Genomic DNA, 72,089 nt, shown 5'->3' on the forward strand with positions numbered 1-72,089 from the left:
AATAATAAATAACAATGAAACTTCTCCTAAATTTAGAAAATAGAGGGCTGTCAAGATATTTAAAACAACTCATTTCCATTGCCAGCAAACCAGCCGTATCCATCATATCCTTCAGGAATTGCAGATTTTAATAGTAGTATTTTGTTCATTTTAAAATCTATTCAGCCTAATTTAAATAACACATATACCTTCAAAGACAGATTATTCTAAACCAACTCATTATCTCTCATCATATTTATACCTCTTGTCTTTCTTATGTTCTGTATTATAGTTCATGTCACCCTATCCACTCAGTTCCCCAAGCCAAAATTAAAAAGCAAGTCAACACTGGCATTTCCCCCACACAATCAATGACCAAGTCAGAAATCTATTTTTGCATTACATTTTCATAGTCAGAGAATACCTGTAGTTGACCCAATGCCAAATTTTTATAAAGTTTTCCTTGGTTAGCTTGAAATAATTAATGAGCTTTTCTAACTTACTGTCAAGAAATGCCTCAGGGATTAAATGACTGGTGTCCGCCTGCTGATATATGACAGTTTTATGCTAAAAGTGTTAACTAACTTTCATCATCATGAAATAACTGTGTTTAATAATTTTGTGGGTTTGTTATAGCCCACAGCAATACTTGTCAAAAATCTCTCAATTAATAAATTTTTATAGTCACATGCCTCATTGTTATGAATTAGTATTAACAGAATCCAAGTTAGTTGTAACTTTACAGAAAATACGTGCTCATTACATATAATCTTTTAAAAATATTTGAAATATCTGAATTTTGCAATATTGAAATAAACATATAGACTTAAATGCACATTTTTCTAATCATTTATAGCATATTCATATGTGGTACTTTAGTGTTTTTTAAGATCACACTGTAACAAGTTGAGATTGGTCTGGCTGTGGGTAGCAGGGACTTTTCACTAAACATCTGTCTAACTTCCACTTCTTTATGATTCAGAAACATTTCCATGGCTTGATTCAAAATTCACCAAGTTAATATATTTCATTCTGAAGTTGCTCACGGACTCTTCTGTGTTGCCACTATTGCTGTTGCTTGCACTTGTGCTGCTCTGACAACTGCTGCTGCTCCTGCTCCTACTCATGGAGCATCTGTCATGAGTCAGTCATTGTGTTAAAGAGTTCAGACAGATCTTCATGAATAAAATTGGTTTTTGTGCTTATCTTTAAGCATGGGCTAGCATAGTGCAGCATCTGAGGGTAACAAAACCCCAAATCCACAAATATTTACAAATCATGAAAATTTTCCTTCAGGTTTTCTTCAGATATAGAAGATAGCACTGCCCAAAATGCAATAAAATACCTATAATGCTCTTAATCCATCACTTCCTTCCTAACTCAAAGCTGCTGAATTAATGACTTTTCTCCCTTGTAAAAAATCCTGCCATTATTGGGTTTTTCCCTTATTCTCTCATTCTATACTTATTCTTTTTCTCCAGGCTTCAGGACCTTTTTAATTTTAGAGGCCATATCATTCTAAATGTCTACTGCCTGTAGCAGTTGTGAGACTCTCTCTTCCTTGTATTCTCATTGGCACTGCTATTACAATTAAAAAATAATTATTTTACAAAAGAGCATTTTTATTCACATTTTAATTACTAAAACTTGTAACATTTTATCAGACAATTGCTAAAAGTTAAATTTCCATCTTTATTCATTCAACACATATTCATTGAGAACCATTTTTATGCCAGTCCTTCCTCTAGTGTTAAGGATACAACAGTAAACAGAAGGGAAATATCTGCTCCCTCACAGAACTTTAATTTTACTTAGTGGAGTCAAAAAATAAACAAAGAAACAAAATGTATAGAAGGTGAGTTGAGGGTAATTGTTATGGAGAAAAATAAAGGGCTGGAGGGAAGGGATTAAAATATAAATAGGGTGGAAGGGGTAAACCCACTATGAAGATGACATTGAAAAAAAAAACTCGATGAAATTAAGGGATTGGATTACACCTGTGCATAATGATGGGTGGTGAAATCCATGGGAGCAAATGAAAGGTAGTGAAGAGTCTTTAGCAATAGTTTGCCCAATGTGTTTGAGAAACAGCGAAGTGGCCCTTGTGACAAGAGTGGAGTGCCCCCCGAAATCAAAGAAGCAGCGTGGGTGGCTCGGGAACTTGTGGCTATGGTAAGGATGTGAGCATTCTCTCCAAGTGAGATGGGAAGCCAGTAAAAAGTTTTGGGTTTCCTCAGTGTCCTAAGATCACTGTGGCTGCTTTGTGGAATATAGACTGAAGGGGCACAACACCTGAAGCAGGGGGACTGGGTAGGAGGCTATTGTTTTATTACAGGTGAAAGATGATGAAAAGTCATAGGGGTAGATATGACCTCATTATAAGAGTTATGAATAATTCCAAGGTTTTGGGTCTGGGCTTTGAAAAGAATGAAGTTGACCTATAATTAGAGAGAAATATTATGGAGGGTGTTAAGCAGATATGAGAGGCAAAATTAGGAGCTCAGTTGTAGATATGTTTTGAGATTAGCGATCAAAGTGGAGTAGATAAGCTGGCAGTTCAATATAGAAAGGGGGTGCTCCAGGCTCCTACGAATACTTTCTTTGTATAGTTTACTCCGTTATCTCTTAAATTTATAATTTATTAACATAAATGATCATGTACTTTTATGTTGTAATATTATATTACTTTTTGAAATACGCATAACATCACATTGAAATGATCATTAGGTTGTAAAAGCTAAAATTATGTCAATAAAAACTAGGAGAATCTATCTAATAATACTGGGTAGAGAGAGTGTGTTGGGGGAGGGAAAAGGAGAGAGAAAATGAGAAAGAGAGGAAAAAAATATTGTTTTCGGCGGCATAAAAGCTTCCATATGGTGTTAGTTTGTCAAAATATTTTAGTAGGAGTACTGCCGGAACTTTTCACCCACACACATACTTAGTATTTAAACCGTAAGTAGTAAATTCACTTCTTCCTTTGTATGTGTGTATGTCTTTCTTTATTCTCCCATTTCCTCAGCTTTTCATTTAGATTCTTCTATTGGTGATAACTGCCTGCCTCAATGTGGACAATAATATCACGGGAAAGTCTAAACCGTATTTTTTTCTGAAGAAGTATCTAGATTTCTAGATGCCTGAACTGTGTCAAAGTGTCTGTGCTGATCATCCTGTCTGCATTGCTCTGCAACTGTGCCTCTTTAATTACTATGGCAACAACACAACAGAGCCAATATAGCCACAGAGATTAGTTACATGAAACGTTAAACACCATCCTGCAACTGAAACATAATGGATACATGACATCTCAAAGGCTCAGAGACTCACTCTCCTTTCAGAATTATTTTTAAAAAAAGGATAAAGCATAAAATCATTTACTAGATTTGAAACACCAATTAATGGCATTCATATTTGTATTATTACCCTTTTTCTGCCCTTTCAAATTGTCATAAAACCGAGGAGAATTCTGAGGAGGAAGCTTCTGCATTCTTGGAAATTGAAGAAAAGAGGGGTCATCTACTCTCCATAGGCAGGATAGTCATTTCTCTGTATTTCACATTTGTGTGATAATGTTTCATATCCTGGGCCTTTTCCCCTCCCCTGTGTTCACTGAAACCTGATTGTACTGCAAGGGGCCACAGTAGAAAGAGAAACGGGGCCATGAAATCCAGATTAGAGTTTTAGCAGGCCTTCACTGGGATTTGATTTCCTCCGTATTCAATACTAGTCCAGACATGGAACACAGCTCTTTTTCCTATAATGTTTCCCACAAGGCCTGGATTTGGGCTGGGGGCGGGGGGCTGGGGCACATGTCTTCAGGTAAAATTGATAAGGAGCAACCACGTAATACCACTACAACAAACAAATTACTCTTTTTCTGAGAAGTTATTATACTTATCTATGACTGTTTATCTGAAGGCCACATGCCTATCACTATTTTACATAGGATATTCCCATTTTTTGAGCTTCCTCCAGTACCCTCTCTTCTCTTCCCCACAGTGAACATTAATTTATTAAACATGGAATTTGGCTATCCTTTGTTTCATTGCCCCTTTAAAATCCATGCCTTGGGTAGTTACTATTCACACACAAGTGGATTGTCAAATTATTTTGCTAAACAAATAACTGGCTACTCTCCAGATAAAACTATTCCTTAGAGGCATTATTGTCTCACGTAGTTGAAATTTTAAATATAAATTACCTTGCACTTTTATACACACATCAACCCTCTACCCTCCCAAATATTTTCCACATATATCTGAACATTCACAAGGAGTGCTCACAAGTAATGCACATCTGTTTTAGGAAACTACTTGCTACCTCTGCCAGTTGACCCAATTCCAAACTACTGCTGCTCCAGCGCTGTGGGGAATCTTCACAGCCTCTCAGCCCTGGGCTGTTCTAAGCTGGTCCCCCCACCTTCACCCGCCCACAGGATTACTAATAGTATTTACTCTCTATCCTTGGACGCTCAATAGCATTATAGTCTCTGCAGACGAACTTCCATATTGGCAAGAAGCGGTGCAACTCAATTTATATCAGTAGAACACTGAGACCCCTTTAGACACAGAAATCACTCTCCTTTCTATGAGGTAGAATTTATATTCTTCCAAAAATACTTAGCTTTGTGGACTTAAGCATTTGCGTAGCTTCAGTCGTGTCTTGGCATACCAAAGAAAAATGACTGACAGTGGTTAAGCATGTCATCTGGGTTGTCATTCAATGTGCTCTTAAGTCTCTACCATAGCAACACGCTAGTACCGTTTAAGTGTAATTTGATTATAAAGAGGGACAAGGAAAATAAATGAATATATTACTTGATGACTTTAAAGAGTACTTGTTGGAATCAACAACTTTTTCTGTCCAAAGATTACATAATCAGAAAAAACACATATAAACAATAATTATAAGCCTCATTTTATCCTAGGAAGAGCATAGGTTTCAAATATAGATATATCTTCATCTTAAACCTAGCTGTTCGCCTATTTTTCTATGTCACCTTGAGTGATTACTTAATATTTCTTAAATTTTATTTTATTATATAAAATGGGAATAAAAATTGCCATTTCTTATGGGTTACGCAAGGATTAAATGGGATTTGGTATAAGCACGTTGCATAAAAAGTTCATCTTGTGTCCAATGTAAGCTAACAAAATTAATACTAAAAACATTTTATAAAAGAACTAAAACATCTCAATAGTTTTTACCTTAATTTTTAAAAGGAAAGAAATGCTGAAATATTTTCACACCTACTAGTTAGATATTTGCACATTTACTAAATGGCAAATATTCCATTTAATAAACTGGTTTAAATTAAAAGTTATCAGTATCTCAATCTAGTTTCTTAATCTATAAAAAAGTGAGATGATTACTTCCTTCATGTTTACCTGTCCTTAATGAATGTTAAGTATTATTTTTTTAAATTGGTTTGTTCCAGTGATTGACCTCTTATCTGTAGCTCAGTAGTATAAATATGTTTATGTATACATATGCCATGTTAAATTAAAAAAAAACTATGTATACACACATGCTGAGAATAAAAGTTACAGGATGCTATATTAACTCACAGAGCCATTCGTATTGAGTTAATTTAAATATGAAAATAAATGTTAAGTTAAAACCTTTCACAGTCTGCCTTGTTTTATAATTGTGTATGTGTTTGCCTTACTTGGATCCCAGCCTTCTAAACTTGGAATGTGCTAGCAATCACCTTGTCTGTGGTGCAGATGCTAAGTAAATCTTGATAAAGAAATGAATAAAATAATGAGTGAATGAGTGACTGGGTAAATTTTAAAAATTTATTTTGTTCAGTGTGATTAAGAATTTTACTAATAGCTATCATAATCAAAGACCAAGGGTAATTATTGTAGGTTTTCTATAATTACTTTTTCAAACAGGTTCTTTATCCCTTCCTCTTCTCCTCCTTCTGAGATTATTATAATAATCCCTATTATATGAATATTATTATGTTTCAGGTTGTGCTGCATTTCCCTAAACACATCTTCATTCTTTTTGAGTCTTTTTTCATTTTCTTGCTCTTTCTGGGAGCTTTTTGCTACTTTGTCATCCAGCTCACTGATTCGGTCCTCTGCTTCATCTAGCCTGCTCTTGATTCCTTCTACTGTGTTCTTCAATTCAGATATTGTATTCTTAATTTCTTCTTGTCTCTTATTGATAGTTTCTATGTCTTTTTTCATGCTGATATAGTTTGCAGTAAGTTCCTCATAGTTTCCATGTAGTTTTTTGTAATTCTCTCTGAGCTCACTGAGCTCATTGAGCTTCTTTAAAACCATTGTTTTAAACTCAGTATCTAATGGTTTACTTGCCTGTATTTTATTTGGTTCTCTTTCTGGGGATTCCTCCTTTCCCTCCGACTGCAGGATGTTTCTTTGTCTTTCCATTATTTGTGAAACTCTTCCCTTTTGCTTCTGCTTCTTAAATTGATCTGTCTTGATTTCCTGACTTGGGGGTGTGAACTTTCCTGACTTTGGGGTGTGAACTTCTATGGTAGGAGACTGCTGTTTTTTCTTTCTGGATCTGCCTCTGATGATGTCAAATGTTGCCACTGTCAGACCTTAGGCAGTCTGTACGAGACTTCCAGGAATCTACTGTCTGTGGCTGTCTCCTTCAGTTGTAATCTAGTCACTCTGCACTCAGCAGTCAGGCTTAGACACCACAAGGCAGGGCATAGTCCCTCCTGGGGGCAGGGTCATTGGGTCCTCTCATGGCTGTTGCTGCCCAGGGGAGTTATCTGCCAGAGCAAGGTGGCTGCTGCCATATGGGGGAGGAGTCAGCACTGGGATCCTGCTGGCTATTCTCCCTGTTCTTTCCCCAAAGCCTCCTTCCCCAGACTCTCCTCAGGCATCTCTAGCCCACTCTGCCCCTGCCTTTGCCAGAGACCAAGGTTAGTAGCTGCAAATAAAAATGTGTGCATTGGCCCTTTAAATGGCTCATGGCATCTCCAGCCGTCTCTCTGGCAGAGAGTAACCCTGCTGCTTTTCTCAGGTGGTTGTTATCTGTGTACTTTTTGGGCTCTGGTGCTGTAGGCTGGAGATCACGCTTATGGTTTAGACCCCCTCTTCTCAGGTGGATCCAGCTGGCCATTTCAATATCCTTCTGGTGGTGCCACCCGTGGGTGCCCCCGCCTGCTTTCTCAAACCTCTCCTGCTCTCTTTACCAGTCAGGTTGTGCTAATGCTGATTCTTCTGTCTATCTGAGGTTATAAGGCTCCTCTCCTGTTGTTCAGTTGTTTGTCCAGGTGATTTCTGCACAATTCAGTTGTAATTCTAGGTTGGTCCTGGGAGGAGGGCAGTGTAACTTCCATTCACTCATCTGCCACTGTGATTTCTTTATTTTTTTGTAGGTTTTAGTTGTCATATTTTGAGGCCTGAATTTAACAAGTTCAATGGTCATAACTTCAGTATATATTTTAGTACAGAATGGAGTTATAATGTTTTCATTTATAGTCCTACTTAAAAAAATTAGGCAGAAATCTAAAATACTTGTATTTTAACTGTGTCACATGTATTTCAGTATCTAAACTGTATTACAAAAGATCTGTTACAACACTATTAATTTCAACATATCATAAAACAGCTCATCAGCACCAAGAGAAATCATAATCTATCCATAAGCATTAGCCTGAGTACAGGGGAACTAATAGATTTAGAACTAATGAATTGGGCTCCTTGGGAGCTGAATGATGGCAACTCCCAAGGAACCCAATAGGTTTTCTTTCTTTATTTTTTTTTAATTTCTTTTATCATTCAAACACATTTGCTTCCATTTTCACCACCACCACTTTCCCCTGACCTACCCACCCCCACCACCCACCTTCAATCTTACCCTGACTTTGGCTTTGTCCATGGGTCCTTCATACATGTTCCTTGACTTGACCCTTCCCTTTCTTTTGCCCATTACCCCTCTTCCTCCTTCCCTCTCGTCACTGTCAGTTTCCTTTTCCTTTCAATGTTGCTCATTGTATTTTTCCTTGTGTGTTCGTTTTGTTGATTAGTTCTACTTATAAGTGAAGTCATATGATATTTGTCATTCACCCTCTGACTTATTTTGCTTAGCATAATGCTCTTCAGTTCCATACATGCTGTCGCAAATGGTAGTAGCTCTTTCTTTCTTTCTGCTGCGTAGTATTCCATTGTGTAAATGTACCATAATTTTTTGACCCACTCATTTACTGATGGGCACTTAGATTGCATCCAACACTTGGCTATTGTAAATTGTGCTGCTATGAACTTTGGGGTGCATAGGTTCTTTTGAATTGGCATTTCAGGGTTCTTAGGGTATAATCCTAGCAGTGGAATTGCTGGATCCAAAGGCAGTTCCATTTTTAGTTTTTCGAGGAAATTCCAAACTGTTTTCTACAGTGGCTGCACCAGTCTGCGTTCCCACCAACAATGTACTAGGGTTCCCTTGTCTCCGCAACCTCGCCAACACTTGGTGTTTGTTGATTTATTTATTATGACCATGCTGACTAGTGTGAAGTGGTATCTCATTGTGGTTTTAATGTGCATTTCTCTCATAGCTAATGATGATGAACTATCTTTTCATGTCTCTGGGCCCTGTTTATGTCCTCCTTGGGGAAATGTCTGTTTAGGTCTTTTGCCTGTTTTTTAATGGTATTGTTTGCCTTCCTGTTGTGGAGTTGTGTGAGTTCTTTATATAATTTGGAGATCAAACCCCTGTCTGAGGTATAATTGGCAAATATATTTTCCCATATGGTTTGTTCCCTTTTCATTTTGATGATGTTTTCTTTAGCCATGCAGAAGCTTCTTATATTATGAAGTCCCACTTGCTTATTCTTTCCTTTATGCCCCTTGCTTTTGGGGACATATTGGTGAAAATACTGCTGTGTGGGATATCTGAGAGTTTCCTGCTTATGTTCTCCTCTATGACTTTTATGGTGTTGAGACTTATATTTAAGTCTTTTATCCATCTCGAGTTTATTTTTGTGTATGGTATAAGTTGGTAGTCGAATATCAATTTTTGGCATGTAGCTGTCCAGCTCTTCAAACAGCATTTGTAGAAGAGGCTATTTTTACTTCATTTTATGCTTCAGCTCCCTTTGTTGAATATTAATTGACCATAGAGACATGGGTTTATTTCTGGACTCTCTATTCTGTTCCATTGATCTATGTGTCTCTTCTTATGCATCTGTTTGAGTCCACTGACCTTGTATTATAGTTTGATATCAGGTATTATGATCCTTCCTACTTTGTTCTTCTTTCTCAAAATTGCTATGGCTATTCAGGGTCATTTTTGGTTCCATGTAAATTTTTGAAATATTTGTTCTATATCTGTGAAATACATCATTAGTATTTTAATAGGGGTTTCATTGAATATATAGATTGCTTTGGGTAGTGTGGGCATTTTGATTGTTAATTATTCCAGTCCATGAACATAGTATATGCCTCAATTTATTTGTGTCTTCCTTAATTTCTTTCTTCAGTGTTGTATAGTTTTCTGAGTATAGATCTTTTAACTCCTTGGTTAGGTTTATTCCTAGGTACTTTATTTTTCTTGTTGCTACAGTAAATGGGATTTTTTTTCCATTTCTCTTCCATTAAAAAATGTAAATTGTTTTATACATTTGTTGATGTATAAAAATGCCTTTGATTTCTGAATGTTGACTTTGTATCCTGCTAGTTTTCCAAATTCACTTATTAGGTTGAGTAGTTTTTAGGTAGAGCTTATAGGGTTTTCAATATACACTATCATATCATCTGCACATAAAAGCAGTTTTACTTCCTCTTTTCCAATTCAATTGCCTTTCATTTATTTTTCTAGTCTGATGACTACAGCCAAAACTTCCAATGCTATGTTGAATAAAAGCAGTGAAAGCAGACACCCTTGTCTTGTTCCTGATCTTAGTGGGAAAGCTTGTAGTTTTAGCCCATTGAGTATGATGTTGGCTGTAGGTTTCTCATATATAGCTTTTATTATGTTGAAGTATGCTCCCTCTATTGCCACTTTGCTTGTTCTTTATCATAACTGGGTGCTGTATTTTATCTAATGCTTTGTCAGCATAGATTGATATGATCATGTGGCTTTTATCTTTCATTTTGTTTTTGTGGTGTATTACGCTTATTGATTTGTGAATATTATATCATCTTTGCATCTCTGGGGTGAATCACACTTGATCATGGTGTATGATATTTTTAACATATTGCTGGATCCAGTTTCCCAATATTTTGTTAAAGATTTTAGCACCAATGTTCATCAGGGATATTGGACTGTAGTTTTCCTTCTTTGTTGTGTCTTTACCTGGTTTTAGAATTAGTATAATACTGGCCTAATACAAAGAGTTTGGGAGTCTTCCCTCTTCTTGAATTTTTTGGAATAGTTTGAAAAGGATAGGCGGTAGCTCCTCCCTAACTATTTGGTAAAGTTTGTCAATGAAGACTATTATAAAAAGGAAAAATGAATATGAGATGGCTAACTGAAAGAAAAATGATTTTTTGAGGGTAGAGGGAGGAGCAATAATAATAGTAGAGAATAGGGATAAAGCAAAGAGAGAAAGAAAAATTACATCATAAATATACAAGGGAAGGAAGAAGGTGGAATGGAGTAAGAGAAGGGAAGTGTATAATATTAGGTCTAAATAGAAATTTATAGATATATAAATAAACAAACAAATAAATAAGTAAATAAATTTTAAAAATTAAAAAATTAAAGAAAGAAGAAAAAGAAGAACCAAATTGGAGAAGAAAAGCCACCACAGCACTATTAACAATGAGCAAAGATGAGTAAAGGTGGGAGGGGAATAGGAGGAAAAAAAAAGAATGTAAAGCTTAAGAGATGACAAAAAGAAAGAGAAGTGATTTTGAGATGATAGAGAGAGGATGGATACTAAGAGTGAGGAATGAAAACCAAGCTAAGACAGGGAAAAAATTAAAATTTAAAACAAGAAAAAGTGATGGCAGGAGGAAGACAAAATGGAATAAGAGAGGGGTATGGTAGAATTTGAAATCTGAAATACAAAAATAGTGAGGATCTAGAAAAATAATTGGAGAAATGAAACAACCACCACCATATCAAAAACCAACAAGCAAAGACTGGTAAATGTTGAGAAAGAATAAGGGTATTTCAAAAATGGAAAGAAGAATGCGGAATGATGAATGACAAGAAAAATAGTTTTGAGAGGCTGGAGTGGGGAGTAAGAGTATGGAATGGAAACAAGTCGTAGCAAGAGAGAAAATAAAATGAAAAGGAAAATAAGAGGAAAGAAGAAGGTAAAATGGAGTAAGAAGAAGAAGGAGCAAATATAAGATTTGAAATAAACTAGAATATAAAACTAGTGGCTTAATATGCACTAACTTGAAGGACAAGAAATGAATATTAAAAAGCTATGCAGGAGAGATAATAATGCAAATCATGAAGAAGACCACAGTGCAATTCATCTCACACTGTTATGGAATTCATCTCAGTGTTTTCTCTTTCTAGATCCACTCCTGGCGATGTAAGATGGTGTCCCACTCTGGCCTTAGGCAGCCTGTTCGAGTCTACCAGAGATCTAAAGTCTGTGGCTGTCTGTAGCTGTCTGCTTCAGTTGTTAATCTAGTCCATCTGTAATCAGCAGTCAGGCTTAAGCACCACAGGGTGGGGCAGAGTAATTCTTGTGAGGGCTATTTCTTCCCCTCATGCTGATGCCATTCAGAGATGACTGCTCTGCCTGAGCAAGATGGCTCCTGCTTATAGGAAATGACTCAGCCCAGGGATTCTGGCAGCTACTCCCTCAGTTCTTACCCCAAAGCACTGTACCCAGACTCTCCTCCAATGTCTCTAGTCCATTCTGTACCCCCTTTGCCATAGCCCAGGATAAGTGGCTGCAAGTGAAATTTTATGCATTGGCCCATTAAAAGGTTCCCTGTGATTCTAGCTATCTCGCCTGGCAGACAGAAACCCTCCTCTTTTCACAGCTGAATGTTACCTGGGTTCATTTTCTGGCTCTGTTGCTATAGGCTGGGGAGCCTAGCTTGGGTTTTAGACCTCACAATTCTCAGGGGGAACCCCCCGGCCACTGAATTTTCCTCCATCTCTTCATCTGGCACATGTGGAAGCTTAGCCAGCCCTCTCATGCCTCCTCTGCACTCTTGACCAATCACATTGTGATGAAGTTTTTTCTTTTGTCTGTCTGTGGTTATAAGGCTTCTTTCCAGCTAGTGTTCAGTTGATTATTCAGAATGCTTTCTCTACAGTTGTAATTCCAGATTGGTCCTGGGAGGAGATTAGTGTAGCTTCTATTTACTCCTCCACCATTGGATCCTCCAATAGCTTTTCTTTAATACAACATATAAATCAGTACCATATTAGTTTCTGCAGAAAGAATAAATTATACTCTCAGTTGGTTATAAAATCTAAATTTGCTTTTATATCATTTTCTAGTTGCCAAATGAATACTGATTCTCTTGAGCATATGTTATATAATAACCATGGTCAAAAGAAGAACACAATATGGGAAATCATTTTCTCATTTATGTGTGATTGACTTTTCTTGTTTTTAAATATGTCACTTTGTGTCTGAAGGAGTTAGCTTGAAGGAATATATAGTATAGAGATGTGTAAATATTATCTTAAAAGCTGCAACTGTGTGACTACTTAAGTTATACCCCACTAAAATATTATTATAAAAAACCCATTTGTGTTGCAGAATTTAACTATTTGGAGAAAGCAGTAGACGTATCATGATTTATAACAGTCTCACTTAACTAGGTAAGAATGCAAATAGTGTCTTTGATGACCATTTTAAATTTTTAAATCATTAGTTCCAGCAAAGTATGACAACTACTCTGCTCTATCATTCACATTCATTTTTTCCAAGTGATCATATATTAACCTGATGAGTATGTAAACGTTTTGTTTGTGAACTTGTAGGAATTAAAATTTCTGTTTCTTTACATGATTCCTTATCTTCTGTCTTTCAGAAACTTAAAATCACCACCCTATCCTTAGATAACATGACAAATCTCACTTAAACAAAAACAAACAGAGGGTTAAGGATGTGACCCATGTTTTATTCTAAACTTACCTTTACCTTCTAAATCACCATATTGGCATTGATATTGTATTATATCAGGGAGTATTTTTGTTGCCTGATAAAGTACACCTGATTATGAAATAAGGTTCATAATTGGGATTAGATTGAAATGACATCTTTGAAGATATATGACAGAGTTAAGAAAAAAATGACTAAGTTATAATTAACTACCAATAATGTGTTATTTTATAAATTCTTTTTCTTTGGAACCGACACTTAGAAACATAATGGAAAACCTGTTTTTCCTTTACAAAACTGATCAACTAGGCTGAGATATACTTGGCATACATAAAACACACCAATTTTAAGGTTATAGTCAAAGAATTGTGATGACTGTATACATGTGTATACTACTATCACAAATAAGGTATAGAAAATATATATGACCCCCCCAAATTTCTTTGTACTCCTTCCCAGTCTATTATCCTCTAACTAGGCAACCACTGATTTGATTTCTTTCACTAAAGATTAGTTTGGTCTGTTCTAAATGCATATACAGGATGTGGCTAATGTAGGTTTACTGTTGTGAGTACACAAAACTGTTTATTCTTATATTATTATTTATTAATTATTGTATTGTTTTCAATATTAACAACTGTAAACCTATTTTGCCCCACCCTGTATACTTGGAAGCTTACAATATGTATTCATATATAGCTGCTATTCTTCTGTTTATGGGAATGTTTTAGAGACTTGTATTAGTTTGTTAAGGCTGCCTCAACAATATAACACAAACTGGGTGTCTTAAACTGAAATGTATTGTTCCACATTTATGGAAGCTAGAAATCAGAAATTAAGGTGCCTGGCATGGTTGGTTCCATCTGAGGGCTCTGAGGGGAAACTGTTTTCTTTTCTTTCTCCTGGACTCCAGTACATTTAAGCTTTCCTTGGTTTATAAATAACATTCTCATTGTGCTTCATACTGTCTTCCCTCTGTGAATCTGTCTTTGTGTCCAAATTTTCCCTTCTTATAAGGACATAATCAGTGGATTAGGGTCTGCAATAATCACCTCCTCTTAATCTGATCATCTGCAATGACCTAATTTCCAAATAAGTTCACACTTATGGGTACTAGGAGTTAGGACTTCAATATCACTTTTTTTGTTGTTAGTTGAGATATAATTGACATATAACTGTGCAAATATTAAGATGTACAATGTGTTGATTTCATACATTTGTATATTGCAATATGATTGCCACCACAGCACTCGTTAACACTTCTATTGTGCCACACAATTATCATTTTTGCTTGTATGTGGTGGGAACAATTAAGATCTAGTCTCTTGGCAGCTGCAATGTTTATAATACAGTATTGTCCATAATTAACGTATTATACATTATTATATTTGTAGGACTTATTTACCTACTAGTTGCAAGGTTATACCCTTAAACAACATTTCACCAATTCCCCCAAGCACCTAGCATTTGGAAACCTCCATTCTACTCTCAGTTTTTACAAGTTTGGGCTTTCCTAGATTCCACATGTAAGATATATCATACAATATTGCCTTTCTCTGTCTGGCTTATCTCACTTAGCATAATGTCTCCAGGGTTCATCCATGTTCTTTTGAGGGGATACAATTCAACCTATAACAAAACCCACCCATTTAATTGTGCATATCAATAACATTTCCCTTCCTATTGCTTGCTATCATTTCCTGTATGAATATAATACAATTTGTTATCTCTTCAAGGCTTAATAGACATTTGAATTGTTTTGAATTTGGAGCTAGTATCAGTATAGATATTTGAATATTCTTGGAAGTATCCCTTTGTATACATGCATTTTTGTATCTCTTATGTAAATACTTGAAGTGCCATCCCTGTATCATTAAGTAAGGAAGAATATGTTTAGTGTAGCAAAACAACTGCTAAACAACCTTCCAAAGTAGTTGTAACATTTTGCATTTGCACCAGCAGTATACTGAGATTTCAGCTGTTTCAGGTCATCACCAAAATTGGGATCACCAGGCTGTTTGTTTGTTTGTTTTTAATTTTCAGGTTGAGTAATGAGGATTTTGATTTGAATCTGCATTTCACTGATCGCTAGTAACATTGCAAATATTTTTCATATGATTATTGGGTATCCTTATACCTTTATCCTTATATATCCTTATATATCTTCATATCTCCATTGGGAAGTATCTCTTTCATTCCTTTACCAATTTTCTTATTGGAAGTAGTTTTCTTTATTACGTTGTAAGATTTCTCTTTATATTCAGTATATAAGTCTTTGTGAGACACACATACACACTCCTACACAAACACTTCAAATATTTTCTCCCAGTTAGGAAACTGCCTTGCCATTTTCTCATGATGTTTTTGTTTTCTTTTAACTTACTTTGGTCAGAATTTAATAATTACTAAAAGTTGTAAAATAGCATGAAGAGTTTTTGTATACACTTTACCCAAATTGCCAAATGGTAACATGTACATTTGCATCCATCCTCCACCCCTTCTTCTGTTTGGTCTTTTGTGCACACATATATCTTTTCTTCTAAAGTGTTTTTTAAGGGAAAGAGGTGGGGGGGAGGCAGAGACAAATGTATTTAAAAAGTAAATAAATAAATAAAAACAAAAAAAAGTGTTTTTTAAATACTTTATGAATTGGCTCCCCTGTATTTTAGGTAGACTAATAAATTTTCCCTTAAATTTTAGAAATTATCTTTTTTAGAAAGGTGGTGTTATAAATTCAATTTCTTTAATAAATGTGGTATTGTTTATGTTTTCTATGTGCTTTCTTATGTTAATAGTTTTGGTAATTTGTGTTCTAAAAAATTTGTCCATGTCATCTAAATTGAGTTTATTGGCATTATTTTGTTCATATTAATCCCTTTATTGTCTTTGGGATGTATATCAATGTCTCTTTTCTTGTTCTCCATGTTAGCAATTGTTCTTTTCTCTTTTTTTTTCTTAATCTGTCTTTTTAAAAAGCCAGTTTAACTTGTGTACTTTCTCTTCTTTTGTCCAATTTGTATTTTATTGATTTCTGCTCTTATTTCCACCATCCCCTTTCTTCTCTTTATTTAGGATTTATTTTTTTATTTTTTAATCTTCTAATGTTAGTTAATTGGTTTAATTTTTATCTAATAGATGTAGTGTGACCTATCATAACAATCAAAACACATCACTTTTTCATTTCATGAATTTTATTACACTTTGTTTTCATTCAGTCCAAAATACTATTTTTCATTGTGATTTTGTTCTTTGATCTTTGTACTTTTAAATATCCAAACATGTTAACAACTCCTAGATATTTATTTTTATTGGCTTGTACTGAAATAATATGTGGTCAGATGGTATGTTGTGTGTGAATTAAATATTTTGTATATTTTGAGTATTCAGGTCTATTGTATGGATTATCTTGGTGAATGTTCCATGAGCACCTTTTTATGTTCCACAATTGTAAATGAAGTCAAGTTCATTGATGGTGGTATAGTGCTGAAATCTTTTATAGCTACTGCTCTTTTTGTTTTGTCATCTTGTTCTATTAATTACTGAGAAATATTTTATATCTCAAATCATATCTGTGGATTTTAAAGAATTTCTCCACTTTGTTCTGTCATGTTGTTTTGTGTTTTGAAGTTCTATTATTAAATGCATATACTTTTAGTGTTTTCACCGTTTATTGATCCTTTTTTCTATGAACCAATCCTTTGTCTCTATGAAATGCCCTTGTTTATCCCTGGTACACCCTTTTCCTTCTTCTACTTTGTTTAATAATAATTTAGTCATGCAAGTTTTAATGATCAGTGTTTCATGGTATATCTTTTCTACCTTTTAACTTTCAATTGTCAGTATTTTCATTTTAAAGTATTTTTTTACTGCTTTCTAAATAGGCCCCCTGCTATTTTAGGCAGAGTAATGATCTTTGCCTTTAAATTTTAAATTGTTTTTTAGGTAATTATTCATATTTTTGAGATTAAGTTTACCATCTTTTTTTTTAGTTTTATATTTTCTCAGTGGTTGATTTTATTTTATTTTTTCTATGCTGTGGACTTCTTTCATTATATCTCACTGATAATATCTTAGGTGAATTTTTCCTAGCTTTTCTACCTATGAACATTTCTATGTTCATTTTGAAAGATATTTTTATTGGATATGAAGTACAAGTTTGGAATTTTGTTTTACATTTTTCTATTTTATATACATTATTCTATTTTTTGGTCTTCATTATTTATTCTGAGAATTCAGTTATTGTGCATATAATTATTTTTCCTGTATGTGATGCGCTTTTCTTCTGCTTCCTTTATAATTTTTCTCTTTCTGTTAGTTTTTCTTAGGAAATGACTCTTATGTGTTTAGGTATGATTATCTTTGTGTTTATACTGCTCAAGGTTTGTTGGCCTTTTTAAATTGATGTTGTCAATTCTAGAAATTTCTCAACCACTATCCCTTCAAATATTTCTCCTACTCCATTCTCATATTGCTTTCCCTTTGGGACTCCAGTTATGACTATGTCAGACATTTTGATATTTTCCTTCAGATCTCAGACTGTTGGAGTTTAGATTTTTTAATTAATCTATTTTTAAGTATATTGTTACTTTCTTCTTCTGTGCCCAGAATTCTCTAAAGCACAACTTATAGTTTTTTTAAAACTATTTACATCTTTAAAAATGTTTCTACATCTCTGCTAGTATTACCCATCACATAATGCGTGTTGTCTACATTTTTCATCTGATACTTCAGCACTTTTTAAATAATTGTTTTAAATTTGCTGTGACAATTCTCACATTTGGGATGTCTGTGGTTCTGCTTCTGTTGACATTTTCTTTTTGGAATGGTAGCCACTTTTCCTAGCTTTCTTATAGTCTTTGTGTGATTTCTCATTTTGTTCAGCATATTTTATACTAAAAACACAGTAGAGAATGAAATAATATTTACTTTTAAAAAAAAGATGGATTGCTTCTTTCATTCTACTAGAGTGGGGACTGAGTGTTCTGCAGTTAAATTCAGTCTGTAATTTTTTACAGTGTTATTGTGATTCACTTCACCACAACTTCAAATGTTTGGAGAACATGGTTGAAAGTTTCCTATTAGACATGGGTATTAGCATGAGAGTGGCTTGGGAGGTCTTTGTTTTACAGGTGAACCATGGGATGTCTAAAGGTTTGGAAACCTCACCCTGTTGTATACTCTACTGGCAGAGTTTTGGTGGCCAAGGAGATCTGTTTCATGTCTAAGCTTACCCCTGAATTTCTTTGTTTTGGGCTATAACTGAGTCACTACATTCTATGAAGGTAGAAGTTTTTTTTCTAAGAAATTTGTCTTACCTCTCCAATGCTACCCCACATATTCTATGGTTGAAAGGCCAAACTGTCTGTGTGGGAGGAGAGGAGGTGAGCTCTTTATCCCCTCTCTCAGTCTTTTATAATGGAAAGCTCTGAGTGACTGAATTTTTCTTTCAGGGCTCTGTTTCTTACCCATTCTTCCAAAGCTGGAAGTCTAGGTTACCTGGAGGATGCAATTTAATTTACCTTTTCATCTCGAATTGCTTTTTATCTGCAAATGTAGACTATGTGTCTCTGCTTTCTTTCCATCCCTGTATTTTTCTAGGTAGGATCCTATCTCCAAAACTCAGTGACGACCAATAAGAATGAAATTGGAGGGACATTTTCTTGCCTCGGTTTGGGTTCATTTGGATTTTATTTTCTTATACCAGCCTACATGTGGTTCTTAACAATTGGTTAAAATTTTGGTTTCCCATTCCATATGTTAAGAAGTTTAGAGGTTGCCACTCCCTTATAACAGTAAAAATGTTGAGCAGACTGAAAAATTAAAAAGAAAGCAAACAAACAAAAAACTTGAACTCTTTTTGGATCCAAAAGAGAGAGGAAGACATAGACTAACCATTGCCCCAACATTGGAAAGACAGGCAGGAGGATACAGGGAGCCCCAACTTACTGGAGCAAAGCCAGAGTAGCAAACACTGCAGGAACCAGTGGAAGAAGGAAAACCTGACATGCTGTGAGGAATTGCTAGAGACGCAGTGCAGACACAGCTGAGAGTTAAACATTTCACGGTAACCCAGCTATAAGGGAAGGGCCCATAATATGTTGAGATTTACCTCAAGGAGCTCCCCTAAATTCCCACAACAAATATCAGAGAAAAATCTGCTCCTGCTTCCAGCAGAGAGGTGGAAAGGAACCCTTTTGAAATATTTTAGAGCACTGTGTACTTCTTAACAAGGCTTGTCTTCAGGCAAAACAAATTAATCAGAGCCTAAGCTGCTATGGTGTTATTAGAGCCTAACTCATTGAGGAGGGAAATAAAATTCCAGCCAGTTCTAGCGTTATATGAGGGAAAAGGGAAATGCCTTACATAAGCCCTCTATAACCATTGTGTTTCACCTAAGGAAAGGGGGAGGGACATAGAAACGCCTTTGAAGTTCACAGTCCGGAGTCACTGGCTAACTAAAACACTGAGACCTAGTTATAGGACTACATAACATGTGCCCTCAGTATAAACCTTACCACCATATTACCAACAGTCTATTTACAGCAGTTCCAGAAGATGTAAATCCTAAGTCAGAGACTGGGAGAAACTAATTACAAAGACACATCTGTTAAGGACTTAGGATACAAAAAATTCTTAAAACTCAAAAGTTATCTTGTGGAAGTTGACAAATTGATTCTAAGTTCATATAGAATGACAAAAGATCCAGAATAGTCAACATAACATAATATTGAAGGGTAAGACAAAGTTGGTGGACAAGTGCTTCTCAACTTGAAGACACATCAGAGAGCTGCAGTAATCAAGACAATGTGGCATTGGTGAAGAACAGACAAATAGATAAATGAAACAGAATAGAAAGCCCCAAATAGATGCCCATAACTATAGGCGAAGTCTTTGACAATCAAGCAAAGGCAATGCATTGGAACTAAGATAGTCTCTGCAACACATGGTATTGGGACAACTGGACATCCTCATGGAAAAAAAAGGAAATTAAACACAGAACTTAGATCATTAAAAAAAAAATCAGTTCAAAATGGATCAGAGACTGAAATGCAAAATGCAATACCGTAAAATCACTATAAAATAATATAAAACTTAAGTGACCATGAGTATGGTGATGCTTTTTTGCACACAACACCTAAAACTTGATCCATGAAAGAAATGATAAGCTGACTTTCATTAACATTAAAATCTCCTGCTCTATTAAGGACAATGTTGAGAGAATAAGACAAAACACAATGGGAGAAAATATTTGCAAAAAACACATCTAATAAAGAACTGTTATCCAAAATATACAATGAAGTCTTAAAACTTAAGATAGAAAACAATATGTATAAAAATGGGCCAAAGATCTTAGCAGACAGCTCAGAAGATGTAGAGATGGCAAGTAATATATGAAAAGAAACCACACATTATATGTCATCAGGGAAATGCAAATTAAAACAAACAACACCCATTAGAATGACCAAAATATGAAATTTGACAACACTAAGTATTAGTGATGATGTGATACAAAAGGAATTCTCATTCACTGCTGGTAGGAATTACGGTTCATCCTCTTTGGAAGACAATTGGGTATTTTCTTACAAAACTAAACACATTCTTACCATATACTCCAGCAATCATACTCTTGGTATTTACCCAAAGGAGTTAAATATGTTTGTCTACCGAGAAGCCTTTAAACAGGTGTACATAGCAGTTTTATTCATCATTGTCAAAACTGGGAAGCACCAAAATGTCCCTGAGTAGGTGAGTAGATGAATGAACTGTGGTACATTCAGACAAGGCAATATTATTCCGTGCTAAAAGATATGAAGTATGCACCCATGAAAAAACATGGAAGTACCTTAAAAGCATATTACTAAATGAAAAAGGTCAATTTGAAGAAGCTATATACTATACAATTCCAATTATATGAATGACATAATAGAAAAGGCAGAACTGTGGAGACAGCAAAAAGATCTGTGGTTGTTAGGAAGAGATGGGCTATGGAGAGATGAATAGGCAGAGCTCAGAGGATTTTAAGGGGAGTGGAAATACTCTGTATGATTCCATAATGGATATCTTTCATTTTACATTTGTTCAAACCTATAAAATGTATAACCAAGAGTGAACCCTAATGTAAACTATGGACTTTGGATGATTGCAATGTGTAAAATTACATTCATCAATTAGAACAAATTTACCATGCTGGTAGGGAATGTTAATGATGGAGGAGGCTCTTCATGTGTGGGAGCAGTTGTTACATGGGAAATCTCTGTAAATTTCTCTATATTTTGTTCTAAACCTAAAAGTGCTCTACAAAATAAAGTGTTAAAAAATGTTTTTAAGAGCAATGGCCAGTGTGGGTAAGTGGTCTCCCGAAACTGAAAGGTGTGGGTTTGATGTTTCTCTCTCCTCCTTCTTTCTGTAGAAGCAATGAAACACTGTCCACAGGTGAGGATAACTTTTTTTTTAATATTTGTAAAAGATAGGCTGATTTTTCCTCTCCCCAAATTATGCCAAGTAGGTCCTCCTATTTACCTTTCTGTTGATGGGGAAAATAGGAGGACATCCATGGTTCTCTCTCCTTTCGAAAAGGACTGTCACTTTCTAGAATACAAGGTCAGTGGGGGAAAAGACCAACCATTGTTAATATAATGAGAATGGTTTGTGAGACATCTATGCAACCTGGCAGCCAAGGAGATTGGACTGGAACGTGTACGTGTGAACAATGATGACTTCACTGTACTAGTCATTGGAGGCAGTAGACCTCTTTTAAGTGAGTGTGTGTTCTGTATGGCCATCACATTCAAAATTACTGAGCAAGTAGGGCAATGAATATGCGTGACATTTTATGTTAAGCTTGAACATTCCTCTGTGGAAACTATTGGGATGACTCAGAAGGCCATAACTTTGGGCAACTGATGATTGGTAGCTTCATCACAACTCGTACACTCAACACATCAAGTCTCATATAGAGTTTCTAGGCAAACCATTAAATCACCCATGTGACTCAGTCCTCCTACATCCCAGATTTGGTGTCCTGTGACTTCTGGCTTTTCCCAAAACTAAAATCACCTTTGAAAGGGAAGAGATTTCAGACTGTCAATGAGATTCATCAAAAATACAACAGGGCAGCTGATGGCAATTGGGACAACTGTGTGAGTTTCCTAACGTGCCTACTTTGAAGGGGACTGAGGCATCATTGTCCTAGGTACGATGTTTCTTGTACCTTGTATCTTCAATAAGTGTCTTTCTTTTTCATAGTATATGGCTGGATACTTTCTAGGCAGATCTCGTCTAGTTCCTTTAAGTTTACTTGCATTCTCGGTGTTATGATATTTTAAAAAACATATATGATTTATAGCTTATCCAGCTTATTTAATGGTTAGGGTGAGAATGACGGTCTTTGTAACTTTTTATATCTATACCAGAAGCACTGTTTATAAACATTGAAACACAACAAAAATATGTTATATTTATCCACAGATATACAATTTCTGTTGCTTTTCATCCATTTATAAATATTCAAGATACCATCTGATATAATTTTCTTCTGAGGAGAATTTCTTTATATTTTTGTATAGTACAATTCTACTTGTGGTGAGTTTTTCAGTTTGTTTCAAGTATTTTTATTTTATTTTTTTCTTTTATGAATGGATAAATCAACATCCAAGTTGACAGACTTTCCTTTTTCTTGAAGCTCTTCAGAGATACTTTTTATTATTTTCCATCTTGCTTTATTTCTGAAGAGAAGTCAGTGAGAAGTCAGACATTAATTTTATTTTATTCACCTATCATCTTGTAATATGTCTTATTTATGTGACTGCTTTTAAGATTTTTTTCTTTTTCTTTGGTTATCTTCAATATAATTATGATGTGTGTTGCTGTGGGTTTTTTTTTTTATTATTATTTTGAGCTTAGGTTAATGGATTGCTGGAGCTTTTTATCACTAATTTGAAAAAAATTTTCCATTAATTTGCAAACAAATTTTTACCTTACAGCCTTCTTCCAATATTGCAATTATATGTATGTTTGACTTCTTAATATTTTTTACACAGGTTGCTGATCCTTTGTTCAAATTTATTTTTATCTTTTTCTCTTTTAATCAATGTTTCATAATCGTTAGTACTTACTCCCTTGTCTCTACTTAGAGATTTCTGGAGTTCTGGTAACTTGCCTTTCTGGTTCTCTGCCTCCTATGTTCAAGCCACCTGATTCTGTGCTCCCATTTCTTGTCTCTTCTATAAATAAGACTGTTGATGCCTTGCCTTTTGTGCTGTGGATTAGAAGGTGTCTCCAGGAATGATGATAGGATTCATTTTTTTTTAATTCACTTTTATCAAGGATCACAGTTCTGTGCATCCATTTTTCTGATGACTGAAAACTATAGTTTTATATCTTTTTGTACTTTTTCCACTTATTTTAGAAAGGCTGGTTTAGTACTAGTCATTCCATCATGAACAGAAAGTAAAACTCTATTTCATTTGTTGAAAATGGCAATTCTTATTTATTAAAACCACATTCAATATGGCATAAAATAGGCAAAAAGTAAATTGAACCAATAAGAATATGTTTTACTTAGAAAAATGGGTGAATTATTTCTGGAGTAACTCCATATTAGTGTTGGTTTAATTAAAAATTTAAATAATTTATCCAGCTATTTTCCCTTTTGGCCTTTGCAACTAAATGTAACTTATGTGAACTTTTAATCATACAGGTTAGTATTTTTATTTTTGAGCATTAATTTCAAGAGCAAATACTTAAGATCAAACAGGAGAATGAAACTGTCAGTATTTTTCAAATTAAATGAATAAATGTAAATGCATTAAGATTTTAAGAAAAAGAAAATTTAATATATATCTTTTTGGACTCATTTTTAAGTGATAACTACTTTCCATAAATTATCTTAAAAAATCTACACTTATATCAAATAAATTTTTTAATGTTTGGAACATTTGTGGTAAAATTTTAGCATTTTTATTTTTGAGAATATGATTCTGTATTAATGTTAGAATGTGAAGGTTGTAATATGTTCAAGAGAGTTTGTAATGATGAATAAAATTTAGTAAAACATTACTTTCAAATATAATGCCACAAGGTTAACAGCGACAAATATTGTCTCTTATTTACTACCGAGGCTAGTAAATTGAAATACTTGCAAATCTTTACATGTGTCTTTAGGCTTTTGAACTTACGTTTGGGGTTTATGAAGAGTTTTCCAGAACTCCTACACTCCATTGTGGGCTAAATATCTCTTTTTTGTGCATCCATGGAGTTCCTGGCCATGCCTCAAAAATAGTGCTTAATTTACAGAATTGTGATAATCTATTGCCTTCTTTTCCTTGTTTGATTTTACATCCCACAGGGCCATGAATGGTATATTTCTCATCTTAGTGTCCACTATACCCTCCAATTCAGAGTAGATATTTTATGCTTGTTAAATAAACAAATGAATAAAGTGTTCTGTATTTCAATTTGGATTAAAAAGAAAGATTTTTGTGCTAGGAATATGAACTTTGGCCAAATGATTGACTATTAACTCTACATTTTGTGTCTTTTCTTACAGGCTCTTAAATCTGATCTACAATGGAAAAATTCCTTTTTTATCTGTTTTTCATTGGCATAGCAGTGAGAGCTCAGATCTGTCCAAAGCGTTGTGTCTGTCAGATTTTGTCTCCTAATCTTGCAACCCTTTGTGCCAAGAAAGGGCTTTTATTTGTCCCACCAAACATTGACAGAAGAACTGTGGAACTGCGGTTGGCAGACAATTTTGTTACAAATATCAAAAGGAAAGATTTTGCCAATATGACCAGCTTGGTGGACCTGACTCTGTCCAGGAATACAATAAGTTTTATTACACCTCATGCTTTTGCTGACTTACGAAATTTGAGGGCATTGCATTTGAATAGCAACAGATTGACTAAAATTACAAATGATATGTTCAGTGGGCTTTCCAACCTCCATCATTTGATATTGAACAATAATCAGCTCACTTTAATTTCATCTACAGCATTTGATGATGTCTTTGCCCTTGAGGAGCTGGATCTGTCCTATAACAATTTAGAAACAATCCCTTGGGATGCTGTTGAGAAGATGGTTAGCTTGCACACCCTTAGTTTGGATCACAACATGATCGATAACATTCCTAAGGGGACTTTCTCCCACTTGCACAAGATGACTCGACTAGATGTAACATCAAATAAATTGCAGAAGCTGCCACCTGACCCTCTCTTTCAGCGAGCTCAGGTACTAGTGACCTCAGGAATCATAAACCCATCTACTTTTGCATTAAGTTTTGGTGGAAACCCTTTGCATTGCAATTGTGAATTGTTATGGTTGAGGCGTCTGTCCAGAGAAGATGACCTGGAGACTTGTGCTTCTCCAGCACTTTTAACTGGTCGTTATTTTTGGTCAATTCCTGAGGAAGAGTTTTTGTGTGAGCCTCCTCTCATTACTCGTCATACACACGAGATGAGAGTCCTGGAGGGTCAAAGGGCAACCCTGAGGTGCAAAGCCAGAGGAGACCCTGAACCTGCAATTCACTGGATTTCTCCTGAAGGGAAGCTGATTTCAAATGCAACAAGATCTCTGGTGTATGATAATGGAACACTTGACATTGTTATAACAACTGTAAAGGATACAGGTGCTTTTACCTGCATTGCTTCCAATCCTGCAGGGGAAGCAACACAAACAGTGGATCTTCATATAATTAAGCTCCCTCACTTACTAAACAGTACAAACCACATCCATGAGCCTGATCCTGGTTCTTCAGATATCTCAACGTCTACTAAGTCAGGCTCTAATGCAAGCAGTAGTAATGGTGATACTAAAATGAGTCAAGATAAGATTGTGGTGGCAGAAGCAACATCGTCTACGGCATTACTTAAATTTAATTTTCAAAGAAATATCCCTGGCATACGTATGTTTCAAATCCAGTACAATGGTACTTATGATGACACCCTTGTTTACAGGTAAGAAAAATTAAGCAAATCTTTATACTTACCATGCATTTTAGCATAAGGCTTGTTAAGGTACTCTGATCATTTGTCATTACAGCATTCCTCTGTATTGTAATTATAGTATTCCATTTGTAAAGTGTATTATGTAAGCCTTGTGAAAGATGAGTACATGTGGGGAACTGTTTTGAATGGTGTTATTTTTAGAGACTTCAAATTTCTATGTAATATTATGCTTTCCCCCCCCCCCACCTAAGAGATGTGACTATCAGAGAAAAAGATTGATTTATTTTAAAAATTCAAAAACATACCAGAACTTACACATCCATATGAGTGTTCTTTCCTTCAAGGAAGTCATGTTGGGAGGCTATACCATTATCCCAATGATGCTGCCATTGCTCAAAATACTTTCGGAATTATCTGTAGAACCTTCGCCATACTATTTTGAATATCCTCAGTGGTGGCAAATCATCGTCTTTTGAGGGTGAATTTGAATTTTGGAAACAAGCAAAAGCCATTTGGAGCCAAGTCTTGTGAATAAGGTGGGTGATCAAGATGGGTATTACCATTTTTGGCCAAAGCTATGATGTAACTATAAAATAATGAGACTGATATTTTGAGTGATTGATTTCTGTGCATGTGTGTTGTCCCATATACACTGGTTCTTAAGGCAGTTCCAAAAAGAAACTATAAATATTTTGAGCAGCGAGAGTATCACTGGAGTTAAGTGTGTAATCTCCTGTAAGGACATTGATGGAGATTTTGCGTCTGACTAAAGAATTTCTGGTATGTTTTTCTAAAGTTCAGCCTCATTGATTTATAGTCACATCTTGTCCAATTTTCAGTTGAAAATATACTTGTCTACCCCTCCATATAATTTCAGTTATGATAGATTCTTTTTAATCCTGGAAGTGATGCAAAATCATGGCTTTGAAATAAATGTATGTGTGTATATGTGTATATATATGTATATACACACATTATATATATATTTGTCTTTTGTAAAATTAGGTTAACTCAGTATATATATACCTATGTGAGTTCTTGAAGACAATTTCATTTTCACTCATGTATAGAAATGAGATAATTTTTTTAAAGTGAGTGTGAGCTGGTAGGAAAAAACAAAACTGGCCCAGCTAGCCACCTGATCAATCCTGGGCAAGGTCCTACCTAGCTGAGTTTTAATTTTCTCATCTTTAAAAGGAACAGATTGGAGTAAATGGTCTCTAACATCTCTCTTATTACTAAATGTATGTTATGTAGACTATGATGCATGTATATTAACACAAAGCAGTTTTCATCCTGTTATACTCAGCTTTTCACCTGGGCAATGGGTTATTTAACACACTGTGAAAGACAAGCACCCACCTCTAGCCTCTTACCTTCCTGTAGCTACTACATATTCTACATATTTTAGACATTAATCCTGTGAAATAGGTTAGTTTCTATTTTCTAAATTCGAAGACTTTAATCCGGCCATGACAAGTAAATTCTATGTAACTTTGAGGAAGTAGCTTGAATTCCAGATCCTAATGTTATGTATAAAATTGTGGTAATGCTTATCTCATACAGTCATTGTAAAAATTAAATTATAATGTACATACAATGCTTAGTAATGTCTGGCATTTATCATCATGCACTAAATGGCAGTGATCTCAATCACAAATAACATACTCTGACCTAAGAGTTTCCTGATACATTTAGACAGTATTGTTTAGGTTATATAACAGATTAGCATTGTCAAGTTTTTTAAAAAACTGTGTTTCAAGGTGAAAATAGAGTTTCAAACTTTTTTCCATAATAAATATTAGTTTAGATCATAGTTTAATTTGCTACTGAAAAAAAAAGTTAGTGGAAAATAGGCCCCCACAGAAGACTTTTGTGATATAATTGATTCAGAGATATCTATAAACTCATCAAATTTTAGAAACTGTTTTGAAAATAACTACATCATCCCTCAATGGGAGGACAAGGGATTTATGCTCTCCTTGGCCAATAGCCTTGCCCTATTCATGTTTATAGGATAGTATTACTTGTACACTTTCATCCAACTCATATATAGGTAAAGAACGTACAGTGAACTAAGTGTTGAAGGTTTAAGGGGGGATTGAGATCAAGAAATAAAATACTTTAATCTTTGTAATTATCTTAGATTTTAAAGATAGTTTTACTGGGTACCATTCCATGGTAGCTTAATGCCGATTTGGAAAATAAATACTCTAAAGTTTATTTCCATTCCGGTTTCTAATGTGATTGTCAGTGTTTTCCTTTCCTTCAAATTGGCTTTTAGTCACAGAGGTGTTATAAGTGCTAAATGGATTTGTTTAGTAGTCAGATAATGTCATAGTCACACCTTTCAAATGCAATATGTCATAAATGGTTTTTTAGAAGTGGCTTTTATTAGGCGTTCTGCTTTGCCAAGCAATGTAATTAGTAAGTTTGTCAAAGTCATGGTGCAGGCACCCTTAATATAATGCAGAATCCAACAGTAATTTTTAGCCATTTTTCCTGGGTAAATATACAATTAGATAAATTTCCCCATATTTCATATCTGTTAATATTGAGCTTATCTGAATGAATACTGAAATGAAACAGAACTAAAGTCACAATGATTCTGTGTAAATATATGCTTTGTTTTGTTTATAATATTAACACAATTCCATTGTCCCTCAGAATGATACCTCCTACGAGCAAAACTTTTCTTGTCAATAACCTGGCTGCTGGAACCATGTATGACTTGTGTGTCTTGGCAATATATGATGATGGCATCACTTCCCTCACTGCCACAAGAGTCGTGGGTTGCATCCAGTTTACTACGGAACAGGATTACGTGCGATGCCATTTTATGCAGTCCCAGTTTTTGGGAGGCACCATGATTATTATTATTGGCGGAATAATTGTAGCATCCGTGCTAGTTTTCATCATCATTCTCATGATCCGGTATAAGGTTTGTAACAACAATGGGCAACACAAGGTCACCAAGGTCAGCAATGTCTACTCTCAAACTAATGGGGCTCAAATGCAAGGCTGCAGTGTAACGTTGCCCCAGTCCATGTCCAAACAAGCTGTGGGACATGAAGAGAATGCTCAGTGTTGTAAAGTTGCCAATGACAATGTGATGCAATCTTCAGAAATTTGTTCAAGTCAGGACCCCTCTACCACTACCTCTGCTTTGCCTCCTACCTGGACTTCAAGCACTTCTGTGTCCCAAAAGCAGAAAAGAAAGACAGGCACAAAGCCAAGTACCGAACCACAGAATGAAGCAGTCACGAATGTTGAGTCCCAAAACACTAACAGGAACAACTCAACTGCATTGCAGTTAGCTAGTCAACCTCCTGATTCTGTCACAGAGGGGCCCACATCTAAAAGAGCACATTCAAAGCCAAGTAAGTTTCTCACTTTGCCTGCCGAGAGACCCAGAGCAAGGCACAGGTACTTCCTGAATGGAGAATTAAAGCAATGCTTTTGTTATATTAACTCACCGAGCACATGTGGACTACTTTATAAAAGAAGCATGTCTATGAATGGGATGTTAATTCAGCCCAACCGTTCTGATGGGCATAGTGGAAAAGCAACTCTTTCAAAATCTGAGTGTATATTGAAAAGCACTATGTAACCTATTTCTTTTTAATGAAAAAAAATTTTTAAAACTCACATAAGAGGTTGGAATTTGAAATTTCAGTCCTTTCTCTCTGACACATGGCTAAGAGAGGCAAGGTGTATACAACTCTAGGACACAGTTATTTATATATAAATTTATACATATAAATACATTTATATACACACAGATATATACATATGGAAAGAAGCATGACATAGTAGCAGTATCTTTCCCAAAAAGGACCAGCTTCCAGGTTCTGCAGTAGCAGATAACAATATGAAAGTTGTCATTGGAGAATTAAAGTGTTGCATAAATAATGATATTTCTTTACCTCACAAAGGACCACCTATGAGTAACTGGTATTTTTCAATGAATAGAGTGCCTATTTCTTTCAATGACAGTGGTGTTTGTTTTTAGGCAAATAGTGTAGAGAACAATTTTGTGTTGTTACATTATTTAAAATAAAATATTAAATAAGTATACCCAGACAAGTGTTAAAATAAGTACCATTATAAACAATTTTTTTTGTTCCAGTGCCTTAATGATTCTGTGATATTTCTCATTCAGGACACAGCTTTTTCAGTGGAAAGCAGAAGAAAATGCAATTGATTTTGCATTTATAAAAAAAAGAAATCTAGTTCAGTTTTAAGTTACAGGTCACAATTTTATATGCATCTATCTTGGCATATGAAGGTGTTTTTATTCATTTAATACATATTTGCTGAATGAATGAGTTTTATCTTTTTCTTAATACATGTTAAAAAAGGGAGACAAAAATACAAGACTGCCTTTATCAAAGGGATGTTTAATTTTTATCACCAAGTAATTAAAAAAATTCTAATAAATTTATTACATTTATAAGCAATATAAAGTCATTGCTCATTAACCAGATAGCGGTTTCATTTTTTCCTTTTGTGCTGTAATTATTAATTCACTCTTTTTCTTTTAGAGTAAATTCTTTTATTATTTTAACTAAAACGTGTGGGAAAATTGAATTATAAGTCATGCAGCTTTTGAAAAAAGAATTTTAAATTTAGTCAGGCAGTATTATTGCTCCTTGTTAATGTGGTGTTTTAGGATATTCAGTGAAATCAAAGTCTACAGATAAATGTTTCTATCCACTTGTAGAAAATCTTACAATATTATACACTAACATGATGGCCTTTTATTAAGGATTGGTAAGTGAGGGTTAACATTAACGATTTATTTTACAATATTATACACTAACATGATGGCCTTTTATTAAAGATTCATAAGTGAGGGTTAACATTAATTTTTTTGTTCTTGTTGTTTTGTTTTGAGAATAAAGCTAATGTGGCAACCTTGTAAAAAAAGTAGCTAAATATAATATGCATTCATTAACTCAGATACTTGAAATACCGATTAAAATACTGTTGAAGAATGTCAATCATTAGTTCAATTTCCTCTTGTTAGAGGCATATATAAAAATATCAGTTGATTATAACTTTATAGAGGTACTTCTTATTACACATGATTCATCATGATGACATTCAAAAGAGGGCAAGATTAAAGCAATTAGAGATTACTTTCAATGTCAGTCTTGAAAATAATTGTCTGATGGCTTTTATTTCCTTAGGTGTTTCCTAAGTGCCTTCTCGGCCCTGCTTCCCTTTTATGAAGTTTGCCTTTCACATTTCTAAAATCTAATCAGCATTCATGGGTCAGGTACACAGTTCCTGTGTGGAATAAATGAGATCACATATGGTAGTATTTTATAAAGTCGAAAATGTTATAAAGTATTTTCAGCACTATTTCTGTAATAATGCTTTAATAACAACTAAGTATTTTTATTCATTTTTAATTTCAAAAGTTGATACACAATTTCTTTATTTTCTTTTTTTAATTGGTATATAATTGACATACATTATATTACTTTCAGGTATATAACATAATAATTCAGTATTTGTATATATTGTGAAATTATCACCATGACAAATCTATCACCACACATACTTACTGAATTCTTTTTCTTGTGGTGAGTACATCTAAATTATATTCTCAGCAATTCTCAAAAATACATACAGCATTATTAACTATATTATCAAGCTGCGTATTATATTCCTATGACTTATTTCTTTACAGCTAGAAGTCGGTACCTCCTGACTACCTTCATTCATTTTGCCCTCCCTCCTCTCCCCTGTCTCTGAAAACCAATAATCCATTCTCTATATCAATGAGCTTGAGTTTTGATTTGTTTTGTTTTTTAGATTCTACATATTAGTGAGATCATATAGTATTTGTCTTTCTGTAATAATGCTCTAATACCAATTAAACATTGCAAGTTATCATTAATTACTTAATTCTTCATGAGGTACTGATTGACAAAAGTGTATTATTTTCCCCCTCTAGTTTTTACCTACGTAACATTTTAAAATCCTGAATATATAAAAGCTTTTGAAACTTAAATAAATGAATCCCCGAAGAAGGTCTCTCTGGGATTATGAAGACTGTGAACACATGGGCTCTGAAATCATGCAACATAGGCAGCAGCTCAACATATTTCCTTCAAGCTGCTGATGCATGTATTTCATATTTTCCAGTTGCCCATATTTTTAAAAGTCAATTTCCTGCTTATGTTTCTAATGAAACTTTAATTAAATATTTTTTATTTCTCACAAACATTTAGAACTCTTCAATATCTAACCATGTGAAATTTATTCTGTTTGACTTAAAGTGGTTGAAACCATTTAAATTTTTATTACTTTCCCAAGAATGTTTTCAATGTTTTCAGGGTGTATTAACCAAAGGCTTGAATGCTTGTCCTTAGAAATGATAAGAAGTCCTGTGTTCTTGTCTTTCAAAATGCCTGTTATTTGAGAAATCAACAAAAGATTGGCCTGTCAACAAGGACAAATGTTTTTTGTTTTTGTTTTATAAGTGTATGAAAAAAATTTTGCTCACGGTAGTTTAAGTGCAAAGTGAGTGAAAAATAAATCTATGGGGAGGTTGGGGTTGATTAAATGTACGTGGTATAATGTCCGAAACACAATATGACTCAGGTGAATGAATGAGTAAATGGATAGATAAATAAGTAAATGAATAGGGCCAGGGAGGACAGTGCAGTAATACGAATTTTTGTTAATGAGCACAATACAGAGATCTGTGGTCCCTATATTTTATTACCAGAGACAAGAAATTCTTTGTCTCTTCTTGTTGTTTTTCTCTGTCATTTCTTGCATTCCTCATTTAACCAACCCTATATATTTGTGTGTGTCTGTATATATGTGTATATATATATTCTTTATATATATACTCTGTGTGTGTATGTGTGTGTGTGCGCGTGTGTGTGTGTGTGTGTGTGTATGGCCCAAAGCATATAGTTTGCTATTTGTTGCTGTTGATTATGTAAAGGCTATATATGGTTTTTGCTTCCTTATTCATAAATATTTGCTTCCTTGTTCATAAATATATTCTTTTATTTTTAATGATTTTACACTATGACTTCAGCTTGTTCAATGGTAAAACATATTAACAGACAACATATTTAGATAGTTACTCCAAATATTGTTTAATATATGTGTTTCTTTGTTGCTTTTTGATAATTATCTCCAATTTCAAAATGTCAAACTCCTATTAAAGTAAGCCTTTTAAAACCATATATACAATACTTGAGTGTCATAAAGAGATGATGAAGCATCCAAAGCTCCATCAAAATTCTAAGATGAAACAAAATTGGGTTTGATTAATATTATTTATTTTTAATCTACAAATAGATTAGTACAGGAGTACATTAAATACAGTAATTTGTTAGGTAGTATAACACCCTCATTGTGGCCAATTTATTTCCTATGTTTTTGTCCAACCACCAAATGTAGCTAGTTAAGTTGAGATCACAATAAACCATGTTATGCTTTCAAGCAGTTAATTTTAGCTGTTTTTGTAGATATAGTCTACTAAAAAATTTAGAATATAAATTTTTGAACTATCACATGCCATTTGAAACATATTTAGTCTACTACTGAATGATACATACTCTCTTCACAAGAATTTAAGAATTTTTTATTTTATTTAAGATTCTATTTATTTAGTTTTAGAGAGAGGGGAAGGGAAGGAGAAAGAAGAGAGAAACATCAATGTGTGGTTGCCTCTTGTGCGCCCCCTACTGGGGGCCTGGCCCACAACGCAGACATCTGTCCTGACTGAGAATTGAACCAGCAACCTTTTGGTTCACAGGCTAGCAATCAATCCACTGAGCCACACCAGCCAGGGCAATAATTTTTTAAAAAATTTAAAGTAAACATACTACATTTGTCTACAGATATCTCTTTTTATCTTTTTTGTCAAATATTTTCTAGTTCACTTTAAATCACTCATAAAGTTCTAAATTCCAAACTAAATTTTAATTTAGCTTATTTGTTTTTGTTAATACTGAAGGGAAACTAAATGTTTCATTTATAAAGCTAAACAAATTAATATAATGATTATCACGAAGTTCACATCAATTGCTTTATAGTTTCTAAATTTTAGTATTTTCCCATTTATTCACAGTAATAAATCTAAAAACAATCGTTAAAATGCCAATAGGTAAAAAAATCCAAAAATATAAAGCAAGTTATTGTACATAACACCGTGAATGTAAAAGTGGCATTTTTCAAAGAAGACTGCAGCCATGAGCCCATTTTCTTCTTAGTGTAGTTGAATACCAAGTCCATTTTATAATGCTAAGAAAGCAGTGCTCATTTCTATTAGACAGAATAAAGACTATCTACTCTCTTTGTCAGATAAAGCCTTCCCTTGTGTCTCAAGAAGAGTCCAGTCTTTCTACAAGTGTTATGTGAATGCATGTGTGAGTGTGTGCTAAGTGTTTCAGGGAAAGGACTTCAGCATAGATGTGGATTAGATAGGAAAACACATTTTTCTTATCCTTCTCAGTGGAAGATGATGATGATGATTATCTTATAATGCTTGTGAGTTAAATGTTAGTTGAGTAAAAAATCAGAAATATCTCATTTTTTAAATTTCATGGGGGATACTCTGGTTTCTCTTCAGATCACATAAATCTTTTGCCTTTGACTAAAATTTCATGGAGAAAATAGAAAATAATCAAAATTAGTGACTGGAATTTTATAATAGTTTCAGAGTTCAGACTCAGACTCTTTCACTTCCAGGCTAGATTAATACATGCTGGGATTACAAATACAATTAGTTTTGTCACTTTGTTTGTTTTAGGGGTTTTTTTTTGCAGTAGAAACTATCCTTTTTGTTGTAGCAGTACAGATGATCTTTTAATATATGAAGAATGGTAAATATATTGCTGCATTTGAGTCATCCTAAAAATGTGGTGTTATGTGAAGTGGGGCATACAAAGCAGCAGTTTTTTTACTGGGAGTTTGTTCAGCTATTTCAAAGTCAAAATTTAGGATCTGAGGTTACCATTGGATACAATACATACACAGTTCATATACTCTATATGTTAAAAACCATATGTGTAATATATATTTTTAATATGTAAACTTATAAAATTAATCAGTTAAAACCATAATTTTGGGTCCTGTAAAATGGACTGTAATTACTGTAACAAAGTTAGATTTAAGTGGTTTGGCTGCCAGAGAACTTCTCTAAGAAGAGCTGTACAAACTATACCTGCTATCTATCAGATTACTGTAGAATATACACTCTTTAGTACAAATCCATTTTTCTGAACATCTGAATGATAACCACCTCTACAACTTGTCTACCTTCATCTATTCTCTTCAAATAAGTGATTATTGTGTTCATGAATTTTAAAAAATGTATTTTCAAATACATTCAGGGGAAAGCTATGAAGTCCCTTTATTTTGTGTTTGGAAGTGGGTGTACATTTAATCTTGCCTCAAACCTGAGCTAGAGAGATACTGTAATTCTGCCTCAAAATATGTCTAATAAATAATTATTCCAGTAATATGAAGGGACTTACTTAATATATTACAACATTGACTCTGCCATAATGCAAGTTCCTAATTATTTTCTTCTGTATAATGTGAACATGTCTCTTTATTGCTTTCAGCAACCTAGAGATTTAAGACCTAATCCCCAGAGGCCATTGTAAATTTATGTGGATATTTGTGCTGGAGTTTTATAAGAAAGGATATTGTCACACTCATCCTGAGAATGACTTTTTCTTGAGATGCCTAATTTTTCCTTATCATTGTGTTGATTATTAATGACCAGTACAAGTGTTTGCTTTAAAAGAGGACATTTTGGGAAGAAATAGAGTATGTGCTGTGCATGGATAAATAATGGTGTTAAACATTTATAGCTGATTGGAATCACATATAAAGGATATTTGAGGGCAGAATATTTGCATTTAATACATTACTATTTTATATAAGGATAAATGGGTACTTGGTAAAACATTCTCTTGTTTGTGGGGTTATCAAATGATAGCTTATATTGTAAATGATTATTTTACACTCTGTGTGGTGAAATGGTAAGACTATATCTCCTCCCTTGGATTTTTTTCCTTGCTATATCTTTTCATATTGATCAAATGCAACTCTATAGTTGAAATGTTAACTTTGAGCAGTGAAAATGAAGAGAGGCCTTATAATCCTACCAATGTTCTTGTAGGGAAAGTGCATTCCATATTGATAATTACTCATTTTAGTAACTAGAATAATATCCTAAAAATCTGAATGTATAGTATTATGAATCAGGAAGTAGCCATAGAGAACTATAAAGTATAGTAAAAGTCAATTGCCATTAACCGAAGAACTGGTAAGTTAAAAAAGAAAAATCTAGATAAATCTTTGTTAAGAGGAATCTTACCAAGATTTCAGTGAGAATGTTTTAGGGTCTATTTCTTAAAAAATTAATTGTTTATGATACTGACATTTTATCCCCAGATGCTTTGCTGTCTAATGTTGACCAGATCGTCCAGGAAACACAGGTGAGATTCTTGTTACCTGTCGCATACTTCAACACTTTAGATGGTATATTCTTTCATAAGTGAATTTTTAATTTTTGTTTTGCTAGTTTATGTAACACTGAAATTTTTAATTAAAACTTAATTTTAAGAGTAAAGAATGAAGTTCAGTAGAGTTTAAGTTAATTTCCAATTCCTAAATTAAGACGTATTTCTGGTTAAGTGAACTTTTCTGATTTATATCGTAAGAACAAAAGAACACTGATATGGCTAGAGTCACTCTTGGAATCATACATAATCTAATATAATGTGCATTTAAAAAATATTTCCCAATGGGAAGAAAGTAGCTTAATAAGAATCTATTCACTCTATCCTTGACCTCCACATCCTAATATGAGTTTAGATGACACATTATATTTCATTGAAAGTGGTGGAGCAGAAGTGTTTCACTGTTATCTAAAATGAATGAAGCCACTATAAAATGAAGCAAAAGACACCCCATTAAATATTCATGGTGTTCCTTTTGTCAGCAACAAATTACTCTTCTTAGTGTTCTTTTTTTTTTTTTTTAGTTTCAAATGCGTATTTGATTCCTGCATTTTAATTGGATCAGAAAGTATGTTTCTAGAGCAAAATAACACTTTAGCAATCTGTTCAAACAGCTGGAATCATCAGCCATTTGCTTAAAGTTTGGCACAGGAAAAAATATCCTGCTTTTTAAAAGTTCTATAAAAGGTCATTGATTTATTTTTTGGTAGTAAAAATAAGATTTTTTTTACATTTTGTGTTTAAAAGAAAACAGGACTTGGACAATCATTCACAGTTTGTGAATGTAACTGTAACTGTAAATGGAATTTAGTAAATTCCATTCTTATGTTGCAAAAAAAAAAAAAAACCGCTCAGGAAAATATTATGCTAGGTGAAATATCCCAGTCGATGAAAGAAAAATACCATAAGATCTCACCTATAAGAGGAATCTAATGAACAAAATAAAACCACAGGCATGGGAAAACATGGAACAGACTGAAAGTGACCAGAGGGGAGGGGTACAGAAGATAATAGTGGAAAGAAAGGGAAGGGACTAGATGAGTAAGATGCATGAATGACCCATGGACATGGACAACCGTGTAGGAATTGTTTGGGGAGGGTGTGGGATCAGCAGAGGACGGCAAAGGAGGAAAAATCAGGACAACTGTAATTGAATAACAATAAAAATGATTTAAAAAGAGAGAGATGGCTCACAGGAAGCAATCAATACCACATGGGTCTAGCACATACTTTGTATTCTGTTTTATTTACTGAACCAACCTGAATGAAGGTACGTGGTATCATCACCACATTGTTTTTCTTTCTGAATTTTAACCCCTCTCTGTCTCCCTTCTTCCCTCCATCCTTCCTTTCCTCTCTTTCTTTGATTTTAAAAAGTTCATTTATCATATAACTTTGGATATCTAGCTGTCCTGAAAGTTAGGATATCTTTAGAAAAGCAAAGGAAGTAAAGGGTTAATTTATCAGAAGCACAGTCCAGATGCTAATATGATGCTAAATATTCTGTCATGACTGAAAGCAGGAAAGTCAATCTGAATCATTTTTCAATTACCAATTAAAATAATTTCTCAAACTTTCACATTTCATGGGACATGTTACGTATTATGGGATTTATTTATTTATTTATTTATTCATTCATTTTTTGACCACATTGTTAGAAGTCAAATTTACAGAAGAGTAACCTCCTTGGGAGTTTGTGTGCTACCCAAGATGGCGCAGGGTTTGCCAAAGTGACAAGTATGTAAGATTTTCATTAGTGACTCCCTTTGTCCTAAAGTGACTAGTATTAATTACAGAAACTTCAAAAAGTATAATTAAAAATAAAAAAGTAAATATAAATCCATCATAACCCAACACATAGACACAGATACTAATAATCTGGTATATGATCTTTTTGTGATTCATCATTTATACATGTAGTAAATTCACGTATATATATGTGTATTTTGAACTAAATTTACATCGTGAAAGTGTGTATGTGAAATATATCACCTTTAAAAATAATTTTGTTAGGTCTCTCTTTCGTCCCTTTTATGAAACAATGACTATGTCATCATGTCATGAAAAATTTCCTTCCATGTTCTGGTTAATTCTTTTTGTTCTCTATAAGACTTTGCAAGAAAAATAAATTCACAGGCAAAGAATAATTTTAACAAAGTTTAGTGGCAATACATCATTCACTTGTTACATAATTCCTTACAACATTTCTATGATCAGATATAAGTCACCATAGGACCTCAGAATAACTACTCTTGCTACTTAGTAAATGATTTCTGGTATAGCGGGCCTATCGTTTCTACAACTGTCAGCTCAACCAGACAGTTTCCTCTGCGGAGGCTGTGACCTGTGTGCTCTGAGTCTCCTCATGGCCTTTCACATGTCAGCAGTACTTTGCTGTGAGTGACATGGTGAGGAAGATAGCTGGCTGGGATTCCTCTGCTCATAGCTGCTCTACTCTTTTTAGGAGGGGGGATATGAAAGTTAATATTAAGTTTATATTTTCTTCATCATGGTAACATATGTCTTTTCCTACCCAGAAACAAATACGTTTTCCAAAAATGTGGACACCACCCATTGCATTAAATTTAAATTAAAATGTCCTCTGTATATAGATGGTAAAAGTAAACAAAAAAGCCACATATTCTTTTTTTAATGTATAAAAGTGCTTCTAAGGCAACAGTATTAAATTGATTTTACCACAGTCCTTAACTGAACATCAAGCTCTATTAGGGAGGTACAGAGAGGGCAGAAAGATTTCATCCACCTGAGGTGTTCAGGTGTTCGTTTTCTTTTTCTCTTTTCTTTCTTTCTTTTTTTTTATTAATGGGCTATTCAAACATAACAAGGTCTTGGATTTCTGAAAGTCTCCATATAGTTTTATTTCTATTTATAAAATCACTCATCTCTTTCTTTTTTTTCTTTACTATCTTTCAAAATGCATTAAATAATAACCTAGGCATACTAATAACACTTTGTTTTTCACATACTTCCCCCTAGAAATGTGAATTCTTTGAGTATATGATCTTTTCTTTTTTACATTTTTATTTTTATTTTTTAAATTTATAAATCATGTTTAATCTATTACAGTTGTCTCAGTTTTTCCCCCTTTATCCCCCTCCAACCATCCCACTCCCACTCCCGCTCCTACAGTCAATTCCCACTCTGTTATCCATGTCCATAGGTCATCATAGATGTTATCTAGTCCCTTCCCCTTCTTTCCACCATTGTCCCCTTTCCCCATCCCCTCTGTTCACTTTCAGTCTGCTCTATGTTTCCATGACAGTGGTTTATTTTGTTTGTTAGTTTATTTTGTTGAATAGAGCCCACTTATAGGTGAGATCATATGGTAATTGTCTTTCATCAACTGGGTTATTTCACTAAACTTAATATTCTCCACTTCCATCCATGTGGTCACAAAAGGTAGGAATTCCATCTCTTTCCTTCTTTCTTTCTTTCTTTCTTTCTTTCTTTCTTTCTTTCTTTCTTTCTTTCTTTCTTTCTTCTTTCTTTCTTCCTTTCTTTCTTTCTTTCCTTCTTTCTTACTTTCTTTCTTTCCTCTCTTTCTTTCCTTCCCTTCTTCCATCCTTCCTTCTTTTTTCTTTTCTTTCTTTCTTTCTTTTTCTTCTTTCTTTCTTAAATGCAGATTGATTTTATTTTTTTAAATGTCAACGTTAATTATAAAATATTTAAAAATTTAAAACCATTATAAAGTCTCAGCAATTAAACCAACATGACCCCAGCACAGAAATAATCAATTAGATCAATGAAATATAATGAGCATTCTAGAGACAAAGGTATGTATCTGTCTAACAATATATTATATGATTAAGTTGATATTTCAAAACAATGGGGAAAATAAGGCTTATTCAACAAATAAGGTGCATGTACCACTATTACTTGAAATAAAACAAATATAGAGCCCTATTTCACACATAAGACAAGAAATATTCAGGTGAGTTAAAAATCAATATGTAGAATCTATGGAGTTTTAGAAGAAAACAAAACTAATATTTTTCATGACCTGATGTAAAATATTCAACCCCAGAAGCTATAAAGTAAATATTGACAATATGACTATATTAAACATTTAAGACTATATAGTAATATACATATAAAAAAAGTTAAAGGACAAGGAATAGAATAGGAAAGTATTTGCAACACATCTAAAATATGGTTAATAGGGGGTTTTTTGTTTGTTTTTTTTTTAGGGAAAAAAGTTCTACAAACCTTTAGTCAATAAATGAATAAAGAATACCAAAAAATTATTTAAAGCTTTTTTAAAAATAATAGAAATAGGCATGAAATATACAAAAACAGGTTTAGTTTCAACAAATAGTAAAGGAGCAATTAAAATCACATCATTGTCACAATCAGATTAATGAGTATTAAAAATATTGGTAATAACAAGTATTGACAACACTGAAAGGAACTAGGTATTGATAGAAACTTTTTCCTCATCTTAAACCAGTCTCTTTAGAATATTTTGCAGTGCTGGTTTGCTGGAGGTGTATTCTTTTAGCCTTCTTTTGTCTGGGAAACTCCTTATTTTGCCTTCCATTTTAATTGAAAGCCTTGCTAGGTAGAGCAGTCTTGGTTGCAGACCTTGGCTTTTCATTACTTGGAATATTTCTTCCCACTCCCTTCTGGCTTGTAGTGTTTCTGTTGAGAAGACATATGCTGGCCGTATAGGGCTCTCTTACATGTTATTACCTCTTTCTCCCTTGCTTGTTTTAGGATTCTCTGTTTGTCTTTGATATTTGCCATTTTAATGATGATGTGTCTTGGAGTGAGCCTCATTGGGTTCCTCTTGAATGGGACCCTCTGTGCTTCCTGGACTTGTGTGACTTTTCCTCTCCTCCAATTAGGGAAGTTTTCCATCATTACTTTTTCAAACAGGTTCTCTATCCCTTCTTCATCCTCTTCTCCTTCAGGTATCCCTATTATACAGATATTATTACATTTCAGGTTGTCCTGCATATCCCTAAATGCCTAATTTTTTTTTTTTTTTGAGTCTTTTTTCATTTTCTTGCTCTCTCTGGGAGCTTTTTTCTACCTTGTCCTCTAGTTTGCTGATTCGGTCCTTGACTTCATCTGGCATGCTCTTGATTCCTTCTACTGTGTTCTTTAATTCAAAAATTGTATTCTTCATTTCCTTTTGTGTCTTATTGATAGTTTCTATGACCTTTATCATGCAGATATAGTTTGCAGTAAGTTCCTCATAGTTTCCCTGTATGTTTTTGTAATTCTCTCTGAGCTCACTGAACTTATTGAGCTTCCTTAGAACTGTTGTTTGGAACTCAATACCTGATAGTTTACTTGCCTCTATTTCATTTAGGTCTCTTTCTGAGAGATTCCTCCTTTCCCTTCGAGTGGGGCATATTTCTTTGTCTTCCCATTATTTGTGAGACTCTTCTCTTTTGCTTCTGATTCTTAAGTTGATCTGTCTGGATTTCCTGACTTTGCTGTGTGAACTTCTATGGTTGGAGACCATGTTTTTACTTTCTGGACCCACCACTAATGTTGTCAGATGTTGTCCCTTTCTGACCTTAGGCAGTCTGTTCAAGACTTCCAGTAATCTACTGTTTGTGGCTGTCTCCTTCAGTTGTAAATCTAGTCACTCTGCACTCAGCAGACCACCTTAGACAGCTCAGGGCGGGGCGGAGTCCCTCCTGGGATGGTTATTGGGTCCTCTCATGCTGCTGCCATACGGGGGAGGAGTCCGCACTGGGATCCCGCCAGCTACTCTCTCTGTTCTCTCCCCAAAGCCTCCGTCCCCAGTCTCTCCTCAAGTGTCACCATACCTCTCTGCGCCCCCTTTAGCCAGGGATCTACTCTCTGTGGCTGCCACTCTGCACTCAGCAGGAGGCTTAGACAGCACAGGGTAGGGTGGAGTCCTGTGTGGGGGCAGGGCAATTGGGTCCTTTGACGCTGGTGCTGTTCAGGGGGAGTGGTCTCTGCCTGAGCAAGATGGCTGCTGCCTTCTGGGGGATGAGTCAGCACCGAGATCCCACCAACCACTCTCTCAGTTCTCTCCCCAAAGCCTCCTTCCCCTGCTTCTCCTCAGTGTCTCTAGCCCACTCTGGCCCCACCTTTGCCAGAGACCAGGGTAAGAGGCTACAAGTAAAAATTTATGCGTTGGTCCTTTAAACAGTTTCTTGCGTCTCCAGCCGCCTGTCTCTGGCAGAGAGCAACCCTGCCACTTTTCACAGCTGGCTGTTTTCTGTGCTGTTTGGGCTCTGGTGCTGCGGGCTAGAGATCCCCACTTTTGGTTTAGACCCTGCTCTTCTCAGGGAAATCCAACTAGCCTTTCAGTATCCTGGTGCTGCTGCCCGTGGGCACCCCGACTGCCTTCTCGAGTCTCTACCGCACTCCTTACCAGTTAGATTGCGCTAAAGCCGATTCTTCTGTCTCTGAGGCTACAAGGCTCCTCTCTCACTGTTGAAAAGTTGTTTGTTCCAGGCGATTTCTCCACAATTTGGTTGCAATTCTAGGTTGGTCCTGGGAAGAGGTCAGTGTGACTTCCACTTACTCCTCCTCCATCTTGAAAATCTCTGTCTAGGTGTTCATTTTCATACACTGTTATCCACTAAAATGATTTTTTTTCCTGAGGATGAAGAGTTAATAAACATTTATTTTATTTCCATTAATCAGAACATGCCCTATGTCAGTTTTCTTCCCTAATACCTTTCCCATATGTTTATAGAAGTACACTAATCTTGAATAGTTTAATGTATCACAGACAATATTTTTCTAAAATGAATTCGTACGATCCTCATCACACTAAAATGAATTGAGAACAAAAGGAAGAGAAATCATTGATAAAATTGGTGATAATTACACTACAGGTAAACTGGCACATACACAAAAATTAACTTTATCTTTTGAAAGATTTTTATGCTTAAAATGAACCTGGTAAAACAATTGATACGTTACGTCTGGCAATTTAAATATGAACAGTTGACTAGTTTGTATTTATACTGAAAATACCTTAAGTAAGATTTCTTTAAAAGTGTGTTCTGTATTCAGACCAAAAAAATATGTGTACATTATGCGTGTGTGTTTAAGCATTCACATGAAAAATTGCTTATTCTGTGGTTGCTTACATCTGCCTTTAAAATAATTGATTCCTGATCTTAATAAATTTGATTTCTGAATTTTTTTTAGCACAAATCAAGGTATTTAATTTTTTTACATTTCGTCAGAAAAACTGCTAAAGATGCAATAACCATGAAAGAAGTGCAGTTCTTTTAGAGATACTAATAATAGATAAATGAATAAAAAGCAATGTTGATTATAAATAGCAACATTAAATTACTATGGGGAAACACAGGAAAATATATGAAGTAAGCGCTAAACAGTAAAGGAAATGAATTCATATGATCCACATATCTCTCCAATGTTTTTTTCCCCCCCTAAGGAAGGATGACCTACATAAAATATTTGGCTCTGTGGTTGTTTTAAATGATATTCCCTTCAAGTGAATTTTTTAAAAATAAGACTAATAAAATAGGCCCATATGTAGAAAACATTTTTATAATAATTAAAGCAGCCCTGGCTGGTGTGGCTCAGTGGATTGAGCACCTCCTCCTGTGAACCAAAGGGTTCCTGGTTCGATTCCCAGTCAGGGCACATGCCTGGGTTGCAAGCCAGGTCCCCAGTAGGGGGCGCGCGAGAGGCATCCACACATCGATGTTTCTCTCCCTTTCTTCCTCCTTTCCACTGTCTAAAAATAAATAAAATCTCTTTTAAAAAATAATAATAATAATAATTAAAGCATACTTTTAACATATTTGTTTGAACATTACAGAAAATCAGAAAAAAAAAAACCCTAATGTCAGTCCTGACCTTTAGAAATCATTTCCTTCTTTTTTAGATAGTCTTTTTTGAGTTTTGTATTTATTTTATTTTATTTTTATTTTCAATTGTTTATGCTATTAAAATTCTCACTTTTCTTGCTGTCCCCACCTCTACCCACCTCTCCCCTCTCCCCTCCCTATATTTTTGCCTGTGTCCATGGGTCATATATAAATGTTCTTTTGATAATTCCTTCACCACCTTTCATTCTGTCTCCAGTGCCTCCTCCAGCAAGCTCTCAGTCTGTTTCATGTATCGAAGCTTCTGTTTCTATTTTGTTCATTAGTTTATTGTGCTCATTGGATTCCACATGTAAGTAAGAGTATGTGCTATTTGCCTTTCACTGACCGGCTTATTTCACTTAGCATAATATTTTCCAGGACCATTCATCCTGTCACAATATCTAAGAGTTCTTCTTTTTTACTGATGCATAGTATTCATTTGTGTAAATGTACCACAGCTTTTTTATCCACTCACCTACCAGAGAGCACTTAGGAAGTTTCCAGGTCTTGGCTATTGTAAGGAACACTGGTATGAACATAGAGGTGCATTTTTTCTTTTTGTATTGATGTTTTGGGATCCTTAGGATGTATTCACAGAAGTGGAATCACTAGGTCAAAAGAGATTTCAATTTTTGATTTTTTGAGGATACTCCATATTCTCCACAGTGGCTGTACCGGTCTATATTAACATCAATAGTGCACTAGGGTTCTTTTTTCTCTACATCCTTGCCAACACTTGTTTCTTGTTGATTTATTGATGATGGGCATTCTGACAATTTTAAGGTAATATCTCATTGTTGTTTTAATGTTCATTTCTCTGATGATTAGTGAAGCTGAACATTTTTTCATATGTTTACGGGCCATCTATGTGCCCTCTTCAAAAAAGTGTCTAATCAGGTCTTTTGCTCATTTCTTAATTGGGTTGTTTGTCTTCCTGGTGTTGAGTTGTATTAATTGTTTTCAGTTTTTGGAGATTAAATCCTTTCAGATGTATCACTGGCAAATATATTCTCCCATACAGTGGATTCCTATTTCATTTAAGTGATGGTTTCTTTCGCTGTGCAGAAGATTTTTAATTTGATGTAGTCCCATTTGTTTATTTCCTCCTTTGTTTCCAGTGCTTTAGGAGATACAGCAGCAAAAATATTGCTACTTGAGATATCTGAGATTTTACTGCCTATGTTTTCTTCTAGGATTTGTATGGTTTGGTGGTTTACATTTAAATCTTCTATCCATTTTGAATTTATTCTTTTGTATGGTATAAGTTGGTGGTCTAGTTTCTTTTCTTTTTCTTTTTTCTTTTTTGCTTGTACCAGTCCAGTTTTCCCACCATTTATTGAAGAGTTTATCTTTGCTCCATTGTCAGCTTTCATCACCTTTGTCAAATATCAATTGAACATAAAGGCATGGGTTTATTCTGTTCCATTGATCTATGTCTTCTAATTATATAAGATAAAAATCTTTCAGCCTTGGCTGGTGTGACTCAGTTGGTTGGAACATCTTCTATAATGGAAAGGTTGTGTGTTCAGGTCCCAGTCTGAGGCAACACATATCTCTCTCTCACATCGATGTTTCTCTCCCTTCCACTCTCTCTCTAAAAGCTATGAAAAAAGGTCCTCAGGTAGGGATTTAAAAAAAGAAAAATTTTTATAGCTCTTTAAAAAACTTTTTCCCTTGAAGACATGTTTATTCTAGAAAGAAAGGAAGGGAGAGAGAGAAAATGTGACAAAGAAACATGGATCTGTTGCCTCCTGTGCGCACCCCAACTGGGGATGGAACTTGCAACATCTTGGTGTAGGGACAACACTCTGACCAGCTCCACTACCCTGCTAAGACTCTTTCATAGTTCTTAATTACATTATGGGTAAGGGCAACAACAGCATTTTCCCACAGTCCATTTAACATCAGGACATTTTTCCTTCTCTTAACGTTGTGGTATCTTTAATTTGTTCCTTTCTTTGTATAACTTTAGAACTTTTAATAGGACTATCCAGTGTTTTGCATTATACCCTTTAACTGTTTTGTGAAGACCATTACCAAAACATCCTGAACATACCCCAAATTTATAGCTTTTAGTTCTTGTAAATTTTGGCATAATTGTCACAGCCTTTTGTTTATTTCTTTGTGATGCTGTTATAATTTTGAGTTCCTTGTTCTTTATAGAATCATTGTAAGAGTTTGTCTATTGGTAAATAAAGTAAAACATGTTATTTGAAATATTCTACATATACAAGTTTTTATTAGGCTTTATATTAGGTCATCATTTCGATAACAGTAGTAGCTTTGGGGCAGACAAATTTATGCCATAATATACAAAACTGTTATACCTTAATTTTCAAAATTAACAGCTTTTATATAAATAATAATTCTAAAGTTTGTTAATATCATAAAATGTAAAACTATATAATACTGAAAGCTCCTTAAGATATGACATCTCATAATCTCATAGAATCATCAATTTGATATTAAAATAAAGTTTGTTATTCTGGAAGAATTTACTTCAAAAGTCTAATTATGCTATTCACTATATTTTTCTTCTGTGTTTATTTAGTGTTTTCAACATTACTACTTCCTGTAATTTTGGTATAATGCAATTATATATTTTTCCTACTAAAGTGAACATATTATTAGGTATTAAAAAACTTCTTGATATTTAATTTCATCAGAATAAGCTATGCTATAAACCCATTAAAGAGGAATTTAGATATATCTCATTGTAATTTAGCAATTTTGCAATTTTTAAAGACTATTCCAAGTAAAATATGATAGTGATATCTGTATTTCAGTTGTTTCCAGGTAACTCTGTTTTTTTTACAAATAGGATACACATCTGTTATTTATTAACAATATTCAAACATTGTGTAAATATCTTGCTCAATAATTCTAAAAAATTACTGTTTGTGCCAAAAATAATATCACATTTATATTATTAAGTTTTAAAAATATATTTTTAAACATTTCAATATTTTGCTTACATTTATCAAAAAATAATTTATATTATCATAATATACTTTAATGATTTTATCACCAAGTTATCCAAATAGGTTCTTACTTAAATGAAGAATATTCAGTTAAGTAAGAATCTATATTTCATGAGTCATTTGTGCTATTCATTTTATAACCTTTAAATTGTAAATATGTAGTTGGTTTTGAATGCAAAGGATAATTACTTATATTTCATATGCATGAAGTTGTATAGTTGTCAAAAATTTTTTCCATCTTCATGAAGCATAGACTTAATAGACATATAACTCATGACTCAGAACATATTAGAGAGAAAACATTTATAATTTATTCTCATTTAATTACAGAAGTATCTAATATATGTGATACATTAATATATTTAGATATTTTTATAATGCTTTTTATATTATTCTTTTCAAAATCATGTTAATTATCAAATGTTTTTCTTGTGAGCTGTTATTAGTTTTTACTTTTATTTGGTTGGTGACAAACTAATTATTGAAGATGAATAATTGTCTTCACTACTGTTAAATGTATAATTAAATTTTATAAGATTGAAATATTATACAAAACTCGCAGCAGAATGTATTTAAAAAGTGGAGATCACTTAGGTTTTACATGTGAGAACAAGTTGATCTAATATTCATACTTTAAAAACCAGTATGAGTATTTATTAAAACTTAGATGCTATGCATTAAGAAATAAAGTCATTTTATTTCTTATCTTGAGAATGTAATTGTGAAACACCAAAGCAGGAAAAAATTCCATTTCACAATTTGGCTTTGACTTGCATAACTATTTAGGCTAAATATATTTAGATTCTTTTTAAAATAAAATTCTTTTATATATCTACCAATTTGAAATTGCTAAGCCATATCTTAAGTGCTAATGTGCATGTCTAGGCTGCTTTCAGAGGTGTGTTTTGTATTTTATAGCAGGAAGCTCAGCTCCTGCCTGAATGCTTACCATTCAGCAACTTCCAGATTTCTAGCACAATGATCTTATAAGCTATATCTTTCTTTTCTTTTTTTCTTTTTTCCCCCCTTTCATTTCAGAGGCTGGAGTTAATCTGAAGAGCACCACTTCTCTCTCTCCTGAAAAAAGTTGCCACTGATATTTTTAATGGATAAAACTCAAATATGTTTCAATTCACAATGGCTAATTGTTGAACTGGTGTCCTAGAAGAAATTGTCCACAGGACCATAAACAGAAGTCTCTGATGTTGGTGGAACTGGCTCACATTTCATCCCCTTTTAAAACCAAATTGTTTTTTCTTCTGGCCTACAGTATTTTTTTTAAAGAACAAAAGAAAAAAAGCCTTCATTGACATCGAGTTCTGTATCAACCCATGTTACATTGCCATCCATGATTTAAGACTGTAGAATCTTGAATAATCTATATCACTTTAACAAATAAATGTTTTACTATGACAGAATTTGTACATTGCCTGATTTGTGGAACTATCACTTGCTTCAGGTATGAATGGTGAAATGATGATTGCAAGAGCTAATAATAATATTTTACATTTATGTAGTGCAAAAATCTTAAGGGATAACAAATTGCTGTATGATACTGGAACTATTTCTTCCATGACTGAAGTCCACCCACATCGATGGGAGAGCAGTGCAGCTGTTTAAACACCATTACAGAAATTTTATGCCTCAGTATAAGACAGAAAGTGATGAGGAATTTCTTTTCCTAATGGAACTTCAGAAAGCATCAAGGTAGGCATATTGTAATTAATACAAATTTATTCATTGCTTTTCTGGAAAACCAAAGCAATGATATTTTAATAATTTTAAGCCTTATGTTTCATTTTAAGTGCCCATTTCTCCAATTTTGCATAATTCAAGGCTAAATAAAGAATGTACATCTGATTTAACACCAGCATAAATGGGAGTAAAATATCTTTGATGGTTAATAAATGTTGATATAGTCATATTTAAGCATTATCCAAGCCTAGCATTTAAGAGCTGGTCCTGGTGTCAAACAGGCCTGAGTTCAAATTCTACAGCTAAGTGAATTTGTCCATATCCACCCTTCACTTCCATGGTTTAAGAGAAAAAATATATTGTAAAATTTGTAAACGCACTCAAATTAATCACTGCACATGGTAGAAGCAGGAAATTCAATTAAAAATATTAGTAGCATTGTTATTAACAATTGAAGCACGAATATTTAAAACAGAGATTTTGTTTGTTACTTGAAAATTCTTGTAGTTATCAATTATTAAAAGTAATATGTAATTTACAATTTTTAATTAGTTAAAACCAAAAAAGCCAGAAATCATTGTCTTTTAAGAAATTTAGATTAATATGTTCACCATTGCACACCTCTTAGACTATTATAAATATTCAGCCACCCAAAGAGAGTTTACAGAATGCCTTTCATTAGATGGCACTTAGAATTTGTGCTCAGGAGCCAACAACACTAGACAGCAATTCAAACATATGCGCACACGCAACATACACATTCTGAGATACACACAATGCATGACTGAAACAGAAATAAAGGGTTTGAGTTGAACTGTTCTAGTTAATTTGTGACCTTGGGCAACTGTCTTCGTTCTGTTTCTTGACAACTCTAATGCCCTTGAGCCATCCTGTTTACATATGTGTAAATGTGTATATGCGTGAATACATGTTTATGGTGACAAGGGGGCAAAGTGAACAATAGTTTATGTAAGTGGAATCATAAAATGTTTGTCTTTTTGTATCTGGTTTATGCCGTTTACCATAATAGTCCAAGGTTCATCCGTATTGAAGCATGTATGAGAGCTTTATTATTTCTTTTTATAGATGAATACTATTCCATTGCATGCATATGGCACATTATATTTATTCATTCATCCTTTAATGACATGAGTTGTCTCGACCTTGTAGGCACAGCAAGCAAATAAAGCTAAAGTGAACATTGTTATACAGGTATATATATTTGTTTCGGTTTTCAATTTTTTGGCTATAGACCTAGCAGTGGAATTCCTGGTTCATGTGGCATTTCTTCTGTTGAGCATTTTGAGGAACTGTCAAACTGTTTCTCACTGTGGCTACAACATTCTACATTCACTCAGTGTTAAGTGTGCAAGGGTTCGCATTAGACCACATGTGTGATTTTTTTTAATACTCATCCTAGTAGGTATGAATTATCTCATTGTGGTATTGATTTGCAGCTTCTTAATCACTAATGATATTGATCTTCTTTTCATGTACTAATTGGCCTTTTGTATATCTCCTTTGGAGAAATGTTAATTCGAGTCCTTACCCATTTTTAAATTGGATTGTCTTTTGTTAAGTTTGTGTTCTCTATATATTCTAGATATTAAAATCTCTCATATATATCATTTGCAAGTATTTTCTCCAATTCTGTAGACTACTTTTTCTCTTTCTTGATATTATACTTTGATGAAAAAAATGGTTAATTTTTATAAAGTCCAACTGTGTAATTTTATTTTTAGTTTTTTCTTTTAGCATTATATCTAAGAATATTATTGCCCAATCCATTGTCATCAAGATTTGCCCCTATGTTTTCACTTAAAAGTTTTATAGTTTTAGGTCTTATATTTAAGTTATGGATCCATTTTGAATAGACTTTTGTATATGATTTGAGGTAAAACTCAAAATTTATTCATTTTGATGTGAAAATCCAGTTGTCCCAACACCATATGTTGAAAACTATTATTTCCCCATTGAATAGATTTGACAGTTTGTAAAACATAGTTAGCTATAGCTATATGGGTTTATTTCTAGATTCTATATTTTATCCCATTGGTCTCTATGTCTATTTTTATGTAAATACTACAGTATTTTGGTTACTATAGCTTTGTAAGTTTTAGAACCAGGAAGTGTGAATCCTCCAACATTATTCTTGATGGTTTGGCTAGTCTGAACCCCTTCCAACTGCAAAATAGTAGTTGGCATTTTGACAGGGATTGCATCAATCCTGTAGTATTGACATTGTCACAATATTAAGTTTTTCAATCCATGAACACAGCATGTCTTTCCATTTACTTGTGTCTCTGTAATTTCTTTCCACAATGCTTTCTAGTTTTCAGTGCACTAGTCTTTCACTTCCTTGGATAAATTTATTACTAGGTTATTTTTTTTTAGATTCTATTATAATTGGAATTGCTTTTTTAGTTTCTTGGGTGGATACTTTATTCTAGCCATATTTCAAAAGACACCTGATTTCTGGGTGTTAACCTTATATCTTGCAACTTGGTTTAAATTATTAGTTCTAGTAGCTTTTTTGGGAGTTCTACATGTAAAATCATGCCATGTGTGAATAGAGATAGTTTACTTATTTTCATTCTTGGTTGCTTTTTTTTCCTTTTCTTGTCTAATTACTCTGGCTAGAAATTCCAGTAGAATATTAAATGGCAGTGGTGAAAATAGGTTTCCTTGTCTTCTTTTTGATCTTAGAGAAAAGTTTTTAATTTTTCAATATGGAGGCTGTAGATTTTTTAAAATTGGGTGTTATTTTGTTGAGTTTCCTTATGTTCCTAATTTTCTGGGTTTTTTTTTTCATGAAAAGCTTTTGATTTTTTTTCAAATGCATTTTTATGTCAATTATGAAGATAATGTGTGATTTATTTGTTTTTAAAACTTATTTTTATTACTATAGTATATTACAATATTTGAATTTCTTCATTTCTGTGATAAATCCCACATGATCCTGGTGTATAATCTTTCTAATATGATATTGCATTTGTTTTTATCACGTGTTGTTAAGAATACACAATAGATATTGGTGTATAGTTTTATTTTCTTTGATGGTTTTATCTAGCTCTAGTATTAGGTACTGCTGGTCTCTTAGGATTATTAGGAAGTGTTTCCTCCTCACATTTTTTTCTGAAGAGCTTTAAAAGAACTGTATGAGTTCTTTAGTGTTCAATAGAATTTGCCAGTGAACCCATCTGTTTTCTTTTTGGGGGACTTTTGGCTTATTAATTCCTTTATTATCTGTTGAGATTTTCTATTTTCTGTTGACTTTAAGTAATTTGAGTGAGTCTAAAGACTTGTCAGTTTCATCTAAGCTATCTAGTTTGTTGGTGTACAATTATTTCTAGTATTCTCTATTTTTTTGTTTATCTAAAGTCAGTTCTATACATTGTTGAAAATAGTTTAAATCTCCAACTATTATTGTAGAAAGGTCTATTTCTGTGTTCGGGTTTGTCAGTGTTTGCTCCTTATATTTTGGGACATTGTTTGCTGGTATATATAAGTTACAATTGTAGTACTCTTGATGATGTGATTGGTTTTAGAATGTCTTTTCAATATCATAAATCTGATTATTATAATTCTTAACTGAATGAATTTATTTTGAGTTCACTAGGCTCATTTGGTAGGTATAAACTTGTAACACCTATTTCACTTGCTTCCAACCCAAACTATCATTGGCTTCTCCTCTTAAATAATTTACTAACCCTAATCTTTCTTTTTTCCTTTCTAATTGCCACTTCATTTTAAGACCTATCGCCTACCTGTCTTGTCAGCTAACCCATATGCCAGGCCCTCTTTAATTAACAGACTACCCTCAATGAGCCTGCTTTCACAACCCAGCATTCCCAAATGCCACCTAATCAAATCACCAGCAAATAGTCTTTTACTCTGTATAAGTTGGTAAGTGGATCATAAATAACTATCTACCCTTGATATGAGTAGCAAATTAGAAGATACTACAAAAGAAATAAAGCTATGTTTTTCAAAAGAATGCATAATCTACCTACATGCATAAATCACTTTAGCACCATAATGTGAATAAATGTCAAAGCCAACAATAAGTAATTTAAGTATATTATTGCAAACATGCAGTTACACTGTTGTTCTCGAGGTCTTTTTGAAAGTTATTTTAAGCTGTATTTTGTTGTTGTTGCTATTCCTTTATAAGGAAAAGGACTCTCAGGGGTAGCTATAAAGATTAGGCATAATATAGTATTGCATGATGCCTAGGGAAGATAAAATGTGCAAAGGTGTAGACTAAGAAAACAATAAAATGGGTAACAATTATTTTTCCAGCTTGAGTTAAGAAAATAAAATTGATACATTATCATATTTAAGAATTTAGATATAAAAATGTAATTGAATGTGATTTGAAACATTTTTATTTGAATTTCTGAGTGGAGTAGCCTTAAAAACGTTCACAGGGGTTCTACAAACACACTACAAGCCCTCTATTTTATTTCAAAAAGAAGATTTCAACATCTCTAGCCCCCTTCATCAAACTTGTTCAGTTCTGCAACCGCTGGGGATACAGAAATAAATGACTCAGTGGCCTCCCAGTTGTTCATATTTAGGTGGTAAGTAAATGTAATAGATACTGTGTTAGTTCTTTCAAGCTGTTCTGACAAAAGCAGATCGGGTGGTTTATAAACACCAGAAATATATTATTCATAGTTCTAGAAGTAGGGAAGTTCAAGATCAAGGTGCCAACTTGCTTGCATTCTGGTAAAGGCCTTTTTCCTGTTTCATAGCTGGAGTCTTACCACTGTGTCCTCACATGGTGAAAGGAGGTAGAGATCTCTCTAGAGCTTTTTTATAAGACACTAATCCCAGTCATGAGGGCTCCATGTTCATGATCTAAGCACCACCCAAAGCCCACCACCTCCTAATAATCTTGGGATTTCAACCTATGAATTTTGGGTCAAATATTAACGCCATAGTATACATGTTTACATAGGAATTGACGTCGTTAGGGATTTAGGAATATAACTGTGTGGGAGTAGAATACAAACCAACAAAATGACGATGAACAAGAGGGATGAAAAAGAGCTCATCACAATGGTGCTACTTATGCTGAGTAAGATTTAATCATCAACTCAAACCATCTTCTTCAAACCCTGAATTTTATGTCTGTGTTTGTTATTTATTGAAATGCACAACTTCCTCTGAAGACTTAAAATTTCTTTGAGATCAGTTGCCATTTTCTATTCAGTTTTGGATCTCCTATCATCCTCAGTACTCAGCATTGAATATACAAGCTACGCCATATGTATATGTTTGTAATATAAATATGTTGCAACAGTAGTTATATACAAAAAGAACTGAGTAATGGCATGTTTGGAGTCAGCTATGAGGATGCAGAAGTCTTCTCTGATGAGATTAGGGTAATAGCTAACAAACCAAGAAAAGCTGAAATACGATGTAAAAAAAAGTAACAAGGCAACCTACATTTATTTATGAACATATTTATTTGTATTTAACACATTTGTTAGAATTATGTACGACTGAGGTAGAGTAGAAAAGAGGTAACCTTTGACCATCTATGTGGTTCCTATCAAATCAGTCTACTTACTCTAATAGGAAACTTTGTTCCTGGGGTAGGAGAGCTCATTTTTTACAAGAGTAAATAGAGGTATAAACCGCAAGTTTAAAAAAAAGATATACTATATGGCTGTATGCACAATAGATACACTGTGAGAAACAGAAATAAATTATTATAAATAATTGTATGTTTCTGGGATTTGGGTATCTGAGTATGGTGATTAACATTGTTATGGAAAATGTGAGTGGTGTAATGTGCTATTTCCATTTTAACATGTGTTATATTATGATTTATAATAAGAAATATTTATTTGGTCTTTCTTCCTGGTTGTGGCCAAAGCTCCTAAAACTCTTGGAATTCCCTAAGCGAGGAGAGTAATGAAGACGTCTTTTGTTATGTTGATGAGGTGGTTTGGGGACCTCGCTGGGGTGGGGGCTGATTGCCGGGAGGACCAGCCTTGTGACTATAGGGTGGGAACTTTGTCCTACTCCCTCCCCTGAACCTCCAAGGAGGGGAAAAGGACTGAAGGTCAGATCTATTGACAATGGCCAATAATTTAATCAAGCATGGCTTGATAATGAAAACTCCATAAAATCCCAGAAAGATTGGGTTCTGAAAGGTTCCGAGTTGATGAACATGGAGACTTGGGGAGAATGGTGCTCTGGGAAAGAGCAAGGACATGCCAAGCCGTTTCCCCACGCTTTACGCGGTGCATTTCTTCCATCCGGCTGTTTCTCGGGTACATCCTTTTACAATAAACCAGTAATCTAGAGACTAAACTGGTTTCCTGAGTTCTGTGAACTACTCTATCAGGTTAATCAAACCAAAAGAGAAGGGTCATAGTCCCCTTTTATCTATAGTTTATCGGTCAGAATGGGATTGCTATTCTTTGCTATTCTTAGTTGCAGGGGGTCATTAGCTGACTGGTCGGAGGTGCAGTCGCAAACATAGGCTTGTGACTGCATTTGTGCGGAGAGGAGAATGCAGTCTTATAGGGCTGACCCCTAAAACCGCGGATCTGACACTATCTCCAGATAGATAGGAATCCTGTCATAATTGAGTTGAATTGTTCAATCAGTATCTGGAGACTGGTAACCAGAACCTTTTAACATGATACACTTTCATTTGATAACAATAGTAATAAGAATTTAGAGTTTGAAATTGAGGATATATATTATCCATATTTTGCGATGTATAGTGTGCACTTTTTTACCCAAATTTTTGAGGGGAAAACTAAAATGCGCATTATACATGGGTAGTACTAATTACATATCTGTATGCACATCATGGATGCAGCCAGCTAGTAATAACTTAACACCTACAGGCAGGATCAAGAAAGCATCTATCGCCAGATTTGTGATTGGATCCGAAGATCTTGGAATGATGTCAAGAAGGAAGTGGTTACAAAATCCTTTAAAATATGCGGCATCAGCAATGCTCTTGGTGGAACTGGGAATGATGAAATTTACCAGGATGAGGAATGACTCTTCAGAAGACACCAGTAGTGTAAAATTTGAAGATGATACTTCTGATACTGACAGTAATGATGAGTTCTTGTCCTATGACGCATAGATATTGTGTGTATCATTACTGGTACATAAAATTTCTTGTACCTTATATCTGTTCTTGTGTTTTGTAATTATTTATTACATAAAATTTCTTGTACCATAATATGTTCAAAAACAAATGTTAAACATCCTTTAGAGTACAAAATCAAGTATCTAAATATAAATAAATAAAAATTGAATAAAAAAATTAAAACGACATTTTTTTTTTCCTGAAAGTTTGGGTCAAAACATGGGTGCACATTATACATGGCAAAATACAGTAACATTTAACTTGTATATATTATTCTTATATATATAACCACCATCATTCTTAAGTAGTTAACCACCCTTCTCTTGCTCTTCTCTAGAGGAGAAAAAAAGTTTTTTCTCTTGAACTCACAGCAGTCTTCACATATTATTTCTATCTATTATCTGCTCAAAAATTAATTTACTAAAATTAATTCCTAGATTTACCTTTCAAAAACTTCTTAACACCTTCTTCCCAGTGGTGGCTACCCTGACTGAACTAAAGGGTTTGAGTCACGTGAAATAATCCACAAATCCTTGGAAAGTGCGAATAGCTAAAACTGGCTGTATACATTTTTTGAATTTCTTTTTTTGTCAGTTATTTTATAGTATTTTACTTATTGTTTCTATTCTAAATTTTTTTTACTTATTATATCAGAAAAGAAATAAATTGCTATTGTAAAATATAAGTAAATCTAAGCTCATTTTACTTTAAGTCCCTTAAGAATAGGAATTTTTCCCAATAATCTCATGCTAGTGCCCTTTCAGAGCTCTGTTATTTTCTTCTATTGACTCACTGGTAAGCGCTTGACTAAATAGCATTCAAATACTAGAATAATAATTTATTTTATTTTTATTTTTAAGATACAATTTTTAGTAGTATGGGGAATTAAAATGTGCAATGATTATTATTTGTATGCAAATATTCTATCATGTATAGATCTGATCTTTGTGATCCAAAAAAAAATCACTTTACTTGTTTTCATGATAAATGAAATCCATAGTAACTAAACACTAATAATCTAATCCTGTTTTGGGCAGATTATTTGAAACCACGTAACTTGATCATTCTAAATTCTAGTTCTATGGTCCAATTGTGTTATCGCTTTACCTACTCTTTTTATTCAAGAATGAATATTTCAGTGTAGACAAACCTTTCTTTCAAAGGAGCATTTTCAGCATTTTTTTAATGATACCAAATGGTGTCTATGACATTTCTCAAACTAGAATTACCTCAGAAACAAGTCATTGTTTGGCTTTCAATCCTGCTTCAGGAAACCTGTGTGGAGCCAAAGTGCCTCAATAGTTTACATCCTCCAGTCATCACTTTCAAGTGATTTTAAAGCAGGTGCTCAGAGAACAAGACCCAGAAAAACTGGCTCATAGGATGTCACAAAATCTGGAAATTACAAAATACAGTTAACATAATTTGGTCTCCATAATGAATGATTTTTTAAAATTATCATCTCCATTTGGATTAACTGATATTATATAGATGCAATTTTATATGATATGAATATTTCATAAGAACAATTATTAATTTCTGACCAAATCAGCTAAAAGTTTCTTGTCTTTATCAACTAAAAAGTTTAATATTTTCCTTAAAAAGTATTTGGATTATTTAAAATGAAATTTTTATTTTCAAATAAATGAGAAACTACCTTTATTAAATTATGCTACTTTTAGTGACACCATATCATATCCTATATTGCCACAGTTTGGAGGTCTTTTCTACACTAAAAAAAAATTCTCCAAAATTGTTTTGGGCATAAAATTTCAACTATCAAATAACAGTTCACTCTTTTATGCTAAATTATGAAAGAATTAGTTGCAATGTTTAATTATATAAATTTAATATTCTAATAAATTAAACTCCAAAAAATTTTAATTATTTGCTCCCCAAAGATGTTTATTACAGTGCCTTTATCATTACTCTGAGCATTAGCTCATAAGAGAAGAATATGGAGGAAGCATTAAAGTTTTCCAAAGGAAAACAAATCAACTTCATTGCTATTATTGCATTCCTTAGAATTTCAAATTTCATTGGATCTCATAAAGTGGCCAAAATTGTGACTAATATAAGACAAAAGAAGAGAGCAAATCAACATTAGTAATTCAGAAAATATTTTAATGATAGTAATGGTCATTCACTTCATTAAAGTGGTTAAATTGTTACAATGTTTTTTTTTAAATCAATGAGAAAGTATGTCTCTAAGTCAATAGTAATTTTATTATGTAACATTTTATTGCTCTAAATTTTTATAACCATAAAATCTTTTTCAAAAGGTATTTGAAAGCATCATCTAGATGTTAATCAACTCTTTAATAAATCAAGTATATTGAGAATATAGATATATATGATTGCATCAATAGTAATCTAAAGGGAAAGTTTTTTTCCAGAGAATCTTTGAAGTTAGAGGCAAGATGAAATAAGGATAGTTATTCAATTTCTAGTTATTTTAGTTAAATAAAATAAACTTCCCACTTCTCTCCAGTGTTACATATTTAAATTCTGAGGAATATCTTATTTGTACCATCACTAATTTTTTATTCTTGTCTATCTTTTCAACTTTTATTCTACTTCTGTCCCATGGTATAGATTTTAATGTAACATTTCACAATTTTATTTTTTAACTTAAAGTCTACAAAAATTATCTTCAAATTGTACTATTTACTCTAGGGGTGGATTATAATTTAGTCAACTATATTTTCATATTTTTTATTTCAAGATATTTTATAGTGACAAAATTACATTTTATTTAATTCTTTGTTTCATCTCTTAGTTGGCTATAGGATTCTTTCTCGGTGTTGACTCTTTGTAACTGTATTAGTGTTATAGTACTTATAATTATTTTGCTATTGGTAACACCTCTAATTTAAAAATATCAAAGAAAGTAAGCATAATAGAAAGATTAAATGTACTAAATAATCAGAGAAGAAAACATTACAGTTACAAAGATATGCAAAAGTCATCCAGCATTAATAAATTAAATTTTTTGTCTTAGTAAAATAAATTGAATTAGAAGAGAAGCCCTAGGCAGAGAGAGTACATCAAGAATTAGCTCTGTGAAGTTATGTATATAAATTTAGGGACCAGGGCAGTGGATGTGCACAGGAAGAGAAAGGTATAATACAGAAAACAATAGAAGACTGAGTCTATAGTAGGAATTTGCTAATTTTGTGTGAAATCTGAGAGCAAGTGTAGAGTAGAAAACTGTCAAAAGTTCTTAAATAAGAAAGTTGGGAGTTAAGAAAAAGCCTGATAATGAAGATATGAGATATATTTCTACCCAAGACAAATTTCAGTATTTAAGATACATTACACTTTGAAGTTGATACAAGGGATCCATTTAGAATATTCTAGAAGCTATGCCAGGTATGAAAGAACATAAAAAAAGAGGTTTAATTTCCAAAGAACAACAAATAATAGTACAGGTTATTGTGATGTGGAGACAATAAACTAAGAGCATGCTAAAATTGAAATAGTGATGAATTTCACATTATTTCTGTGTGTATTTTAGATTTTTTTCCCTTGTGTGCTGTTACATAATGATAGATATTTTCTACTGATGAATTCTGTTTAATTTACCTACATTTCCTTTCCTGAAATTGCCAAATTGTGGTGCTCTAGAATGAAGAAGATAAGTTAGGCTAATTACATTTTTCCATTGGTTATTTACTGGATTTTACAGTGTAAAATAAAAAGAATTATTTACATAATGAGGAATATAATTCAAGACAAGATGTATGACTCTTTTTCCATTACCATTTGGAAAAAAATACAATAACTTTTCTTTTAATCCCTGAGAATAAAACTCAAAAATTCTGGATCTTACTTAAAAAAAATTATGACTCTTGAATGTAACCACTAAACCATATGCTGATGACATTTTTATGGCACCATAGAAATAATTTATAAAGTTTTGAAAGCCATGGTCTACCATTTTGTATTTGGAGTCAGAACTCAAACATATTAGAGAGTAGCTATTTCATCCAACAAATATAAATTGATTTTAGTCTTAAGTGTGGTCTAGTTCACTTAGCTTAAATTATTTAAGCATCACTTATAACTGGATTCAGTACTAAATTACAGTTAGAACACTTGTCTTCAAAAATAGAACATTTTATTTTACAAGAGATGGAAATCATAGGTTCACTAGGAGGAGCTGGTACAATATTGTTTTTCCTAGTTTGCTTGCAAAGCTTTATTCAGTATTCAAAAGCTGACATATTTTAGAGGACACATATTCAAAGTTATATAATCCCTATTATTATATTTTTCTATTATTTTATGTTCTTTATCTGGTAATAATACATTTATACAGTTATTGATGTGGTGTATTGAGCCTTATTCTCATTGGTACTAATGGGCTTTAGCAGAAAAGTTTATTTCAAATGCCTTCTCATCATCTTAGGATAGTCTCCGATGTGGCAGCTCTGTAAGGTCCAAGCCAATGCTCTAGGAAACTCAAAAAATTCTCTGTGTGAAGATATATGAGGGGGAGACCCCCAAAAAATCTGGAATTATCTTCTGCACAATGGGCCCATTGTAATACAGGCTTTCTCCACTTCGTGAGTGTTCTATGAGCCTATATGTATCAGTGTACCAGCTGGCCTTGTCGTGAGAGGCTGTGTTTGGCTTCAGTCAATTTTTTTTTGAAGATCCTTTTAAAACATTTGCCCATTTCATGATGGGTGATTTATGAGTGCACCTGCCCATACAATGCTGCGTGTTCAGCAGTTTTTGAGCAAAAATGGCATGCCCCTGGGTTCCACCCTCTCTATTCACTTGATCTCATTCCAAGTGAGGTATTTTGTTTCCCCAGATGAAAAAAGTCCTCAAAGGGAAACATTTTGCCAAGGTGGAAGAGGTGAACAAAAAATGGCAAAAACACTAAAAGACATCAAAATCAATGAGTTCAAAAACTGTTTTAAACTACAGGAAAAAAAATTCAAATGGTGTATTGCATCAAATGGAGAGTACTTTGAAGGAGACTGAAGTTTATATGTATAAGAATAAATACGCAATTTTTTATTAATAAATTCCATTTTGGGGGTTCTGATACAAAGGTTACAATCTGTTTAAAGCACAGACATGAGGTGATGTTTTTCATAACACCTGACATAATATTGAGACAATTTTAATTGTCTATATTCAAGAATGGGGATGGAGTTAATGGAGTTCAAACCATCTTTTGTTGCCCTGCTATCTGTTAAGAAAAGTAAGCCCACTCAGGGGATAAGAGGTAGATGGCAGCGAGTTGTCCTGCACCAACAAGTAAGAAGTTGGCCTTTGGGATATGAAACTGCCTGGCAAATTTAGAAAAAGTTTTAGTCAAACTTCCATGTCTTTATAAAAACTGCTTTTAATCAGATCTTACATCACTTGTATATAGATTATATCCTAGTCGTAAACTGAATTGAACTTACCCATTCATTTGTCACCAACTATGAGACAATTAGCTCAGGTGAACAGTTAATTTAGAAGTACTGAACTTAGCCATAGACTGAATGTTTGTTGGTAAGTAGACATGAATGTTTAGTTCTCTTTCTGGACACTCTTAGAGAATGCTTTTCAGATTGAATAAACAATTCAAGATCCGGACCAAAAATCTCACTACAAAAGTGTCAGAAGTGTCGCCAAATTCAAAGTTGCTAACTTAAAAGCTAAAGAGAAATGAAAAGCTTAATGTTTAATTACTTAATCTTCATCACTGTGTGTGTGTGTGTGTGTGTGTGTGTGTGTGGTCATTTAATTGTATTGAAACCCAGGTGCAAATATAAGAATGCACCAACTCTGTTTCCTAAGCACGAGCTTCCTTTTACCCCTGCAGTTGGATTGTTCTATTAACACTACTCTAAATCAGTAAAACAGAATTACTCTGAAAATTATAAAGTAATCTACAACAGAAAAAAAAGAGATACCATGACCCAAAGGTGAACACTATATTATCAAAATGAGATAGTGCTACTCTTTCTTGCTGAAGGAAGCATCCCACACCACCTGTGTCTGTCTGGGACCTGTGTCTTTGCTAACCTGTGACACTTGCATGCCACCCGCATCCTGAAGAAGGTTTGGAGCAACACTCTAAGTGCCACTTTCGTACTCTCCTCAACATTGGATGGAAGGCTACAGGAGCCCTTACATCTCTAAACCGGGCCCTCTCTCTAGTTTTACACTTTCTTTCCTTGATACTGTGAGGAGAACAGAATAAACTATTACTCTCAAAAACAATATCTAAGTTACATATATATGCTATCTACACAAAGTACATTTTCCTTTTACGAATGTGCATATTATAGTGCCCTGTTCACCTTTCTTTATGAATCAGTGAATAATGAAGTATTTCCCTGTGTTATCAAGTACTGTTTGAAAATATGACAAACTATTGCATAGCATCATTTTTTTAAAAAATTGATTATAATTAATCAAACTGTACTCCTATCTACAGTATGAAGGTGTTTTCTCTTTTTGTGTGGAAAAATACAAGTATGAGAAATACTTACTACTACTTTTAGCAGTTGAAGGATATTCTCATTCTGAAGATTCTTGATGCATATGACTAAAATGTCATTCAGGAGGGTGGGACTACACTATCTTCCCATCAGCAGTGCCTGGTGTAGCCTGTCTCACCAAAACTTACTAACACGTGAATTATAATTAAAGAAAAGAAAGTCTTTGATCAATTCTAGTCTTGAAAGTGTATTGTAATTATATGGCTAAATCCTTGATTAATAATGGATTTGGTCATTTTTTACATGTTTATTGTTCAATATATTCCCACTATTCTATTGGAACATTCATTTTTCTTGCACTTATAAGCACTATTAAGAATAGTATCAATAACTTATTGTCACACTTATTGACATTTTTTGAGATTGTCCTTTGCCTTATACTTTCATACGATATGCAGTTATTCCAGTTTTAATTTATATGTATTTAAATATAAATTATTTTCTGGGTAGTTATTTTGTTTGGTTTTATGCTTAGAAATTCTTCATTGTGTTTATGGTTAAGTATTCACCAATGTTTTCTTTCAACTGCTGTATTATTTAAAACTTTCTTTTTAACTTTGTTTTTTTCTGAAATATATATATACATATATATGAACTGTATAATATACAGAGCAGTATATTTTAAATTTCTCAATTTATTTTTTAATTTGAACCATTTGACAAAAAAAATGCCTCCATATATCATTGAATTTTCTATGATGCTTCAGAAACCAAATTCCATATATATGAAATGCGTCCTAAAAGTATCCCTCCATGTGCTATGAAAAATAGAGACATTTATTGAAGAAGATACAAGAAACATTGTACATAGGACAATAACGCCTCAGTCCCCTTCAAAATAGCACCTTGGGACCTCACACAATTCTTCCAGTTGCCATCAGCTGCTCTGTCATATTTTCCTGAACTCATCACAGTTTTGAAATCTCTTCCCTTTTAAAGGTGATTCTAGTTTTGGGAAAAGACAGAAGTTGCAGGTACAAATCTGGGCTGTAGAAGGGCTGAGTAACCAGGGTGATTTGATGTTTCATCAAAAAACTCTGCACGAGACATGATAGATGAGTGGGCACTTTGTCACGATGAAGCTGCCAGTCACCACTTGCCCAGAGCTGTGGCCTTCTGAATCATCTGAATAGTTTCTGTGGAGGAATGTTCAAGCTTAACACAAAATTTGATGCAGATTCATTGCTTTACTAGCTCAGTCATTTTGAATGCGACAGCCACGCACACAACACACATGCTCACTCAAAAGCATCTATTGCCCCCACTGACTAATACAGTCAAGTCACCATTGTTCACACACACGCATTCCAGTGCACTCTTCCTGGCTGCCCGGTTACATCGATGATGTGCAAACTGTTCTCATTATACTAACAATGGTTGGACTTTTCTGGACAGGCTTCGTACACACACACACACACACACACACACACACACACACACACACACGCTCTGTTTCTAGTAATGTAGTAACATTCAACTAGTGTAGTAATTTGACTAATACCATAACAACTTTTTTGATTATTGGGGTACATTATTTAACTTTAAGCTGCATAATGAAATGCAAGTTTTTCTAGAACTCTATATACTTATTAACTAGAATTATTTTGCATTTTTCTTAATTAATAAAAGAGTTGGGGGAGAAGTAACATCTTTATACATTTGAGTCTTTCAATTGAGGAATATAAGAATTTTTTAAAGCTTCACTTTTTGTCTTTAAGATGTAAAATTTTTGGTTGTGACTCTATATTTTGTCATTATTTTGTCATTAAATTTAAGGTTAACCTTCAAAAGTGAAAAGGATATTATTTTCATTTTTTCTCTATTCTCTGTAACTTGATATTTCAACCTGAGTTGCAAGGTAATTTCTGCAAGTATCCCTCCCAATTGCATGGCATTGAATGTTGGAGCAATTTCATACAGCTTTTAAGATGTTGTTTCTGAAATCCAACATGTCTAAATTTACAAACAAATCTTAGCATTTGTTATCTGTGTGATTTTGGGAAAAATATTCACTCTATTTTTACCTCTTCTTCCTCACCTATTCCTTACCTAGAGTTATTGGCAGAAAAATTTCCGCGGGTCTCTTGTGAAATAAAAATAAGTTAATCATGCTAGAATGTTTATACAGTGCCAATTGTAAAATGTGCTCACCTGCAAAATCTCTATTTTTAATGTGCTCAGATGTAAGATGTTAGCTATTACGAGTAGTATTACATCTTACTACAAATAGATAATGAGCGTGTGGATATAATTCGTAAGATTGTATGATGAAAAGGAGCAGTGATACAGTCAACGTTTTTGGATCAAATTAACTGAATCAACTAGACATCAGACACAGTAAGCCATCAGAATTTTATCACTCCTGCCAAAACAAGCAACAGGATCATTTGATTGTGGAGAAAAGATCTATGACAGCTGAAGAAGCATAAATGTTATTTTACTTGATAATATTATAATGAATTTCTCACTATTATTATATAAGGGAAGGACCAGAAAATATCTGCCTATTATTACAGATAAAAGACTAAAAAACTTCTTTCAGTCAGGTCTGTGGGGGAATTGATGGGGTATTGGGAGACTTTCCCTATGAAAATGAAACTCTCAGTTTCAGAATCTTTGTGGTTAAAGAACCTTTAAGCCAAAGAAAAAATATTAAAAATGGTCCACGAAAGATATCGTCAGGGGAGCTCTTGGCAGAAGCAAGCACAAAACCTTCAGGGAAGGACAAAATGATTCCAAAGAAAGGTTCAAAAATAAATGAATAAATAAAGTAATATCTTTACACAGTGAAACTACAGAACAATAATGAGAAAGATATAATATTAATGAATAAAATAACAGAGGAAAAACACCAGTTTTTCAACACAGGAACAATTATTGGTCTTACATGTAGGAATCATTACCTCAAATATATGTAAAAAACAATAGAATAATATGATCAAAATTATCAATAAGAATAATTGTCAGACTATATTTCCATATATCATATAGTAACAATTATATTGGTAAACTTAATATATGGGTAAAAACTTTTTATTCAGGAAAAAATATTTTGTCAGTTATATACCCATTGAAAAGTGAAATTAAAACTAGATGATCCAAGGAAATGTTTTATGTAATACTTCTCAAATTAATTGATAAGTCTATGGGTAAATTTGAGCAATGATAAACTGTAAAAATCAGTAATAAACTGTAAGCAGTAATGATAATAATTGCCAATTTGGGAATAGATAGATATAATAATGAGATAAGATAGGTTGATTAAAATTAAAGCATTCACACTTTATATTACTTGTAAAGATAGTAGAGACAGTGATCAAGTTAAGAAAATTCCAAAGTAAAAAAATAGTTGTAAAAATGAACATACTTGTTACAACGATAAATATACGAGGTTTAGTTGCCAAGCCAATGGAGGAAATAATATAAAAGGAAGCATACTTGACAAAATAGTAGATAAAAAAGAAATAAAAAGATATATCAAATTCAAAGGTCAATCTAAGATGTTAGAGATTCTTGTATATAAATGTGATACATGCTATTTATAATTTATTAGATAATTATATAGTAGTATGTATTACTCAATTAGAAACAAATAATACAATCAAAATAAAAATATTAAATACATAATATTTTATACATGTGTAAACATTTTACACATGTATACATTTTACACAGATATATATATATATCTGTGTGTGTGTGTGTTTGGTTTGTGTGTATATAAACCAGTATATATTTATATGTGTGTGTATTTATTGGTGATAAAGAGAATTAATACTCAGGTTACTTCTCATTCTACAGAAACATAAAATTATTCTGAACCTGTATATATCTAAAATAAAATTTTGACATCATAAAACAAATATTTCAACATTGACAGGGGGTAATTGAAAACTTCACAATCAGATTTAAAGGTTTTAATAGATACTGTCCATGACAGATAAAATTGACAAAAATGAGTCATGAAATAAATTATTTTTTCTAAAGATTTATTTTTAGAGAGAAGGGAAGGGGGAGAAAAAAAGGGAGAATTTGCAAAAAGAACAAAGTTGTAAATTGATATAAAGGAGATTAATATATATATTCAATTTTTGAACTTTAAGTAAAAAGTAAGTAAAAGAAAAAAATAGGTGACATGAATAACAAATGTTTTCTTTATAAATGAAATTCAAGAGAAAAATCTCCTCTGGGATGATTGATCAAGAAAGCTGAGAAAGGTTATAAATATTATATTGAATATAATATATGATATTAATTGAATACATGAATTAATTGAATATTAAATGTAATTATATGATATTAAGCTGAAACTATGTTATATGTCAATTATACCCAAATTTTAAAAAAAATTAAAAAGTTTAAAATCTTAAGGGAAAGAAAATTATCTGCAGAAAAATAAAATTATCTAAATTGACTCAATAAGAAAAAGAATAACAAAACAGATATAAGTATTCACGCACATGAACTGCACATGGTTTTCTAAATGGAATCTACCAAACTTTATAGAAACAGATAATTTATATGATATAAATTATTCCAAATGATGGAACAAGAGTGAACCCATTCACTTATTTGATAAGAATAATGTTAGTGACAAGGCAGACAAGGAGAAGAAAACTGTATGAGAAGAAACTGTAAATCAATTTTAAATATGCATACTCATAGCACAAAAAAACTGAAACAGACATCATTCTTAAAGCAAAAGCTCATGCACAAGTACAGAGAAATTCACAAACATCTTTTGTAATAAACAATGTTCTAGTTCAAGCCAGTGCACCAATCCAAGAAAAGTAAGTATAATAACAGGAAAAAAACAGCACTTTCCTTATTAACAGACATATTGTTCACCTAGAAAATCAACATGTGTTATAGGCTCACTATTTCACCTAATAATAAGGTTCAGAAAGTTTACTGCTTATACAAACATTACAAAAAAGCAAGAGTAATCAAATACATTCAAACAAGAAGATTCATGATGTCATTGTCTGTGTCTTTTTGTTATAAAAATCCCCAGCAAGGATTCTGTTGTTCTTCTTTAATCTTTAAATTAAGTATGATTCATTAGAAATTTTTCTTACATTTTTCATTATTATTTATAACATTATTAGTCCTGTTTAGATGATAATGCCCTTATTTGCTGAGCAAAATATTCTATGTTTAATGTCATGAAAAATAAAATTCAAACTAATTTAGAGTGTACATTTTTAAGTAAAATATGAAAACAGGCAATATTTGTCACTTATTCTGTATAAAATACACTTATACCTGTTAATTTTCCCAAGATAATGTCATAATTTTTTTCCTTAAGCATGTCAATAATAGCCTTGAGCTAGAATTTATTTCTTAATTTGGGTTCATCTTAGTTTCTTACATTGTTTCCATATTTAAAATCAATTAAAAATTAATCAGTCTATTTATTGTGGTAAAAAGCGCATAACATAAAATTTACTAAGCCATTTTTAAGAGTACTGAACAGTCATGGTAAATGTATGCATATTGTTATTTACAAAGTCTTATCAGTTTTAAACACTTTTTTTCACAGCGGAAATTACTAATTTACTATGCCACAAGTGAGTTTATCTGTTTCAGTTTGAATTTGTGAACTGGACTCCTAATATTTTGTAGATATATTCTCTGAGTCTATTTTTTTTCTAATCAAGTTAAAGATTTATGGCTATAAGGAAATCACTTTAATGTTTTTCATTGAATATGCTTCTCTTCTGTTGTCATTTAAAAAAAATGATTTGAGGACTACTTTCTCTTCATTGTTCCAATAAAACTGGTAAACTGCAACATACATAGATAAATATTATCTAAAATATCTCACCTACATATGACAATTGATTCAACAGCCATGCATAAAGAAATGCATCATGCCAGTAAATGATCAATAAAAGTGAAAAAACTATTGAGAGAGGTCATTGGAAATGTGTAATAGCCAGTTAACCCTAGAGTTGGACCTGGGTCATTGGAGGCTCCCCACCCCTTGCCCCATTCTTGGAATGTGCATTCTGCATGCCTTTCTCCTGCCTGTGAGTTGTCCCAGGATACAGCCTTGAAATGGAAATGTGGTGTGGTGCTTATCTGGACCACATGTGACTGAACCTAGTTAAGAACTCTATATAAATATTTAATATTTGTTGGGCAGTGTGTGGAGGCCTACTTAACTTGCATTCTCTCAAGACAAGCCTCCTAAGTACGCCTCCTTGTGTATAAAAGCTGCCACCTACCAACATGGAGTGGTTGGCCCTTTCTTTGTCATCTCCCTGACTTCTGGGAATGGAGGAGACTGGTTTCAGACTTTATCAAGGAAGCTCCTGAGGAGATTGCAAACCAGCAAAGCATATTACCCTAGAAATAAGATTGTACAGCTTACAAAATATAATGTAATTAGGTTCGGGAGAATATTGTTCATCATACCTATGTAGGTTTACATTAATATTTACATTTTTATATCAGTAATAAAAACTCAAAGTCAGTATTAAATTTTTTCCTGACCAGGTCATCTAATGTTTATTGGTTCCCATAAAAGTCACTATTATGCTCTGCAGAAATGTCTTAATTTCATCATGTAACATATAAATCATTCCAAACACTTCTTTTTCAGGAGATGATAAAACATCCTTGGCCTTTTGGCTACATAAACATGTACTTACAAATATGAAAACTAAGCTCTAAAGTGGTCTCCGAATTTCCATATTTTAAAGATAGTGCAGATCAACTCCAACCTCTAGGGAAAGAACAGAAGGTGTTTCTACACGAGTTCTTGCAGTTAATTCCCACGTTGAGGAAGAAGGAAAGCTCTTTCTTCTATGGTCACTAAACTGATCTCAGTCCCTGGAGGCCTACGTCTGTGGTAAAGATGGTGGTGGGCAGAAGGGCTTATGCAATGCTGTTACCTGTTCTTATTGCACTGATGCTTGCTGTGATAACTACTACTCACTTCACATACCATGCAGACAATCTTCCCCTTGCATTGTTTGAAAATGAAGTATGGCCAACTATGAAGACAAGATACATACACAGTATTGAAACTCTAGGACTGGTATTTGGTGTTCTGATTCTGTATGTTTTGACAAGTAATTTAAATGCTGAATCCTTGTTTTGTTAGTAAAGAGCAAATAATAATGTCTACTTTCTAAGATTATTATATGGATTAAATAAGATAACATATGATAAGATATGATAATATCTGTTGTGTGTTGTTAAAATGGAAGTATGGTTTTAAGTACTAAAAACTCTTTTTACTACTTGATTCCTAAAATAGAGATTGAGAGCAATATTCAAAAGCAAGTAAAATAGTATGTCAATTCATTTTATTTTAGTTATATAAAATATCCCTAGATGTAATTTTTTTAGTTTTCAAGTATGATTTTTGGCATTTTTATATTCACAAAGAATTAGACAAGCCAAGGTAATGACTGGCAGAAATGACATCTCATTTAAAATAAGTACTCCACAAGTTATAACTTTTAAAACAATTCAAATATAAGCAGCTCATATGTATAAATGGTGGTGTACATTAACTTAAATTTGTATTTTCATGTCTAATTGTTTATGATCTATGATATTAATGTGGAAATGGTTAAGGCTCAAAATAGGGAAATTTGATGAAAATACATGCTTATAAAAACCAATGTTATAAAATTCTTTTCAATTTTTACTATAGTTTTACTGCTGGATTAAATGGCAATATTATAATTTAAAAATAACTGGAAGATACCTGAAATGTGGAGAAAAATAATGTTCATGACTTTACACCCTCACTCCAAAGTTTTTTAAATATACAACAACTTTTTGGTTTGAAATGGTTTTATTTACCTTTAGGTGATGGTATATGTCTCAAAAAATGTTGCCTAGAGCATTAACTCTTTGTTTCCTCATGTTGTTTTGAAAATTTTTATTGAAAGAAAATTGGCATAAGAGAGCATGTTTGTATGGCAATTTTCAGTCTATGAGGCACATAAAAATAGAAGTGAGGTAAATAAATTTCCAAGGAAATTATTTGGAACTGAATTTTTCTATGTTAAATGTGGCAGTGAATTATGTAACGATGTCCAATAACAGTCATATGATTAGTACATTGTTCCCATAATGACTGTTCTCTAATTAATAGTGCATTCAGTGTTAGCATTTGTTAAGTCAGGGAACAAAAAAAGAAGCAAGCAAATATTCGGATCGTTTCAGGATCAACAGGCATTTGATAGGCTTTTAGTGATATAGCAGCTACCTTTTAACTGACTGAATCCCTATTATAAACTAGGACAGAATCTCCAGTTTAGATACATCCTAGAGATTTCCAGATGGTTGGTAGAGCTTTTATTAGTATATGCTAAACACAGCAAGAAAGCTGATATTTAATGAAGGAGATAAGGAAAAATTATCAAAAAATAAGAGAAAATTTGGATTAACCAAAGGCCGTATATGCATAAGCCATAGACACAGAGAACAGCGTGGTGATGGGCAGAGGGAAAGGAGGGGGCGGGGGCCTGGCAAAGGGAAGGGGAAATGGGGACATCTGTACTGATGTAAACAATAAATATAGAGTAAAAAGTGTTTAGTGTTTATTTCAAGAGTCTGTATTATATACAGGGTGGGGCATAAGTAGTTTTACGGTTGTTTATCTAGAAAATAATACAATAATTAATTAGTAATAATACATGAATAAACTGTGTTTTGTGTATCACAATTGTAAACCTACTTTGGCTCAAGCCTGTATATTAACTATTATTCACGCACTTTATTCTGAACTTGTCTTTCAACATGTATCATATTTTAAAAGGTAAAAATAACATGGAAAAATTACTTGAATTTATCACATAAATATAACTAATTACTTAGCAAAATGCTCTACACTGAATACATATTAACTAATGATAGTGTTAACTTCCTAAAAATTGTCTTTTTTATCCTATTCATTCATTCACTTGTTTGTCCACCTGCTAGTTTCTGAGCCATAGAATGATATTGACTTAAATATGGTTCTTTAAGATGCTAGGTATGAAAATTCCTCTTAACAGAAGAGAGCAGAGAAATGATGGTATATGAAGCCCTTGCACATAGCATATATTATGCAACAATGAATCTTTGCATGGCCTAAAATAAAAGAATTGCATATTGGTGAGATCTCTGGCTCAGATTTTAGAGTTAAAAATTCAGCCTTATAGTTTTTCCTATGTAGTTAGCCTTTTACATATAAGTTTTGAATTATTTGTCAAATAAAGAGAAAAATATTTGTCATATTTTGTCTTTCACTGTAGAATACTGATTACATGGATAATATTATCTGCTTAATTATGGTTTTAGAAAAACTAAATATAACATACAATATCCCTATTATAATGTTTTCCCATTATATTAATAAATAAAACTGTATTTTATTAGTAAAAAGTATAAAAAATTGAAAGAAAATTAAAAGACAAATTACTTAATTCACTGAATGGAAACAATAGACAAAAAGTCTAAACTTTCCTGTCTTT

General features: G+C 33.3%; 1 protein-coding gene across 2 annotated transcripts; it reads left to right on the top strand.

Annotated features, from left to right (window-relative positions):
- Window positions 1–24,556: 24,556 nt before the first annotated feature.
- On the top strand, window positions 24,557–48,526 carry LRFN5 (leucine rich repeat and fibronectin type III domain containing 5). Of its 2 annotated transcripts, XM_054581582.1 has the most exons (4): window positions 24,557–25,941; window positions 28,600–29,312; window positions 36,373–36,416; window positions 48,316–48,526. In XM_054581582.1, exons 1-4 carry the CDS (start codon window positions 24,557–24,559, stop codon window positions 48,331–48,333), a joined length of 2,160 nt encoding a protein of 719 aa, XP_054437557.1. In that variant the 3' UTR covers window positions 48,334–48,526. The 2 variants fall into 2 exon arrangements, with proteins under 2 accessions (XP_054437557.1, XP_054437465.1); XM_054581490.1 differs by lacking the exons at window positions 36,373–36,416; window positions 48,316–48,526 and having other exon boundaries at window positions 28,600–29,542.
- Window positions 48,527–72,089: the final 23,563 nt, after the last annotated feature.

The sequence above is a fragment of the Pteronotus mesoamericanus genome, unplaced genomic scaffold (assembly GCF_021234165.1).
Source record: "Pteronotus mesoamericanus isolate MK-2021 breed Mesoamerican mustached bat unplaced genomic scaffold, CSHL_Meso_final contig_100, whole genome shotgun sequence".
Lineage (NCBI taxonomy): Eukaryota > Metazoa > Chordata > Mammalia > Chiroptera > Mormoopidae > Pteronotus > Pteronotus mesoamericanus.

What these genes read in the sequence shown, in the direction of transcription:
- LRFN5 (XM_054581490.1), top strand. Translation starts at nt 24,557, where the DNA reads ATGGAAAAATTCCTTTTTTATCTGTTTTTCATTGGCATAGCAGTGAGA. An exon ending in GATGACACCCTTGTTTACAG is followed by an intron (nt 25,942 to 28,599) that starts GTAAGAAAAATT and finishes ATTGTCCCTCAG; the next exon opens with AATGATACCTCCTACGAGCA.